The 72,089-nt window shown below is 40.0% G+C and overlaps 1 pseudogene; it reads left to right on the top strand.

The window, feature by feature from the left end:
• The first annotated feature begins 11,176 nt into the window (after positions 1–11,176).
• LOC147452675 (uncharacterized) lies at positions 11,177–14,116 on the top strand (annotated as a pseudogene).
• Positions 14,117–72,089: the final 57,973 nt, after the last annotated feature.

Here is a 72,089-nt window from a genome sequence, read left to right on the forward strand (position 1 = left end):
GGGTGGAAGGAGTTCCACCTTTGCCAGACCCAAATGTGTGTGTGGTAGAGGTGAAAAATTTTAATGAGGTGGACATGGAAGCAAATGGCATTAAGCGTGGCCGTGGGAAAGGTAAGGAGAAAGAAGGAGTCTTGTCACAAAGTGATCATGGACGAGAAAAGAAGGCAAAGGAGACCAAGGAAACCAAGAGGACTCGACGTCGTATCAATCTCCAAGACTTCCCTCTTGGACATGGTATGGCTCCGTACAACTTGCTGGAAGACATGATAGGTAAGGGTCGTGATATATCATGGCCTCAATCTCTTGCATTATGTCCACAAGTTAGGAGGGATTTAAGAAAGGCAGTTAACACTAGGAGAAAGGTAAAAGAGAGTGTGCCCGTTGTAAAAATTACACAAGCTGAAATGAATGAGGATATTACACCTGTGCTAGATTGTTACATAAAAGGAAGATTGGTTAGGAAAGGTCTAGTGGATGGGGGTGCACAAATTTGCATCATGACAGAGAGACTGATGCAAAGACTAGGCATGCACATCCACGAGACACCTGAAATCAAAGTGAAAATGACAAACAAAGCAAGGCTAAGTGCGTAGGCATTTGTAAAAATGTCTTTGTGGAGGCCTTTGGCATTAAGAAGACGGTGGATTTTTATGAAAGTCGACCAAGGGAAGTGGCTATCCATTTATCCTAGGAAGACCATGGCTAATGAAAATGCGAGCTTTGCAGGATTGGGAAAGTGGAAAATTAGTTTGTAGGAATGAAAATCATAAAAAGGTTGTCTTTGACATGAAGGAGCAACGCCAAGAGGAGCTCCACGAAGAATCATCTCAAAGTGAGACGGAAGAAGATTGGACCGATAACACTTCAGAAGAAGAAAGTAGCGGTAGCATTACTGAAGAGGAGTTTTCCATCGAAGTAATGGGGGTAAGGTTTAAGCCAGCCAACCAAGAGACCTCTTGTCAAGGTTTGGAGGAGGTAGGTCCCCAAGAGAACCAAAATGTGGAAGATGAAGGAATGTTAGTAGGTATGTTGTCTAGAACAATTACAAAGGATGAAAGAGAGGAGCACAAAGGCGTGCTAAGGAAATTTCCTAAGCTTTTTGCTAAAGACTACACCGACGTGCATGGTGTAGATGATGCTCAACACAAGATCGAGCTAAAGCCAGAGGCCAAACCTAAAGCTCAAAAGCTACGAAGGCTAGGAGTCATCAAGGAGCAGGCTTTACTTAAGGAGGTAAGAAAGCTTCTAATAGCAGGTTTCATTTATACAGTGGAAAATTCGGAGTGGGTCTCTCCCGTTGTTTTCACTCCCAAGAAAAATGGCAAGTGGAGGGTATGTGTGGATCACTTTCCCCTCCCATTTCAGGATGAGATACTAAATGAGATAGCTGGTCATGAGAAGTACACCGTGTGTGATGGCTACTCAGGTTACTTTCAAATAAATATCACATGGAGGATCAATTGAAAACAACCTTCATCACTCCTTGGGGTTGTTATGCTTTCAGAGTCATGCCATTTGGCCTGACAAATGCCCCTGCAACCTTCCAACGCTTCATGAACATGGCGTTTCAAGCATTCTTTGGAAAGTCCGTTAGGGTTTTTATTGATGATTTTTGCATTTATAGCTCAAAATCATTGCATCTGCAAAATGTAGAAGAGGGTTGAAGAAACTTTACTACATGGGAGGTAAACTCAACCCCAACAAGTGCCACATAGGTGAGGATGAAGTGATCTTGCTTGGTCATAAAGTTTCTTACAAAGGCATCGAGGTGGATCCTTCAAAGTCAAAGGCTCTTATTGAGTTACCGCCGTCAGAATCTTAAGGAGGTCATCTCATTCATTCAAAAGGTGAAGTATGTCACGCTTCATTCACTTAGCCTCAGAGTTACTTCACCCTTTACAAAAGTTGACACAACAAGTCGAGTTTGTTTGGTATGATGAGCTTGAAGAATATTTTTGTACCATCAAAGTCATTCTGTCAGAGCTACCAACACTCATGCCTCCTTGTTGGGAGTACACATTCTTTGTTAGATCTAGAGTTGGGAAAGAAACAATTGGTGCTATTTTGCTACAACAAGATCCTCACAGTACCAGGATGTGACCCATCTATTTTGCTAGTAGGGTCATGAATGCCTTGGAGAGAGGTTACACGGAGGTAGAACTCATGATGATTTCTCTCATATTTGCGGTGAGAAAGTTTAGATCCTACTTGCTACCAAAACCTTTTGGTATTCTCACTGCAGAAAATTTGCTCCCTTGGGTGTCATCTCAAATGAATCTTAGTACTAGAATCTCAAAGTGCATTATGGAGTTGTAAGAGTTTCAATACTCTTACAAGGTAGAAGATAGTGTGCGTGCACAATTGGCAGGGATTCTCACTTATAGGGTACATGAGAAGGAGATTAAGGTGCCTGAAGTAAAAACCCTACCATTGCCACCACCTAAAATTATTCCTAATGCTTGTACCTTGTTCTTTGATGGAGCTTTTCGACGAGTCACAGGAAAAGCAGGGGGAGGGCTAGTGTTGTTCAACCCAAGTGGAGAGGTGGTCATGAAAGAGAAAGTCAATCTACAAGGTTCAACTAGCAACAATGAAGCAGAATATGACACACTACTTCATGGTTTGAAGATGTGCATTAGTCAAGCTATACAACATCTCATGGTAAAGGGGGATGCACTTCTCATTGTTGTGAAGCAGACTTTAGGCATTTGGGCATGCAAGAATGAAAGCTTAAGGACAAAAGTTCATGCCATTCGTAGGTTGTTTAATCAATTTGAAGAAGTGCAACTATATCATATTCCTAGGAAACAAAATGAAGATGCTGATTTACTTGCACAACAAGCAATTACATGTGTTGAGAAAGAAGCACAGGTCATCATGGTGGCAGTAGCTGTCAAGCAACCGAGATACCAAGGATTGAAGTCATTACCTCCCATTATTGGCTACATTTTGGGGGGCGAGTTTTCGCAAGACTTTACAAAAGCTCAAAAGAGGAGACTCATGAAGAAGGCAAGTTTCTATCTCTTCCTAGAAGGCTCCCTCTATCAAAGAGGGAAGGATCAAGTCTGCAGAAGAGTACCAACTATCGATGAAATTCTAGCCATTCTAAAAGGTTTGCATGAAGAGGCATGTGGCGGTCATTTTGCCTAAGATTTAACCGTGAAGAAGATTTTGTTTGCGGGGTATGTTTGGCCAAGCTTGCATGTGGATGTCCAACATTGGTGTAAAAGCTATCACAACTATCACGTAAATGGAAATAAAAGGTTGGTGCATGGTCTAAGGCAAATAGTGCTTGCAAATGGACCCTTTGAAAAATTGGGCATTGATGCTATGGGCCTCTTTCTAGAACAAAAAATGGTAAACTCTACATTCTAGTGGTTGTAGATTACATGACTAGGTGGGCAGAGATTGTTTCGGATAATGGTCTAGGGTTCAAGAAGGGTTTACTCACAGAAGTTTGTGAAGAGCTTCACATTCTACATCGTCATAGCACACACCATACTACCCACAATCAAATGGTTTGGTGGAGAAGGCTAATGGTGTCATTGCAGGCATCATTAGAAACAAAAAAAAGTTATGGGATGACTTCTTGGATGGTGCCTTGTGGGCATATCAAACCACATATAGGGAGGCAACAGAGTTCCCGCCATTTCACTTGGTGTATGGTCAAGATGCTTTGCAGCCTATCGAGCTCAACATCCCAACAATATGGCTTCATGACAGAGGTGCACAAGATGATCAAGAGGTATGGATGGATCAACTTCTTACACTAGTGGAGCTTGAGTGGAAAAGAGAAGCAGCTTACGAGTGCTACAAAAGAAAAGCTACACAAGCAAAGGAGAAGCTTGACAAGAAACTGAAGGACAAAGGCATCAAGGAAGGAGAGCTTGTGCTAAGGTATGACAATCTCCTTGACAATAGTTTTGATGCCAAGTTTGAAACTAGATGGCAAGGGCCATACATAGTCAAGAAGGATTTCAATTCAAGTTACTATCAGCTTATGGACTTGAATGGTAAAGAGAAGTCCAGGAAGGTAAACGTGTATCGCCTAAATCCCTATTTGAGTTGCCTTCTACCAAAGGATCTACTGAAGAATAGTCAAAGATTGACTATCTCATGTAAGTTTTGTTGCATGAGGCATGAGTGTGACAAGAACCACACAATCAAAATCCTGTCAAGGGACCAGATATCATAGAGAACTCAAAAGCACTCTCTTTGCAAAAGATGCTTTATGATGGTACATGAATATACCATCATCCCGGGGGAGGGCTAATGATAGCCATTTTTTGGCTCTCCATAATTGCCATAGTAAGTTACCTCACCCTATCAAAATCACTCAAAAACTATGGTTATCCTCACCCTTTCACTATACATAGGCGTATGTGAGTCAGGAAAATTTTCCCATATCTCCTTAAAACCCTCAGCTACCTATTAATTTGGGCTAGTTGAGCCAAAAAAATAAAAAATAAAAAATAATAATAATATCATGGCCCATTTGTGTGTATATGTTTCACTGTACATAGGGCCTAAATATAGGGAATTTTCATAATTGTTTAAATATTTCTACCTAGGTGTGTGTTATTTTCCTATGTATGCTATGTACATTGACTCACCATTACCATAATCTTTCTTACCTATGTATTCCATATAGAAATATTTTCATACAAGCTTCTCTTATTTTTGGGTTAGAATCCACTCCAAGGAAAAACCTCAAAAATACCTTTCACCATCAGTCATTGCCTTTCACTAAATTCCTATTTCCTATAGTATTTTTTCTTATCTCTTGTAAATAAATATACTTCAATAAAAACAAATGAAGATCCCCTCATTTGATTCCTTATATTTTCATATATCTCTTTTTTCCATTTTAGATTTATATATAGCTGACACTATTCTAGATTCCATGAATAGTTTATATATACTAGCCTGTTTTTTTTCCATCATATCCATGTATTATATTTATGAATAATCCACAACCATGCATATTTTCAAACCTCTAAGAATCAATTAGGTCATGCTCTCATGCAAGGAGGGGCTCATCTTTGGAGCCATATGCAAATTCAACAAAAGGGGGGCCACTGAAGACTTTTTTGTGAAGAAAAACATGTATTTTGGTGGGATTTTTTATATCCATCTCCACTCCGAATTTGAAGTGGTAGTCAAAAGAGAAAATATGGAACAAGAGCTGAATAATCACCTCAAACATTTTGGTGATTTTTGGAGCAACCACCAGTGAGCTAGAATTTTTTGAGTGGACCCCAGTCTGTCCACTTTTCTCACAAGTAGCCCATAGTCTTCTCTCACCTCTTTCCACACTTCTACACACACACACACACACACACACACACACACTCATTCCTCTTAATCTCTTACTAAAACCTGCACCTTACATGGTTTCTCTCACCTTCTTCACCGTTAACCTCCCCTCTTACTTCCATAGCTCTCCTATGAGCTCTACATGTACATACACCATCTCTATGCCTCTCTCTATTACTTCCAAAGTACAATTCCATCTTACTCCTTCTCTATATACATAAAATTCAGCATGTAAACCATGCTTAACCTCTGCAAATTGAGAAATCTCATCAACCGAATTGCCATTTTCATTGCGGTAATCGCCCTTGACGGCGGTGGCATAAAGAAGAGAGGAAGAAGAAGATGATCGATAGTCATTTTGAGAACCTACACAAGTAAGTACTTCTTCAAGCTTCACCATCACAAGGATTTCCTCACTTAATTCAACCATATTACTTCAACCATCCACCTCATTCTACCCATTGTAAATATATCATTAACTTTCTAGTGATTACTAACACTAACCACTAACATACTAACACAAAATAGCCATTGCCCTAACCATAAAAGACACCTCACCTCAAGACATGTGCATAGTAACTCTCTCTCTCTCTCTCTCTCTCTCTCTCTCTCTCTCTCTCTCTCCTTTCTTAAAACTCTACTTTGACCTTATCTACCATCAATAATGCTCTCTTTTTGAGCCCGCATCCATGACTCAAGCAGACAAAGAAGGCCCGCAATGTTTTGATATTAAAAAAAAATCATAATCTTGATTTGTTAGCTTGTAAATTAGAATTTCTAATAATCTTAATGAGGGGTCTCCAAACTCTTAATGGGGCTCTCCTTCTTGTAAAACAACCTGCAATATCTCACACAACACCCCAACACTCTATGCGTGAGGAGAGACTTAGGTGTAGCAACCACTTTGTGAGCTTCACTCTTGGTGTGAGAGAAGCTTTCAAGATACACATCACTAACAAGTGAGAGAGCGTGAGTTCAAAATCTCAAAACCACTATTGTATATGTTCCTCCATCATCAATAAATTGAGGTTTGGTGCATCAAAGGCGTGATTCGACGTTCAAATATTCATCCTTTCACTTGCGTGGTACGCTTTAGTGAATTCAAGGTGACTTGTGTATTTTGAGTTTCTATCGTTTGATCTTGTTTTAGAAAGCATTTTAGTGTCTTTTTCATTGCCAATTTTGTGTCCATTGTAAGAGGGTATAGTGGTGAGAGGTCTTGCACACCCTAAGACAGTGTGAGTGTGTTGGCAATGTTTAGCATTCACTAAGCATTGAGTTAGTTTTGTACAAGATCTATGATAGCATCATAATGAACCATCTCCATTTGCAAATCACAAATAAGGTATTACACAAGATTCATTCCTCGCTCTCTTCCATTTTCTCTAGCTCTCTCTGGTCCATTTTGTGTGTGTCTTGGTGTGAGGTTGCTCGTGTGTGTTTTGTGGTGCATCTTCTTGGTTGTGACAAAATCTCTCTTGCATCCTAGTTCGCATACCATAACTAGGTGGTGCCCCTATCTTGTTTGGGTTTGGTTGTGGGTTTGTTGTTGTGTTGTGCTTGTGGTTTCCCTAGCCCCAATTGAGCAGCACGGGAGCCTTGAGGGGTGTTTAGAGGTCACCTCTATTGTTGCCCACCTCGGACCTCTTCACTACCATCAATTAAATTCACCCTCTATGTTCTCATGTTAATCTTACTAAAATGCTTACTCTAATTCTCTTAATTTCAATATTCTTAAAGTTCATAGTCCATTCCCATTACATTAGTATCAGAGCATTTGGTTTCTCTTTTCTTGCTTAAGAAGAGAGGTCCTTAAGTAGCCTATTAATGGTTGATTTTTTTAATTATATTAGGATAAGTGGGACTGGGATTTATCATCAGTTTTTTTGTACCCACTATGTGAAGTATGGTGCACACCTTGGTAGCTTTGGTTTTAATAATGGGGTCTTTTTAGACTTTCCAACGGCTTTACCATTATTGAGCCATAAGAAGTCCAAAAGGAGCTATCCCTCGGCAATTCTGCTATGTTTGACTCACTCCACTACTCTCTATAATTAACCAATTTGAGCCATGGGTGTAGATACTTAAGTGCTTATTTTCAAAGGCTAAGAGGAGTAGCAACTAAGGTTTTGAATTTCCAAAGGATACACTAAGTAAACACATAAGTATAATTAGCATGGATGACAATAACAAAGAGAGTAGATGAACATTGATAACTTTGATTTTGCACATGAAGGTGCTAATGATGATGCCCCCATGTTTATCAATTATCGTGTTACTAGGTTGCATCAAGCTATGGGCAACCCTATTTTGCAAGCCAAAGTTACCCAACAACTTCGTGCTTATGGGATTTCCCTTCCTCTCCAAGAGGAGAGAGAGTTTAAGAGGCCTCTTGATGAGACTCCCAAAAGAAAACTCTCTCCCATAAGAGAGGAGGAATCCAAAGAACAAGAAAGAAGTGAATCTCTAAGTTCCTCTAAAGATGTGGCTCCATGAAGACGGCGGTCTAGACTATCGTCAACTCCTAAGAGGAAACGGTCAACCCATAGTCCTTCTCCTCTATCACTCCGAAAGGGAAGAGAGAAACAAAGGAAGAAAAAGGCAAGAAAGAGGTTACCCTCTTCTCCTTCTTCTTCACCTTCCTCCTCTTTCGAAAAAAGCTATGGCTATTCTCCTAGAGAATACAAGAGAAGAGGAAATCGCAAAACTTACCCTGCATGGCGAAGGTCCCAAAAGCTCAAGAAATTCAAAGAGGGAGGAAATTCTCACTTATGATGACATCTTTGGTGCCACCAACAAAGTATTGGCCTTCATCCAACAATTTGATGTGGTATTTGAAGACGAGGGCTTCACAAAATCCTCCAAGCTACATCATGTAGCTATGCACTTCCAGAAATCTGCTTGTCAATGGTGGGCTAGCCTTCATGGCAATGTCAAGGCCCCAAAGACATGGAAAACTCTATGAGTTTTCATCATGAAGCAATTTCTTGCAAGCGATGCAAAGGACAAAGTGCTTACCAAATGGTGGAGCTTGAAGATGCTCTTCAACGAGTCTATCCACAAATATGTAGACAAGTTTTTGGATTTACATCTCAAAGCTACACTCTTTCAAAAGATAGACTTCACCGAACAAAAGCAATAATTTTGTGTGGTATTATCTGAACAAAATGCCGAGTATGTCAACTCACAACGGCCTAGCACTACCATCAAAGTCATCCACGAGACTATGGTTGCTTCAAGGATCGATTTCCAACAAGGGGCAAGAATAAATTTCAAACCCATGGAAAACAAGGATTGAAATGAAGAAAAAGGGAAGAGCAATGCTCAAGGAACCTAGCTTAAGGATAATATGAACCTTGTCAATGCTTACAATGCTAAACTAGAGTAAGCAAATGAAAATGCATTTTAAATGAACAACTTTTTGTCTTATAAGACTCATTCTCTTTCTTTTATTGTGCACAAAATTTAAGAAGTATGCATGCTTAGGATCATGTTTGTGGTGACGACGTCTCCCAAACACCAAGTAGAACTTTTCACTCTTCTTTGGAAGTATGATATGGACTAAAGAGTAGACATGCTTGCGGCAGCTAAGTCTCTCGAGTACCAAATGGATTAGTCATCCATTCTGGAATGATGTCGTAGGGTAAAAAGGGATCCTCTACCCGCTAAGAAACATGGACTAATGACTAGGCTTTATCTTCTCTATCTCATAATCGAGGACGACTATGATTTCAAGAGAGAGGTAATGTCGTAAAATATAATATCTAACTTTACCAAATGATTTTCTCATATTAAACTAATCACTTAATATGGGAAGATAAAAGGGGAACAAGAGTTAGGATATATATATGCACTTCTAGACCTATCTCAATAGGGGACCAAAAGGAGAAATGGTTGCATCTCAATAGGGGTCCAAAAGGAGACGGTCTACCAAAGAGCAATGTGCAATAAGTGCTTCTAGATTTACCTCAACAAGGGACCAAGAGGAGAGATGGTTACATATCAAAAGGGGTCCAAACGAAGTTATTCTATCAAAGAGAAACGTGCATCTAATGGAGCTTAAAAGACCTTAGGGTTAGCTTCATTAAATACCTCCAAAAGTTAGTGTTAAAAGGTCCTTTGACCTTACGCAAGCTAGAGCTAACCTCGAGGTGGGAATCCTACCCAAGCATGAGGTGCTAAGATGCTTAAAGTGGTTGGGGGAACCTTGACCAAAGCTTTAGGTGATTTTTATGCATAAAATGACTAAGGTTCTTGAAATGTTGAATTCAAAGATCAAGTCTCAAGAGGCATAAACGGCGTTCCATGCTTGATTGACTAAGGCTAGAAGTGTTCAATTCAAAACAAATGATTTAAGAAGCATAAAATACACATGCTTGCTTGATTGACTAAGTCCTTGAAGTATTCAATTTAACCAAATGACTTAATAAGCATAAAAGACACATGTTCAAATGATCCTCCACATGGGTCCTCATGATGTGCTTGAATGCTATTGGTCAGGTTTTAAAGGGACCGATGAGAATTTAGATACATAAAAATAAATAATTAAGTTCTTTCTCTCAAAGAGGAAAAAGAGGACACATGTCATGCAAATTCAACCAAGAGCCATGCTTCAATGCTTAAGATTTCCATCTTCTTCATCTTCATTACCATGCTATTATGCTATGCTAATCAAGAAGAGTGATGATAAGTGAGGAACTATTTATTTCTCCTATGGAACGTTTCTTCTTCTTCTTCCCTACCCTCTTTCCCTGCTAGCTCTCTCCACCTTCGAAGGTGTTTGAGGCCTTGGGATAGTTAATTCTTTTTGCAAAGTTTATGCTAAGCTCGTGATGCATGAAGCTTTCCATCTTCATAGCATCACCAAGGTCACAAGGAACATAAAGATTGTATTGTAACAAAGTCTCTCTTGATGGTAGAATCTATAATACAAACGCCTTTTGGAGGGGGGACCGGCCAAGTAAATCCGGCCCTCAACTATTGTCATGTTTTCTAATACTCTCTCTCTTGCAAAAGTGTTGTTCATGCCATGTTAATTAAGTACTATGTTCATGTTGTTACCATCAATTAAGTTCACCCTCTATGTTCTCAAAGTAATCTCACAAAAATGCTTACTCTAATTCTCTTAATTTCGCTATTCTCAAAGTTCATAGGCCATTCTTATTACAAGTGGGGATTGAAGAGAACAAAGAAAAAAATCTTTATTTGTGAAAGGGGGGGGGGGGTATTCTCAATAAAGCAAGGTTGTTGTCCTGTTATGAGTGTCCACCAATTCCTCTTTGTAGATTGAAGTGCCACCCAGAAGATAGAGGGTTAAGAAATGAAATTAGTGGCTTGAAAACTGCATTTGGAAAAGAGGGTTATGTCGAGAAAAAAGGGGCATTTATTGTCTCTATATGCTCTTGCTCCCATGAAGAGTGCTTATTGACCCCCAAAATTATTGGAGAGTGGGATCCAATCTGGATAGATATCAATCATGAGTTTGAGCAAGAGATTAGAAGTAATCCTCATCTCACTCATCTTTCTAATAGAATTTTCTATGTTTGGGATTGCAATCATAGATTGATGGCATGGATGAGTGCAATTAAAGAACGTTTTTCTCACACTAGAGAAAAGAATCAAAGGGTTTAATGTATTGTCATTGATCCTTGCAAATTTTTAGAGATTGCCTTGCTCTCAACTCTCCAATGGATGAATTAGTAAGTATGAAATTTTGTTTTTGTCATTAGATAATTTTTTTATTATTAACTTTATCTTTGCTTCCATGTAGTTTGAATACACATGCTACATCAAAGGGTTTTCTGTACCGTCATTGATCCTTGCAAAGTTTTAGAGATTCTTGCTCTCAACTATCCAATAAATGAATTAGTGAGTATCAAATTTTGTTTTTGTTATTAGATAATTATTTGATGATTAACTTTATCTTCGCTTCCATGTAGTTTGAATACACATGCTCTTGTTCCCACATCATTACGGGATAATATTGTGAATTGCATGAGCATATGTGAGGCATATCATCACTCTTACATGATGGATCTTCGTGACAAAGACCAAAGGATTATTGTTCAAATAAGAAAGAAGATGTCAAAAGGTGCAGAGCCGTGGTTTCCACTAAAATGAAGATATTTAGGAAAGTTAGTGTACAATGTAAACTTTTTTTGTGTATTTTAGGGTGGTTTCTATCTCATAAACTTGTTAGCTATGTTGTCAAAGGTGCAAATGACAATGGCACTTAACAAAAAACTGGATCAACAAAGGATGACCATGATTGGGAAAGAGCTCATCAAACTTGAGCAAAAAGAAAGTGAAGATCTTGCACATCAATATGGGGATAGAATTGGAAAGGCGAGAGATCTTTCTTTTAGGAAAATTTATTTCAATATTATTTTGTATGTAAATTGTGATAAATTGTATAATTCTATATAGATTCTTAATATTGTTGATCCATGACATGGAGATGAATGGAAAGAAAAAGTTTTGGCACTCAAATGGGATAGTGAAAGTGTTGATTGCATTGTCTGATGCTTCTATTGATGTGAAGATATTGTGGCTATCTCTATTGGAAGCAAATAAGGCAACTAAAAATTTATATGAGTTATCGAGGGGAGATCATGTGTATAGAAGGTAAGGAGATATCTTACTAGTTTGTTCTCTCGTGAGACATGCTCTTTTACTCTCTCCTCTGTTTATTTTTTTTGTAGCTGGATTTGTAGAGAATTATTATTAGAGAAGGTTGGTAAGCTTGCAGACACAATTTTGAAAGACTTTATGGATATACCTAGAAGATTGTTGTTGCTTGAGGATTTTACTCTTGCTAACTATTTTATGGAGGTCAAATTAGAAAAGAGGAAATCCTTGTTTCCTCTTGAGTCTCCCGGGGAGGTTAGAGACAAAGGAAGCATAAAGAGTTCCAGAAATAATGCAAAAAGCGGGACAACGTTTGGTTTACACGTTTGATATCTTTTGGTGCAAACAAGAGAATATTGTTTTTTAAACATAGCCAATCAATGAATAAATGCATTCTTCATACATGTATTTTACTGCTATGAAAGAGCAAGGTCATATTCATGCTATACGAATATGTGCTCGTAAGTGGACGGATTTGAAAAAAAAGACATCATGCATGTATCTAGTGGAGATGAAGGATCTAACTCCTTGAGAGGTAGAAAATTGTCCATGGTGGATTGACTTAGACAAAGGTCATATCCTTGAAAGAGAGAAGGAGCTCCATGTCACACACGGTGGAGGGTTAGAAGAAGAAGTTAAACATGAAATAGTGCAAAGTGGACTTGGAGATTTGCAGGAAAAGGGAAAGAAGAAGCTTCAAGGTAAACATTTGTACATAAACATTCTTGCATCTTTTGAGTATGGTTGCTTAAGTACTAAGTGATTAGTAGTTTTTATGCCATTTGCAATATTGATTTCTCTCATATCATGAAAAGATCATATTATGTGGCTTGACATAGATGGAAGAGCCAATGTCAACGAAAAGCAAAAAGTGGGTTGTGAAGTGTTGATAAGAGAGTGATCATGATGAAGAAATAGATATGGCCGGTAAAATAAAGATATTTTTCATTTCTACTTAATAGCTTATCCTAGTCATATGTTCTTTTATACTTTCTTTTGTTGTCAATGATTCACACTATGCACTTTTCTATTTGCAAGGAGTTTCTCTCATTTTCAGAACAAGAAATTTGCAAACGTTTGCTCATGTGCCTTCGGTGGCAGAGAACACTTTGAGAGATTAAACATCTATGTGCTTTGTGGGAGATTATGTGTTAATTGGCAAGGATTTTGATGAGGGAAAAAAGAATGACATTTACTCACAGATACATGAGCATATGTTGCAACATAGAGCTAGAAGTAGTACATATACAAAGAAAGGTAAAGAAGTGAAGTGGGCTACACATTTTTTGTTTCTACATTTACCTTTTGGCCACAACTTGCATGGACTACCCAACCATCCTACATGGGATGAGCTCGCCGACGATCATGTGCGATATGGGATATCTTTGGCTACTACTATGATTTCTGACTTAGGGTGGATATTGATTATGGGATCTATAGGAGGTAATAATTTTTAATGGGATAATAAAGTAAATAACTTCAATTCATCACTTCAGCTTGTATCCTTTTTGTAGGTGACACTGTGGGTTTGGTGGAGCACTACTGCCAAGTGTTGGAGCTAGCAAACTTTAGGCGCATTATTGTGATGCATCATGGTCTGTATGGGACTATCTTACACCGCACTACATCTACTACAAATGTTGAGAGAATCCTTACTTGCCACTCTACATGTGTGTTTTATTATGTTAATTACTAATTGTTCATTTTATATGTAGTACGTGACCACCATTATTTGGTTAGCTCATAGATGTGGGCCAATAATTCCTTTGTTTTTGTGTGAATCTACTACACGCTTGGAGGCTCTTGGGATGAAGCCTCAAGGTTTGGTTATTTATCCACACATGCCTATAGAGGCTATGGATAGGAAATTCAATGGAGTCGAATGGCGAGGTGTTAGGTAGAGGAGTATATCTTTTATTACATGTTTTATGGACATGATTTCAACACCAAATACCATATGTTTGGAGCTTGGTTGTGGCACAGCTCCATTGTTACATGTATCTCTCGGATTGACACGTCTATGTGTCTCCCTTGATTGAGATGATGCAATCATATCATCTATGTTGTGCCATTATTGTCTCGATACATAGCTCAAGCATCCGCTTCTACACACACATCGAGACATGTTGATGATGAGATTGATCCCCTTGGAGGAATTACTCCATATGATTAGTGAGGGTTTTTTGCTTTGTGCTTGTTGTGGAGCTTTGACAATTGCTTTATATTTTGTTTTTATAAATTGGTTTTATAGTATTTCCTCTTAAAGCTTTTGATTATATAAGTGGACATGTAGTTACTTTGTTATGTTTTACTTGAAGTGTATTGCCAGATTATGCAGATGTTATGGTTAGGAGCATGGAGAGATATCCAAGATTTGATGTGCGCTTGGAAGATCGTTTCAATTCTTGTCTACTCTTTATTGATGATGAGTGTGACTCCACATGACATTTGATAGACAATATTTGGTGTTTATGGAACGTTACAATTTCTCTTGTCTTGTTCTGTGATGGCATATTAATGATCAATGAAAAGCTTGTGAAATTCTTCACATTTCATTGTCGTAATCACTTTGACAATTTTGCAAAAGAGACAATTGTTTTTTTGTTTGAGCATTTTTTTAACTTTGCACTTGTTGAACATTGTGAGGCTTGTAAAATTGTACAAATGAATTGGTTTTGTTATTTTGTGAGTATGCTTATTGCAAGACTACTACAATGCTAGATAGCCGATTCATTTTCTTTAATCATTGTCTTTTGTGTCACTATTTTGTTTTATTGTATAGAGTAAAATGTTATGGTCCCAACTTAGTTTGTTGTTGTAACATCATGTGCTTATCTTACTCTACAACAGTTCAAACATTGTATGAGTTATAATGTCATGTAATAGCATGCACAAAACTAAATATTTGATTTGTCATTACTTTTAAGGTTGTGCCAAACTTGGCTTGTGTATGTTTCTTCTTGTTGTAATATTCTATCAATATAACCCATAGCATTTTGTGAAACACTGCATTGTCACATAGGTTAAGTTTTGAATTACATGCCGCTATTACTCTAAAGTTTAGAACATTTTATAGATAATTGTTCAAAATTTGATTAATTGGTTTGTTGTTGATAACCATGCTTTTTCAATTCTCATGTGTGTAGTTGAGCAATATAAAACACTGATCATTTTTCTTGGGTCGCTAGGATTTTGAGCTTGCTCAAAAAACTTTGCTCAATTAATGGAGGCACTCGTCTCAACGAGTGGAGCCGATGTCATACATGCCTTGCACGATTTGTAGTGGCATGGATGCATCACAGTTGGTCTTGAAAACCATAATTGTGAGCTTATATCCTATTATTGCCCATTTACACAATCTGTGTGCCCTCATCCTTGATGCCAAGTGGATGGATAATAATGTGGTACGCAACACAAGTGTTGCTTTGTGTGAAGTCTTTCAAAGCACTTTGCTTTGCACAACAGAGAAATCTTTCTCAAATGAAATGTTAAAGAAAAATCAACAAATTTTCTAACCTTGTCGTCCCTTTGGGAGTAGTTAACATGAATCTGACTCATAGACAAGTATACTGATGAATTTAGAGTTGTCGAATGTCCCTTGCATGCCCTCTTGGCTTGGTTCTGGCCGACCTCCAATTTAAAAAAAATCAAATAGACCTGTTGGCAAGTTTCTCCAAGTTTGTATGGTAATAGCATATTCCAAAATTTGGAAGCTTATACGAAATATGTCTTAAAGTGAACCCTTGCTTCACATAAGTTCATTGGAAAGATGAGACATAACAATGCATAAGTGCTCATTGCCATGGAGGCACATGTTAAAACAAAAGAGAATCGACCTTGTCAAGACTTCTTGAAGAACCGGCCTTTCCGACTCATACATCTTGGTGAGGATTGTAACTATCAAACCTCATCTAATAACTACCAAACTGTACTTGACCGAAGCAACATTATGTAATATCCCCAAATTGGTGCATATCGAGTTCATGCAAGGAGTGGGAGTAAGCAACCCTTCCCGCACTCGAAGTTGTGGTGCTATTGTCTTCTTCACGCCCTTCACCACGGCTCTTCTCCATGCCTTTTGCATGGTGGTGCATGCTTCATGCATAGATGTAAGCAGAGCTCCTCTACCAAGGAATCTTGAGAGAGAGAGAGAGAGAGAGAGAGAGAGAGAGAGAGAGAGGCCATGCCTCCATGATTCCATGATTCATGGAGAGGGAGAGGCAGAGAGAGAGATCAAGAGTCCCTTCCTATCCTCTATAGTTGCCTATTCCCTCAGCTCTGATACAATGTGAGACCTAGGGAAACTGCCTTGAGGATTCTCCACCCTACCACCTTTTATATACTCCCTTGGCCATCTAGTTTTAGATCCCCTATCCACACCTAGCAGTCGACCCTTGGCCTGGGTTGTAACCCCCTGGGTTTTCCCTTGGTATTACAAAAGGTTCTTCAAGAGGCGGCAAAGAAGAAACCATATTAGATTTTTGCAACCGGAGCAAACTGGTAAATTTCACGTACCCAAAACGTGCATGCCAAAGTTTTGCATCCAAAACAACCTTTGAATCCATAACTACATTTTTAAAAATTTTCCCACACTTGTTATATAAAGTGAGAATACAACCCATGACACAAAATGCCATATGCAACAATTTCATCGCCAAAAGTGAGATCATGAACTGTACATCTGTCATCCACAAATTTTACAACAAGACCAAGACTAGCAAGTGCAAATACAAACAAAAGGTTCTTTTTTTATCTTGGGTACATAGAGTGAATCAAGAAGTGTGAAAGAACTGCCATTTGCATCAGTCAACACGATCTTCCCAACTCCCTTGACAAGATAAGAGGCATTTTTGGCACAAGTGACCTATTTCCATGAGGGACAAACTCAAGAGAGGTAAACAAGTCATGATGTGAACTAATATGATTTGTAGCACCACTATCAAAGTACCACACATGTGAGTCTGTAGCAGCTAAGATACATGCATTATAGACAGGAGGACTATAAGTGCACTTTGCACTAAGGGTGAAAGCATGGTTTGGTGGTACAAAAAAAGGACCTATTTTGCTTCTACCTGGTTGGTACTTCTACATATGTCCACACTTTGGAGGGAACCTTTTTTTTCATCTATGTTAAAGAATGGTAGGAGGGAAATTTGTATGATTTAAACTTTCCGTGAAAGAAAACGTGGGTGGGGCAATAAGTAATGCGAGTGGTGTTTTGAAACCGTGCCAAAAGTCCCATCACAGACTGCGTTTGTGAGTGGCGCAGTTGCTCAACACATTTTCCAGCTTCCGCTTTGCTCTCTTACTACATCGCCTTCTACAAACCACTACAGTTGCAGGTAACAAGCTCCCAAGCTACTCACAATCAGGAAGATGAGGACGCCAGCGAGGAAATCAGTAGCCAAAGCGTCACCGGACAATGGGAAAAAGAAGAAGAGGACAATGGATGCAAAATCCCCTCGGAACATCGACACCCCAAATACGAGGGCTAGCAAGGGGGCCTCCTTTGTGGAGAGGGAGAAACCTGCTGTGTCCATGGAGACTTCATTTAAGCCTGGGCCTCTTTTTGCCGATGATGAGACTCCACGGTCATCTACAACATCTAAAGGTAGGTGCTATGAGAGCTGTGCACTTTCTGGTGATTTACCATTTTATTTTCCATGCATGCAAGCTTCTGCATGTCTTTTATCTGATGAGGTCTGCATTTGCTTTTTTTGCATGCAGAAAGTACATGTGCATGTTTGGGATCTTCTTAGGAATTTAGGGTTTAGGAAAGTTACAAAGTTACATGTATAAGCTGCTCTTTAGATTGCTAACTTGCATGCATGCAAGTGCAAAAATCAGTATATGTTGTGCATGAGCATAGCACAAAGTTGAAGCTCAGTAGGGATGTCAACATAACCAAATTTGGTTAGTATCAAATTTGGTACTAACCAGTACCAAATTTGGTTTTGTATACAACTGAATTTTGCAATTGTCACCTGAATGAGATACATTCATTTCATTCCATGTGTTTTGTTTTGCACAACTGAAATGAGGCATATAATTAGGGCATGTCTTTACTTGCGTGTTGTTTCCACATCGCACGAAAAAACAAGATGGAGGAGTACCCTATCTTGACAAAGTTCTGCTATACAACACAAGAGCTTCATGATGAGTATGGATTGAGCATGGAGGGGGTGCTGCATTCAGGCATTCCAGCCAGAAGAAGACAAAGATTTACTTAAATCACGTGCAACCAAGGCTTCAGGATGAATTCAGGTTCCTGTTCCATAAGGTGTACCAAGCCCCACCATCATGTGGGGAGATCACTACAAAATTTGCCCACTATTTTGCATATGAGAAGTGTCATCATGCAGCCACAAAGGACCCTGCGGGCCATAGGGTTGCATGGGCCAGGTTTGGTGAGAGTGTACTCAACATGTGTTCCTCCCGACCAGGAGGCTTGGAAAAGAAGGTTGAGAATTGGCGAAAGGCAAACGGTGCGTCCCAAGGAGGCCACCCGTCAAATACCAAGAAGCCCCGACTTAGCCAGTCGGTAGTATGCCCCCTACACAGAAAGTCCCCCCACAGCGTCATGAGGAGAAGACACCTGATTATATTGCGGACCTTGAAGCTATGGTTGGGAGAGTCCCTCGGACATGTGTCGGGGTAGCCGATAGGCTGAAAGAGCTGACAATGTCTCTGAAGCACAAGAAGGAAACACTCTTGAGGGCAAAGGGTTCCAATAAACTTGTCAAGCAGATTATGGACGACATCAAGGAATATGAGACCCAACTGGAAACACTGAGAGAGGCCAACACTGGCGATGACGCAAAAATCAATGTGATAGAAGATGATTTGGTTGCCAATCGAAGGATGCTATGTCGATACGGGATTAGTGAAGATACGTCATTGCTCGACAAGGAGATTCTAGAGCAACAGGTGCTGGTAGTTTTGGGAGTTTTTGGTAGAACTGTTTATGCTTGGTTTGGTGGGATTGGTAGTGTTAGGTACCTTTGGTAGAACTGTTTATGCTTGGTTTGGTGGGATTGGTAGTGTTAGGTACCTTTGATAGAACTGTTTATGCTTGGTTTGGTGGGATTGGTAGTATTAGGTACTCATGGTAGAACTGTTTTTATTCTAGGTAGTTTATGGTTTCCTTCTGTCTTATGGTTTGGTATTTCTGGTACTATGAAGAAGTTTTGGTACTTTAAGGTACTTTTTGAAAGTGCGGCAAAAGGTGTTATGGTAGTTTTATTCTGATAGCTTTGGTAGTTTTGCTAGTTTTGGTACTTTAAGGTACTATTTGAAAGTGCTGCAAAAGTGTAATTGGTAGTTTGATTTTGGCAATTTTGGTAGTTTTTGAAAGTGCTGCAAAAAGTGTTTCTTTGGTAGTCTTGGTACTATTTGAAAGTTTGATTTTGGTACTTTTGGTACTTTTAGGTACTATTAGAAAGTGCTGCAAAAAGTGGCTTCTGTAGTTTGATTTGGTAGTTTTGGTACTTTTAGGTACTATTTGAAAGTGCTGCAAAAAGTGGGTTTGGTAGTTTGATTTTGGTAGTTTTGGTACTTTTAGGTACTATTTGAAAGTGCTGCAAAAAGCTTGTTTGGTAGTTTGATTTTGGTAGTTTTGGGTACTTTTAGGTACTATTTGAAAGTGATGCAAAAAGCTTGTTTGGTAGTTTGATTTTGGCAGTTTTGGTACTTTTAGGTACTATTTGAAAGTGCTACAAAAAGTGGCTTTTGGTAGTTTTGATAAGGTTTGGGTAGTTTAGTTCTGCATTGAGGGTATTTATATGTTTTTGGTACTATATGATTCCCGAGTTTGGTAGTTTTTGGTAGTTTGGGTTCTGTTTCGTAGTACAGTACTTAGAAGTACCAGTCTCGGTATGACTTCTTGGTAGTTTTTGAAACTAATTGGGACCGTTGGTTGTCAACAGGCTGAGTATGACACTCTGGAGAAAAAATGGAAGGAAGGTCAAGAGCATACCCTATTTGTGAAGGAGATGTTATCTGATATCAAGCTTGGGAAGAGGTTCCTACTATATCCTAGGCCCCAGGTTAATGATTCGATAAATGTGATCCCGGTGTTTGGTATGTGTGTTGCATGCGGTGAGCCCTTGGAGTGCGCACATGTAGTCGGAACCTTCATGCTAGAGTGCCGACACCAGTATCATCCCTTGTGCTTCAGTGCTCTGTTACAAAGCAGGGATCAGTGTGTCAAGCTGGGTTGTAATATGGTAATCTCTGATTTGGCAAAGTCCTGGGCCAGTGGGCTTCAAGTTGTCAAGAGTAAGTATGTGTGCATTTTTGAATACATATGCGCACTTGAAACTCAGTGAGGTTTTCATACAAGTTAGTATGTGCTGTCTTTCTTTGTGTTTGCAGAGGAGCAGGATGCTGCAGTTGCTAACCAGCACGCCACAAAGTCGGCTGCAAGTTGAATATGGGACGTGGATGAGGTGACAAGGGAGATATCAGATGTTCTCCACGATCTGAAGCAAGGTAATTCTGTAGGGAAAGACAATGTGATGGGGCAAAGATGTGAGGCAACAGGTGACAGCGAAAGTAAAAGTGAGGAGGAGGCCAGAGATGATAAAAGGACAGGTGACAACGAAAGTAGAAGTGAGGAGGAGGCTAGAGATGGTAAAAAGACTAAGGACAAGGAGGAAGGTAAAGTCCCTGTTGTTGTGGAGCTAGATGCGGAGGAAAGCCAGGATGCTGCCAACACAAATCTCGATGAAGCAACGGCCAAGAAGGGAGAGGAAGAACCCACAAAGGGGGGTGTTGGGGAGGGGGTGGAAACCACAAAGGGGAGTGAAGGGGAGGTCAAAGAGGGGTCGGAAGGCAACAAAGATCGGAGGGAGGCCAAGGATGAGCAGGAAGAAGTACTTGCGAATGATACTGTTGTGGATAGCACCGACGGGGGCGTTGACTCTACTGCTGCTAATGCTGTTTCGAAGCAGAGAGGTGATTCCCTTGATTCCGTGACCCTGCAGGAAATTTTTTGTTTGCAGAGAAAGAAGCGCAATGGCGCCCGTGATCAATTATCCCGTGCATGCAAACTGTAGCCAGTGAGAATCTATTGTATTCCGCACTTTGTGCTTTTTAGTGACTGAGTCAACTTGATTTTTTGGCCCTGAGCTTTATCTGTTCTCTCTATCTAGTTCTGTGTTGGTATGTTACCTTTCGTTACATTACTATTTCACTTGTCCTCACTATATGTGCATTACAGTACCAAATTTGGTACTTTTTGGTACTGTAGAACTTGGGTGCACGTCTGTCCACTATTACAGTACCAATTTGGTACTTCTTGAACTTGCGATTTCGGATAGTCCTTATCACTTGTGCAATACAGTACCAAATTTGGTAGTTTTTGGACCAGTTTTCTGTTTTAGATATGATGTTTGCACTGTGTATTTGTCCCCACTCATTATGTTTGTTGGTGCTGTAGTAAGTTGGTGGCTAGACGAGACACCGGCAAGCACATTGTTGCAGCCTGATGTGGCTGCTAGACGCGGGCGGATGATTGTGCTTGATCTTAATGGCGTGCTACTAACCAGCTGTAGCGAAATCCCTGAGGAACTTGAGTGCCTGCCAAAGAAGCACACGCCACGGGTAGTCTATCTCCAAAAGAATGTAATTTGTCTTGTAAGGCCGGATGCGGAGCAGTTCATCCTACGGCTTAAACAGAAAGGCAGCCTAGTGTTGTGGTCCTGTTGTAGAAGGGAAAAACTGTTACACATGGTGAACGCGTGCTTCCCCAACCATAGAAGGCAAAAATATTTTGCAGGTAAAGCATGCCCGCTTTGAATGTTGCAGGACATAAGTTACTCATACCTCTAACCTCGTTTTTTGGCATTAGCAGATATTCTCTCCCAAGAGGACTGTGAAATATGGCGGCCCCGTATGTCGGAGGTGCCGGTTGTGCCCAAACACATGGGTGATAAGCCCGTTTTACTGAAGAAGCTACGGACGCTGTGGGCAAGGCACCCGAAGTACGATGCCAGCAACACTATTCTTGTAGATGATTGTAGATACAAGTCTCTTAAAAATGACTATGAAAACTGTATGGCAATCCGATCATACGATCCCATGGTAGTAGGAACCGATTACCCGTTTTACTTGCTGGATTTTGTTTTGCCTTGGTTGCTCGGGTGGATAAGGGATCGGTACCCAACACCGTACACTCGTAAAAACCCAGTCTTTGACACTGAAGACGATATTTCTGGGTACATTATCGATTACTTCATACAAATGGAGGGGTACTCCTATAAATTTGATCCCCGAGGTAGCAGATTGCCATAATCATGTAAATAGTGGAATTTTGTAACCCGATACTATACATAATGGAAAACCACTTCTCTTGTTCAGAGTGTCTTGGTATCTTGATCTCTACTATTGAAACCTCTGACTAATTCTGTTGAAAACTCTTGGAGCTAACCGGGTTGCCCAACATTTTAATTTTTGAGGCAGATAGCATCTATGTTTGGCATACCTTTCTTGTTATCAACGTAGTTCTAGACATTGCTCAAGGTGGTCGTATCAAATACGAATAGACAAACTGAAAAATACCAAGAAATAAAGTAAACCATAAGTGATACAGCAAGTTCAAGGAGTACCAAATTGTACCAAATTTGGTACTGTAATAGTGGACAGGAGTGCACCCAAGTTCAACACAGTACCAAAAAGTACCAAATTTGGTACTATAGTAGTGGACCGACGTGCACCCAAGTTCAACACTACCAGAAAGTAGAGATATAGTGAGGACAACTGAAACAGTAATGTAATGAAAGGTAACATACCAACACAGAACCAGATAGAGCAATAAAGTAAACCATAAGTGATACAGCAAGTTCAAGAAGTTCCAATTTGGTACTGTAATAGTGTACAGACTTGTACCCAAGTTCAACAGTACCAAAAGGTACCAAATTTGGTACTGTAATAGTGGACAGAGAAGCACCCAAGTTCAACAGTACCAAAATGTACCAAATGCACATATAGTGAGGACAACTGAAACATTAATGTAATGAAAGGTAACATACCAACACAGAACTAGATATAGAGAACAGATAAAGCTCAGGGCCAAAAAATCAAGTTGACTCAGTCACTAAAAAGCACATAGTGCGGAATACACTTGGTACTGTTGACTACCAGATTTGGTACTATTGACTACCGGATTCAGTTGTTCAATCAGGGCTTCTCATTGCCCTCAAGTAACATGGACGCACCTTTGTCGCTCTCATCATCATGATATGGCATGCTATTGTATATCCTCTCATATACTTCAGTAGACAACTTGTATTGTAAAATTTGACCTAGGGATCCTGCAATAGGATCCATTGAGAAACGTATGGCCCTAACAAGATGTGAGTAGATCATTACCGGAGATGTGTGATCCAATAGCCGGTATGTATCAGCTTTTCCTTCAACTTGGCCATAAAAAAAGCCTTCAATAACCTTCCCACCTCTAACAATTTTGTTATGCCACTTATCCTTTTGTGCTTTCACCGTTTGGTACAACACTTCTGTGCATTTGATAATGTAGAAGTCTCCGTTTGCCTCAGCTGCTTTTACTGCAAAATTATCCCCTATGGACAGCATGCCACTTAACATTTTAGGGCATCCTTCATATAGTGGCAAGTTGGACAATTGGCTCATCGGAATCGATGTTGAATCTCCACCCTCCTCCTCGTCATGTGATTCGTCATCCCTAATTGTAACCCCGGACTCTGGCAATGGTTTGATGCAAAAATATTTCCATTCTTCAATGTGCATTCTGTTCGTGCATCTTCTCCACAACCCACGCATACACGGATCACAAAATCATGAAAGTGATCGAAATTGTATGGCGGTGCGGTTGTCATGTGAATATGCATCAGCACAATGAAATGAGCGGGAGCCAACGATGCGCTCACAGTCCCATTTTAGATTGCGTTGCACTTCATTCGCGCCAATAAGCCAAAAGACTCTTTGCGTATTACACCTCTGAGACTGTTCTCTTGGCTGAAAAGTTGCTTTCAAAAAGTTGACAACATCGGCTGCACACTTCATACGCCAGCCATCTAGTTTCAATTCCTCATGCGTCAAAGTTCTCTTGATGACTACCCCTGCCCCATCATGTTCACCTTTTCCATGGCCGGATGCAGAGAAGTTATGCATCATGTGCAAGCCTGTCATTTGATAGTACCTGGGCACAAAATAGTAAGGTCTACGGGCCTTGAATTGTGAAGCAGCACCATCTGACCAAACCCAATGTTGTTGCAGAGAATGTCCTCGTTCTTTCAGCCACTTGTCATGCAGCAAGAAACAATGTTGTACAAACAATGTGTCATGCTGCTTGTCATTCGATATGTAGAAGTGTAGCGTCTTCTGCGTACCACCTGCTGCATTTCTAAATAAGTGATGTGCACAAGTATTGTGACTTGGGTAGACCACCAATTCATTGACTGAATTTCATTCTGAACTTTAAAGGAATAATTCTCCGCAAAGTCAATAACAGATACTACAACGTTGCTAGGAAAAGTTTGCAAACAGTCCTTGAATTGTTGGGCTTGCTAGCGGAAGACAAAGTTGTGCCTGATGAAGCCTATCAGATGGGCTGAAAATAGGCTAAGAAACGTCCCACTTTTCATCCGTTGCACAATCAAGTCCTTTCTCTTCTTCTCACTCCCACCTTCGTGAACCTATCCTGTTCCAACCTCCATGAAAACCTTCACAGACACCTCCTTGCTATCCTCTGCTATCTCATCGGGACAAAATGTCAACCTCCGTACTCCACATTGTGAGCAATCCCCCATCAAGCATTTCTTTGCATGGTATTCACAATTTGGAGGCTTTGGGCACATGATGGATTCCCACATAACGGTGATGTGCTGACACACTGCTTGGTTTGCAAAACACGTTCCTCTCTCATCACCTCTGCAACAAACGGAGCAAGTGCAAATGTGACCTTTCCCGTGGTGCCCGAACTTGTTCTGCCGCATTTGATTAAGGGCCTCTTTGAAATAGAACATCTGCACATGAACCACACAGTAGCAAGTATTTCTGTCCTTCAACTTCCGTACAAAGTATGGCTTCAATGCCTCGAAGCATCTAAGAGACACTACCACTGTTGGGTGAGCCTTCTTGAATCTTTGGTACAGCTCAACCTATGGCACAAAAACAAAACGATTCAGAAAAAAACCAACATCATGGTACTGGTAAAATTTCACTACTGCAGTATTGCCAAAACTGGCTTTCGACAGTTCCAAATATGGTACTATAATAGTGGACAGACGTGCACCCAAGTTCAACAGTACCCAAAAGTACCAAATTTGGTACTGTAATAGTGGACATACGTGCACCCAAGTTCAACAGTACCAAAAAGTTCCAAATATGGTACCGTAGATTTGGTACTGTTGGTAGGCTTTGGTACCTCTATAGATATTATTTAGTACTCTACATATAGGCTTTGGTACTATCAGAAGTGTGGGGTACCCTGTAAATATACTTTGGTCCTATAGTGGTAGGCTTTGGTACTCTACAGATAGGATCTGGTACTCTTCAGAGAGGATTTGGTACTCTACAGATAGTCTTTGGTGGTATCCGATGAGTTTGGTACTCTACATATAGGCTTTGGTACTATCAGAAGTGTGGGGTACCCTATAAATAGACTTTGGTCCTATAGTGGTAGGCTTTGGTACTCTACAGATAGGCTCTGGTACTCTTCAGAGCGGATTTGGTACTCTACAGATAGTCTTTGGTGGTATCCGATGAGTTTGGTACTTTGTAAATAGACTTTGGTTCTCTATACATAGGCATTGGTACTGGATAAATAGGTTTTGGTACTCTGTCAAGAGGATTTGAAACTCTATGGATAGGCTTTGGCACTCGATCGCTAGGATTTTGTACTCGATATACCGGATTTGGTACTCTACAGATCTGCTTTGGTACTCCATACATATGCTTTGGTACTAGATACACTGAATTGGTACTCTATAGATGTGCTTTGGTACTCCATAGATAGCCTTTGGTACTCGATAGACATGATTTGGTCTTCTACATATAGGCTTTCGTACTATCAGAAGTGTGGGTTACCCTGTAAATAGATCCTGGTCCTATAGTGATAGGATTTGGTACTCTACAGAGAGGCTTTGGTGGTATCCGTTGAGTTTGGTACTCTGTAAATAGACTTTTGGGTCTCTATACATAGGCATTGGTACTGGATAATTAGGTTTTGGTACTCTATAGAGAGGGTTTTAAACTCTATGGATAGGCTTTGGCAGTCGATAGCTAGGATTTGGTACTTTATAGATATTCTTTGGTACTGTAAACACCCTCTGCCGTACAACAGAGTGCCAAATTTGGTACTGTCTGGACCAAATAAGCCTTAAGTAGCACCAAACAAGATGAACAATTACTAGAAGTTGTTGGTACTTGAGATTCGTCGAGTAGATGTATAGGATGTTTGACGACACTTTTCCTTCCAATTCTCATGTTGCATATGTCTTTCTTGTTGGGTGAAACTCTGCTCTCTGATGTCCAAAAGGCATATACCAAATCTCTTGTTTCATTGGTAATAATGGTTCCTCGTGGCAATTGTCTCTCACAAGCACTCAATGGCAACACTTCATCTTCATCTTTATTCTCTAGCCGTGAGCTTGCTACAGCTATATTCCTTCGATGGATCCCCAAGATACTAGCCATTCTGGATTGGTTTACTGATTGTGAGTTTGCACTATTGTTCAGAATCATTGCCAAAGAGCTTCTCTTTACAAAAAGTTCACTTGCTGAATGAGGGACCTTGATTTGAGTCAAAGTGTTGCGCACACCCGAAACAATAGTGTCTTCGACTTTGCTGAAATTTGATGGTTGCAGCAAGGAAAATGTTTGGTGGTCCAGGAGTTGCCAAAATATTTCCTTCTTCTCATTCTTTGCAATCCCTACTGTTTGCTTGCGCCAACATCGAGCCACCGCTGCACAAATGTTCTTTCTTGACCTGGCTTCCCGTAATCCAAGAGCAGACGTAGGATGTCTTTCCTTGCTTCTCTGTGCGCGTTTCTTTGCAGCCCAATAATCACAAAGAAAAGCCTGATTACCGGCTGGAATACTAGTGCTAATGGAATTGATGTGCATCTGCTGAACATTGCTTGGGCCACCTTGTACCTCGTCAAAAGAGAGGAACTGTGCGTCACCTTCCATCTCGTCCATAGAGAGGAGCTGTGCATCACCTTCTACCTCGTTGAAAGAGAGGTCCTGAGCATCACCTTCTATGTCATCGAAAGAAAGGTCCTGAGCATCACCAAGATAGTAATCTCCTGCGCTACTATCCATTTGCAGAGAGAGAGAGAGAGAGAGAGAGAGAGATAGATAGATAGATAGTTCTATTATCGTCCTGGGAGGTCAAATATGACCTATGGGACCAAATGAACATGTCACGTGGTGTGAGTGGAGTTCATAAGTGACTCTCGATGCTCAAAAATGGCTGAAATGAGCGTCGCAATAGAGAGTCCACATCGTGGTTGGGAGAGGAAGGTATGTAGGGAGAGCTCATGGCTGAATATATGGGGAAAAGAGGACCTAATGTGGTCAAAAGCTGAGCACTCAAGTAGTGTGTGGTACTCACTCTCTCGCACTTGACGAGGGCATAAGGTGCAAAGTCGATGACACTCCTCGCCAGTGCCCCAACGTCCTGTCTCGCAGCGTAGAGAATGGGAGCTAAGACGAATGGAGGCAATGGTGCGGATCGCACTCAACGGGATGGGCTCAAGGATGTAGGAATGGGTTCGGTTACCTCGTTCCGAGAAGAAGAGAGATTTGTAGTTTGGGGCAACGTGTGTGGTGTAATGGCTGAAGCGAGAACCTCCAGATTTCTCCCAAGCCATGATACATTGGCGTTGTAAGAAGGCCTCATTAACTTGGGAGTCGATCGACGCATCCTTGACCAAGTGACATGCATCCCATCTTCCAAACCATTTCTTGATATCAAGCATCCACCCCGAACTTAGTATTTTGCTCTTGCATGTCTTTTGAACCTTTTGACTTGCTTCATATGCGATTCTAGGAAGTCGATGCAAAGGGCTACGTTGTGTCTTACGCATGTACTCCACAACCCTTTCCATGCCCAAGACCTCAATGGGAAGCGATCCGGACTCAAGAAGTAAGAGCATGTAGGGTGTTTGTGTCTTGACTTGGAGAAAGTTGGTGAGAAAACGCTTTTGGACATTCTCAAACTCTTTCCAAGTAGACTTCCCGATGCTTCCACCCCACACCTCCACTCCATAAAGAAGCACCGGTGTCACCAATGTGTCAAAGAGGTACTTTTTGAGAGCCCAACACTTGATCTCTCCTGCATTGCACATGTTCTCAAATGCATAATAAGCCCTCTTTCCGGCTTCCAAGCGACGCATTGCACAATCCTTCCATTTATGATTGGATGGAACCTCAAGGCCAAGGTACTTGAAGTGATCTACCACTTCAAGTTTCTCATTGTTGTATACAATGCATGGATTTTCGTCATTGAGGGTCTTTACAAGCATAACCTTGGTTTTGGATCCATTCACGATCAGCCCGCTATGTAGGCAAAAGCGTTCCAAGACACTCATAAGCTTTTGTGCATCTTCTAAGGTATGTGCCAAGAGCACTACATCATCGGCATAAAGCAAAAGCATGATCACCGCATTTCCAATCTTAACCTCTTCTATGCCTTCTTGCTGCATAAAATCAAGAACCATGTATTCCAATTCATCAATGAGTAGCCCAAAGAGGGTTGGGGAAAGTGGGCATCCTTGTTTGACACCAATAGTGCTTGCAAAAAATTCTGAAATTCCATCTCCCATACGTAATCGACATATCACTTTTTGGTAGATGCGAAAGACTGCATGCATAAATTCTCTCGGCACTTGAAGGCTTTGCATACGTCTCCAAAGATTTCCTCGCGGTACCATGTCAAAAGCTTTCTTGAAATCCACAAAGCAACAATACAACTTTTTTCCTTTCAATCGAGACGCTTCCATAAGAACTCGAAGAGTGACAAGGTGATCAATAGTGCTATGATGCTTTCGAAAACCTGCTTGGCCAAGCGCACGTTTGCCATTCTTTTCAGCCCATTCACTTATCTTCATCTCCATGATACATCCAAATAACTTTGCCATCAAAGAACCAACCATTATAGTGCGATAGTTGTTCACATTGTTTACATCTCCTCCTTTGTGCAAAGGTTTGATCCAATTTGCACTCCAATCATGAGGCATGCCATACTGAAGTGCAAGGTTAAACATATCGCATATCCAATATCGTGTTTTCTTGCTTGTCCATTTAATCATTTCAGCCTTGACACCTTGAAGGTCACCTGCCTTGCGAGTAGCAAGTTTCTCAAGCGCGCGGCATACATCTTCAATGGTAAAGAAGGGAGACATAAATGGAAGGGAGCTACAACCCTCCATCTTATCAACATTGGGTTGCTCATAGAGGTTCTTACAATGCATATACATATCCTCAAGAGTCAAGTCACCAAAGCTCTCAACGCGCTTGCCTTTTAGATTTTGCCAAAACTTGCCACATGCATGTGCTTTCTCTTGTGCTAAAAGAAGTTGTTTTTCGACTTCCCACCTTCTCCTCTTCTTTTGAACAAGTGCTTTGTATGTGTGTGAACATTCCAAGTAAACTTCCTTGTCTTTGATTGCATCCAATCTTAGCAAGTGTTTTCGGGCTTGACTACATTCCATGTCAAACCATTTCTTCTTGGTGCTACCCTTCTTAGACCTTTTGCAAGACATGTGTTTCACCGAAAAGCATTCCTTCGCACAAGAGAAAATTACTTCTTTGAAAACTTTCCACTTGCATTCTAATGTTGGGCTCCCTTGATGCTCTATCATGCTTAACATTTGGTCCACCATATCAGCATATATAAGTGCTCGTTTGAAGTCTAGACGTAGGTACAAATGATTCACATCATGATTGGAGGCTACATGCTCGGGCCGTTTACCACACTTGAGGTCAATACATAACATCCTATGATCCGATTCCGGATTCCATTCACCAAGTGTAAAGCTTTGTATGCATTCTAGAGTGGCTTCTGAGAACAACATATAGTCAATCACGCTAGCACCATTGTGCTTTCTACATGTAAAGTCATTGGTGCCTTGCCATAGAGATACACCATTTGCAATGAGCATTCCGGTACTATTGCACATATGTAGAAGTGACTTTCCATAGTGATCCACTTCTTTTGCATCATTAGAACTTCGATTATACATGTATGAGTCATCCACTCTTCTTGATACATGCGGCATGTCAACTTGTTGTGTGTCGTGTTGTAACATATTTGTGCGAGCATTCATGTCTCCAAAAACAATGACTTCACCTTGATTCTTGTAATAAGCAATGTCTTCCTCTAGTTCAACAAAGGGCTGATCTCTATCCATATTCAAGCGAGCATAAAAGTTGGAGTCATAGTGAGGAATGTAGCAGCCGGCCACAAACATGACTTGACCATTTGGTGGGCTGATTTTCAGCCATAAGTAGCGTTTATACTTATCTTCTTTGACAATGGAAACATCTTTCAAACCCTTTTTGGTCATACATGCTATGCCTCCTTGGCCTCTTCGTTGCTTTGCATTTTTGGCCCACATCAAAGAATGTACATCGTATTTGTCAAATCCAAGAATTCGTTGCGCATCATGCTCCCATGTTTCGACAAGAAGTATCACATCGGAGTCATTGGTAAGCTCATCAATGCCAATTCCCGCATTCCATGGATACCCGTTACAATTCCAAAAGCTTATTCGCAAGCGTGAGTTGGTCTCATAGATCATGTGTCCCTATTTGTTGGGTGGACTTGCATCCTCCTCAAGTGCCTTTTCTTCTTGAGATGATACCTTAACCTTCTTGCTTCTTTCCTCGTATGCTTTGCGACGTACATTTTGTTGCATAAGAGTGCGATCCTCATATACATTACAACCCGTTCCTTTGAGGTAGATCCAACCATTGTCAAGGATGATCTTTCTCTTTACCTCATCAGCCATGGTACATACAATAGGTCTTTCTCCCGAGCGAGGGACTCCTTGTTTTCCAACTCGATGTGCACCATAAGCCATGATTCCTGACATGCCAAAGTGTGTAGCAAAAAACTCTTCAATAGCAACCGCAAGAGATTGGGGTGTTTCCATGCTTTCCTCCTTGATTCCACGAATGACGATGTTCTTTGAGCGTTTTTGTCGTTCTTGCAATTCTTGAGTGTCCACATTCTCTACATTCTTTGCTTGGACAACGGCTTGCGTGATAGGAGATGTAGAAACCACATTATCCTTACATATATCAGCCCATGATTTGGATGCATTTCTCATCTCACATACATCATGTCGTATTGTATCTATCGTTTCCTCTTTCAATACATGATCACTCTCAACTTTGCTCAAGCGCTCTTTCACTACATTCATGTCCACAAGAGAGCGTTTACATTCTTGAACTTCATTCTCAAGATGCATCAAGCGCGTTGTTTGCATTTCAAGAACCTTCTTGAGGTGCTCATTCTCCACAACGAGAACTCTTAAAGTACCATTTTCCATTGCAAGTGCGCGCAACTCTTCACCTTGCTTGTTGACGGTTTCTTGTAACGAGATCAAGTAAGCCATGATCATTGCTTCCGTTGTTGTAGACGATGTGGTTGGATTAGCATCCAAATTCCTTGGAGATTTTGCATCATTCTCCATGGCGAGTGTGGCTTTTCCACCCTTGCGAGTTTTGTCTGACATTGCCTTCAAGTCGGCAACAAAAACGCAAAGTTTTGACAGTTTTTTCAGTTCTGAGATGCTGTTACAGCAAAGCCTTCCATTACACAGAAAAATTCTGTCTTTACATCAATGCGTAGAGGGCTTCGTGCTCTTCGATTGAGGCTATAGATCACCTAAATCGGAGTTCGGATGAGCAAGTTATGGTCAAAAGAGTGAACTGCTGTCTACTAGGTCAAAAAACGGCTGTGTGTGTGTGTGTGAGAGAGAGAGAGAGAGAGAGAGAGAGAGAGAGAGAGAGAGAGAGAGAGAGAGAGAGAGAGAGAGAGAGAGAGAGAGCCACAGGCAAACATGCAAACACAAATGCATAATATGGCACCTTTGAGAGAGAGAGAGAGAGAGAGAGAGAGAGAGAGAGAGAGAGAGAGAGAGAGAGAGAGAGAGAGAACACAGCAGCTCGGTGGCTATGGAGGCGGCAAGGAAGGCGAGAAGGTTCAAAACTGAGAGAGACACACAGGGAGAGGGACGTGCGAGGGAGGGAAGGAGAGAGAGAGAGAGGTGATGGAGTGAAAGCTCCCAACCGTAACCCCACCCCCCCGCCCCGCCGTCACCCCCACCTCTTCTTAGGATTGCATGGTTCTAAAGTTAAAAAAACGTCCACTTAAAAAAGAAGTTTATTTGTCCTCTCCAATTCCAAAAAAATGCCCATGGTTTTTAGAATCACCAAGAATATGTTGTGTTAAGGACACTACTTTTTGTACCACCAAACCATGCTTTGACCCCTAAATGCCCACTCTGCATCTACATGAGCATCACAATCTCCTTCTACAAAATATTCTACAATAGCTACACTTGTAGTGGAACCATACTCTTTCTTCTTGGCCTCTTTTGCCTTCAATTTAGGACAATGCTTTATCAAGTGATCATTATCCTTGCAAATAATGGCAGCACATCTTCTTTTTTCCTTTTTCACTAGAATTCCCAAATGAGGTGCTGCTAGTAGAAGCATTAGGAAGAAGTGATTCTCTACTCACCTAGAACCATGAGAAGTGGCTACATTGATGTTACCACCTTTTATTTGAGCAACAACAAAAGCATGTTCAATTGCAGATTATTTAGACTTGTTCTTTCTTGATAATGGCTCTTGCAATAGTAATGTGCATAATGCATCGAAATTGACATCTTGAGTGTTTTCTTGGGTCATATCCAAGCACTAGCAAAAATCTAGTAAGAATCTGACAATGCATCAAGAAACGACTTCGCCTGCAAAAATGAGTTTCTCGTGATATCCTTGATATCAGCAAGGAAAATGTTAATGTCATATTCCTTATGCATAATTTTTGACTTCATCTCTGTGTGCATCAATGCACTTTTAGCCTCATTGCGACTTGCATAAAGACTAGCCAGAATATCCCAAGCGTGTTTTGCAAATTTAGCAGAGCGAATGTGAGGAGTAATAGTGTGCTTCACCAATAATGCAATCAATACACGAGCCTATGCATCTCTAATGTCCCAACAAGAGTGCTCAACCGTACAAACCTACCACCAGAACCTGCACCGTCCTGAACAAACCTTGTATCCACAGAAGGCGAACGTACATCAATGCCCTGCATAACATTTCAAGTTCGCTTTGACACAAGAAAATGATGTATCATTTAATTCCACATTGTGTAATTATCCCCATCCAGTTTATCCTCAGTAGTGAACATCTTGAAAACATCTGTGTTGTTGTTAGCCATGGCGAGTGACTACACCTAATGTGAAGACTTCCCGAAAAGAGGACAAAGTAGGACTAATGCATGCTACATAGCAAAACCAAAAGAGCACTATAAAGGACTTTTTTAGTAGAAAATCTCACTGACAAAAATTTAGCACAAAAGGACAACATTGCATGTGCAGTACTGCCTGTAGTGGAAATGGAGACCGAAATGAGTGCAAATGAAAATTTTGAGCAGATTGAGCTATATGAGCTTGTCCTAATTATTTGTCAACTTACTGATGCTCACCAAAGGTCGGGCCCCAATTGGAGAAAGTGATCAGGCGGATACTAGCAACACTTACAACTATGCCTCGGAGGACGTAACCTACTTTTATATCAATTCGTGGATTAGGGTTGCAAGGAATTACACACAGCTTGGAGAAGATGAAGAAGCTCAAGATACACAGTAGAGAGTGTATTGCTTACTGCACAATGAAAAGATAAGTTAGCCCTAGAATGATGGACGCATATACAATGTACGGGGGGCAAAACCTCCTATGAGTAAAAAAAGCCCCGGCGGTCCTAAGTGTGTTCACACACATCACTACCATATATATAGTGACAAATCTTGTATTAATATAGCACCAATACCACATCCACTAGAATTAGCAATAACCAAAAAGTAGGATCTTTTGAAATCAAGAATTTGTAAAACAAGGGCATGCGTGAGTGCATATTTGAGTGTCTCAAAAGGTTTTTAATGTTGTTCATATCAAGTGAAAGACGTGTACTTTTTCAAAAGGTTTCTGAGTGGTAAAATCGAGTATGAAAAATTTTGAACTAATTTTCTATAATAACTACACAAATTAAGAAAAGAACGAATATCATGAATATATTGAGGTTTGAGCCATCCCGTGATGCATTAAGGCTATCCCATGATGCATTGGTTTTTTTTAGAATCCACACAAATTCCTTTGCTAGACCTAAATATTTTAATATCAGTTTTGAAGAATGATCTTTTCTCATTATTCAAAAAATAAAGTTGATTTTCGTGCAACAATTTATAAACAAAATCAAAATGTTCATAATGGTCTTTTCTATTGTTACTAAAAACCAAAATGTCGTCAAAGAAAACCACAACACAATCTTGATGCTTCAAAAAGATGCAATTTATCATGCATAAAAATATAGCAAGTGTATTTGCTAAACCAAAAGGCATTACAAGAAATTTGTAATGACCAAATTGCATTTAAACTATAACTTATGAACATCACTTTCCATCAACGTACTTGATGGCATTCAGGTTTAAGATGTATCTTACTAAAAAAGGATGCACCACTTAACTTATCGAGTAACTCATCATAACATGAGTAATAGGAAAACGACTCTTTATTGTGATTTTATTAAGTACTTTATAGTCAATGCACAAACGATAAGTACCATTTTTCTTTTTGACTAAGAGAAATGGTGCAACAAAAAGTGAACTACTCATCTTAATTAACCACAATTTGATAATTCCTCAATTTAATGCTAAATTTCTCTTTGTTCAATTTGATTTTGACAATATGTTTCTCGATAAGTTGGTGCACTATCTAGAATCGACTCTATTGTGTGATCTTCCACTCTAGAAGGAAGCAATCTTGAAGGTAGATCTTTAACAAAAAAAATTGAACATTTTATCAAAATTCCTCTTGAGAAGGAGAAGAGGAGACAATTGTTTTTTCTATGTTTTAATTTTTAATTATTTCATCAAAATTTCTTTTGAGAAGGAGAAGATGAGACAATTGTCCTTTGTGTGTTTCAATTTCATTGATTTGAACCAAAAATTGTTAGTTAATTTTTTGAGCTAATTTTTTAGGCTGAGTGTGACTAAGAAGAGGTTCCAGTTCTACCTTTGGTTATCTTGTAATGTTGAAGATTTTTCATTATGTTGTGTGACAATGATTGTATGCTTATCATAATCAATCTTTGGATTAGAATGATGTTTTCAAGGTATACCCAAAAATAAATATATGTTTTACAATGGTGCTACTCGAAAATGTCATGATTCAATGACGTCTCCTAATTGGTATTGCAAATATATTACTATACACACACAATTTATTTTAATTCCTTGGAAAGCTACCTTTACTTCATAATTTTTAGGAGTCATATGCAATTTTAAATTTTGTACAACATGTGTAGAAATGAAATCATGTGTGCTTCTATCATCATGTAATAACTTAAAAGCATCATCACCAATTTTAACTTGCATACGTAAGAGTCTATGCAATTGAGAAGTACCTATATGTGTGACCTTGGTATTTTGAGTTACCTTGAGGTTCTTGATTGCTATCATCAAAAGTGTTGGCAATGTTTGACATCCATCTCCATGCTATGCACTTGATGATCATTATCATCTTCAATAACCTCAATGAAATGTGAGCAAGATGTTTCACTTTCTTTCACTACAATTGTTATGTGTATGTCCCATCTTGTGACAAGTTTAGCAATCAACAATCTCCACATCAAGTTTTTTTATTATTCTTCTTGTTGTTATTCTTTTAATTGTGACTACGTGGAGCCTTGTTATGTGACTTCATGAAAGGAACAAATGAAGGTATAAAAGTATTACTTGAACCATTGGTATTTACTTTCCTTGATCCAAAATCATTTTGGATGGAATTGCTTGATTGTGATTGATATTGATTGTATTGTTGTATCCATTGGTGTCATTGGTCATTGGTTAAAGAGTAGTAGTATTTGTACATTGTGGTGAAAACAAAAGGACTCTTTTTAATTGGTGGTCCTTTTGGAGTTGGATCTTTATCTTTTGTAGCTTAAGCATCATGAGCTAAAGAAATGGCTCTTTCTAGTGTATGTAACAAAACTTGTTGACCTCAATACACAAAGTATACTCCAAGATGACAATATATTTTTGTTTCTTCTACATTTTGAAGAGCAAGTAGAATTTGCCAAAATATATCAGTGTACTGTGTTATAGTTTTCTTAAATCGAAGAGTATCCCATGCATGTCTAGCTTTCTCTTTGTATTGAGAAGAGATAAACTACTCCATTACTATTCTTTGAAATTTCTTCCAAGTTTGTGGTCGTTTATGAGTCAGATTCTATCAAAGAAAAGTACATTTTGTCATTTGGTTTACTGCACACTTGATTTGGATCGCTCGTTGAACTTGTCTCCTTGAAAGTAGTCATCCAAGGATGATAACCAAGAAATAATTATATGTGCATCTTTTCTTCCATCATACTTTATAAAAGTAAGTGCCTTTTTAAAGATCTTGTTTTGTTTTATCTTGTCGTGAGCATCCGAAGTATGCTTAATCACTTTGATGAGCCATTTGTCTTTGTTTTCATCTTCATGATTACACTTGTGGAGACTCTACTTTTGTAACTTCTCAAGATTTTACTAAAGGAGATTACGTGTAGTGCGTTCTTTTTCAAGCTCTTTAAAAAGAACAACAATCTTTTGATTTGTAATAAGAGAATCTTGGGTGGTCATAATTGATCAACTCAAGCAAAACACAAGTTAAAATAAAGAGGTATATGCAAGAGTTGAATCGCAAAAAAAAAGAACATAAGAAAAAAAATAACATGATATATGTGTATATTAAATGAGTTAAGAAAATCCAAGATCTCCAATCAATATGCAAAGTCTCTGAACAATACAAACGATAGATAGAGTAGTTGAGAGAACGTCTTCTTGCTTTGTTGATGTTTTTAGGCACTTTGATTTATTTTAAGGTTGATTTTCAACACTTTGTGATTCTCCCTTGAGAGTGTAAGCGATGCATGAATTGCATTTGTTGCTTTTCTTCTATTGTTTGCATCGTTTTCTTTAAAGTAGATTGCTCATAGTTGTGATTGAAACTATTGGGATGAGGAAGTTTGTTATTCTTGCATCTGTAGCAAAGAGATAACCTTCCAAAAGCAATTTTCTTAAATGCCTTCATGCTAAAATTTACTTGGTTTCTCCACAAAAAGCAGTCTTCTTAGTTTCTATACACTTTTTGTAGTGTTTTCAAAGCTTTGATACCACAATTGAATTCTTGAAATCTTCCCAATACTTTCAACACAATTTTGACTCATTAAACCATAATAAATTCAAAAAAACAATTCATTGAATAATCACAACATATAAAGAGAACAACATGAACAATAATTAAAACACAAAAAATCATAGTGGTTACCAACTATCCCCCTCAATCAATATGTTTGAGTATTTATCTTCCACCTCTTTATTCATCTCATGGAGCATGACCAATAAGATAGCTATATGAAAGATAAGAGAGCATGAACTACACAATCAAAAGAGTGTATGCCATGATTAAGAGAGAAAATTAGCATAAAGGGGAACAAAAGTGTATCTTCTACGGATCTTTGCTTTGATGGAGATTCCAATGGCTCCGTTGGATTCAAAAGCGGGGCAAAACACCACGTCACGTGGACAAGATTCTTTCAGAGCACTCGCCTTCCTCGTGAAGATTCAAGAAGATGATTCGTATTAAAAAAGTAAGTGTGCACGAAAACACAATTTCGGGTTTCTCTTTCTCTCTTCATGCATGCACCCAAACTAAAGATGGTTGCTTTTGACATAAAATCTCAGAATAGTAGGTAAAGGAGATTTCTATTTTTATTTCTTCTTTTGAATGCTTTTTAAAATTAAAACATAAGCAAATTGATAAAATTGCAAAAACTAGTAATAGTGATAACATGTTTACAAAGTAGAAGTTTACATCGGGAGATCTCAAGCTTATGTATAAGGCAAGATTAGTTCCTAAGGGCTTCAAGCAGTATAAAGGTGTTGATTTTGATGAGATGTCTCACTTATGGATCTACCTACTTTGTGCAAGGTGAAGTGCACAAGCGCACGTACACGCACTTGCGCATGTGTGTGTGTGTGTGTGTGTGTGTGTGCAACAATGAGAAAGAGAGAAGAAGAAGAGGACTATTCTTGTAGTGGAAAAAAATTACCTTGTATTTGTGAGCCCCTTATTCTATTATGTACATAAAAGAATAAGTGAAGTGGGTGGGCGCTTGGCCTAACTGGCCATAGGGGATTTACCCCAACGAAAGGGAATGCAAATCTTGTCTTGTTTTGGTTATGTTCATGTCATCAATTTCTCAAAATTTTGAGTTTGTGAGCATCGTCTTTATGGTAAACAAACACAATCACCACACAAAAGGGGTAGCACTTGAAAAAGTCAGCCATTAGAGTTAGTGCATAGTGATGTGTGTGGGTATATCCATGGGGGGTTCACTGTAACTTGTAACATTTGTAGATGGCTTCTCAAGGAAGTGTGGGTATATCCTCTCAAGAAGAAGCATGAAGTTTTATCAAGTTTTCAAAATTTTTGTGGCATTAGGGAAAAATCAGTTTGGCAAGAAAGTCAAGTGCTTAAGGTCAGACAATGGTGGCGAGTATGTTAGTAAAGCCTTTAAAAACTTTTGTGATTCCAAAGGCATCAAAAGAGAGTTGGCTACTGCATATAACCCTCCACAAAATGATGTTGCCGAGAAGATAAACTGTACCATACAGGAGAAGTTACATAGCATGTTGTCTAATGCACATTTGCCTAATGAATTTTGGGTAGAAGTGTTAGCAATAGATATCCATCTTATTGAAAAATATCCCAACAAGGCTTTACATGAGAAGGGACCTCAAGAGATTTGGTCTAACAAACCACCTTCTTACAAGCATCTAATAGTCTTTGGTTGCAAAGCAATATTTCCATGTTCCAAAGGAGTTCATAAGTAAGTTGGTTCCTAAGTTAAAGAAATGCATATTTCTTTGCTATGGCAATCCTGGTGAGATGGAATTTTGATTATGGGATCCTAAGCTAAACAGATTATTCGTAGCAATGACATAAACTTCAATGAAGAGAAGATGTATAAGAAGCTTGTGCATAGAGTGGAGGTCAGGATATTCATCTTCCAAGAAGATGGAGTTGTTTACAATAGGACTGAAGTGCCTAATGTTAGACAACAAGGCTAAAATCCTCCTATAGTACAAGATTTTTTTGAGGGACAACATACTCAACTAGTTATTAGAAGGTCTACAAGAGTTTTAAGGCCTCCTAATAGATATACTCCCTCATTGGACTACATTATGTTGACAAATTACGAAGATCCCTCTTGCTATAAGGAATCCATGTTAATGGAGTACAAGGTGAAGTATGAGAAAGCTATGCAATCAAATGGACTAGCTTTTGGTTTGGTTTCCTAAAGGTAAAAAGGCATTACCATGTAAATGGGTGTACAAGCAAAAGTTTACACATCATGATAATAAACCCAAGTACAACGCATGACTTGTTGCTAAAAGATTTAAGAAGTAGTAGAGTATTGACTTTGATGAGATCGTTTCTCCCATTGTCAAGATGACTACTCTACGGTATGTATTTGTATTGGTTGCTAAAGAGGACATGGAACTTGACCGTATGGATGTCAAGACAAGATTCTTGCATGGTGATCTTGAAGACAAATTTTAGATGCAACAACCAGAAGGTTTTTTTGAGAAGGGCAATGAAGATTTGGTGTGTCAGTTAGCAAAGACCCTTTACAATTTAAAACAATCATCAAGGAAGTGGTATCATAAATTCTATCTTTTCATGATCTCTCAAGGCTACTGATACGGACTAGTTCCTCTACACTAAGCGTGCTTGAGCTGGTAGTTTTTTTATTTTGGTCCTTTATGTGGATGATATGTTAATTTTTTGGAAATGTAGGGATGCGATTTTAACCTTGAAGTCAGAGTTACATGCAAACTTTGAAATGAAAGACATGGGTGAAGAAAGCCATATCCTTGGCATGCGCATTAGGTGAGACAATTGCAATAATTGGTATTTTTTTCTCAATTTGAGTACATTCATAAAGTGCTCAAGCATTTCAATATGGAGAGGGGGAAGGCTTAAGAACTCCATTGCCTCCATATGTGAAACTTTCTTTAAATGACTGCCCTAAGTGTGAAGAGGAAAATGTTGAAATGGCCACAATGCCTTATTCATCTACAGTTGGGAGTTTGACGTATGCTATGATTGCTACACATCCTAATACTGCTTGTGCAATGGGAGTTGTTATCATATATATGTCAAATTCATGCAAGAAACATTGAGAGCGAGAGTGCATGCGTGCTTGCGTAAAAATGGAAAAGTGTTTAGGGTTATGAGTCCTTATCATTTTATGTAGAATGAATGGTCAATGTTAATTCTCAGTTAATGTCTAGCTGCCTAGCACTTAGGCCCGACACTTTGGGATTTACCACCCCAACAACCTCCCACTTAAAGGACATCGTGCCTTTAAGCGGGGGCAACAATGTATACATACATACAATACATGTAGACAATGACCATGATCATCTATCCAATGTCCAATAATGCCCAACAATGTGAAAACCACTCTGAAGGTAAGCCCTTTGTTAGCAAATCAATAAGATTCTTAGTGTTGTGAACCCGGAAAGCTACAATTGGTTTTCCTCAAGCACATCACAAATGAAGTAATATTTTACATCCAAAAGTGTTTAGGGTTATGAGTCCTTATCATTTTATGTAGAATGAATGGTCAATGTTAATTCTCAGTTAATGTCTAGCTGCCTAGCACTTAGGCCCGACACTTTGGGATTTACCACCCCAACAACCTCCCACTTAAAGGACATCGTGCCTTTAAGCGGGGGCAACAATGTATACATACATACAATACATGTAGACAATGACCATGATCATCTATCCAATGTCCAATAATGCCCAACAATGTGAAAACCACTCTGAAGGTAAGCCCTTTGTTAGCAGATCAATAAGATTCTTAGTGTTGTGAACCCGGAAAGCTACAATTGGTTTTCCTCAAGCACATCACAAATGAAGTAATATTTTACATCCACATGCTTTGTCTTTGCATGAAACACTGGGTTCTTTGCCGATTGTATAGCACTTTGGCTATCACAATGTAACACATGCATCTCAACACTGATTCCCAAGTCTCCTACTAGATGACCAATCCATATAGCTTCCTTGCAAGCTTCCAAAGATGCAATATATTCAGTCTCTGTAGTAGATGAGGTAAAGTAATCTTTGAGACGAGATTGCCATGAAACTGCACCTCTAGTGAATTTAGAGACATAGCATGAAGTGGAACTTCTCTTGTCCCCTGATAATCTGCATCCATGTAGTCCATTATACATGCCTCCTTTTGTCCAAAAGCACATGCACATGTACTTTGTACTATTCAAATATAGCATAACCCCTTTCATTCTCTCCTAATGTTTCTTGCTTGGATTTGACATAAATCTACTAACAACTCCCAGTACAAAAAGAAATATCAGGACGTGTAGCAATCATAGCATACATTAAACTCCCAACTACAAATGAATAAGGCATTGTGGCCATTTCAACCTTTTCTTCTTCATACTTAGGGCAATCATTTTTAGAAAGTTTTACATACACCTTGTCTGTGTGATCCCCTTATTCTATTATGTACATAAAAGAACAAGTGAAGTGGGTGAGTGCCTGGCCTAAATGGCCACATGGGGTTACCCCAACAACCTCCTATGTAAAGGCCAATGTGGCCGTGAGGGAGAAAACAAAATAAAACCATACAAAACTTGTATAAGGTCATCATCAAGTATGACCTCAGCCAACACCCAATGGCTCACTTAATCAATGTGCATCTAGCTCAAACTATAGAGGAAGTATAGAGTGATCAACCACATACTCCTCACCAAAGCTACACACATCTTGCGGTATCTCAGAATATGCTACAAAGTGCCCCTAAGCTCAAGGCCAATATCAACCATTGTACAACTGATTTGTCTCACTACAAATGCAGCCTCGGGGAGTTCACTATGTGTAAAACTACCATATCACGTGCGTTGAAGACATGTTTGTAAAAACCCTTATGTGTGAATTTTGTTAGGAATATAATGTACCCTTTTCTTTTAAAATCTATAAGTTTTCTTCAAATTTGAAAAAATAATGCCCTTCCGTATATATATTTCTGTAAGTTTCAAGAACTTTAAATACCCTTCTGTTGAACTCACGTGATAGGTTACATTTTTATTAGGTGACCTCCCCGGGAATGCAGCTACCCCAAATGAAATCTCAAGTCTTGAGATCAGTATCTCATACACGAGACTCCCAAACGTTGATGCAATCCTGGAAATCTCTACCAATCTGACCACCTCAGTCAAATTTGGCTCAAAACGCCACTCATGGCAATCATCTTAACACCCAAAGTCCGGTCCCTGAAGTCCATTCTCGTATCCATCGCATATCACATGTGTACCAAATGCATTTCTTTGTCTTGAACCATGTGAATCAATAGAAATGTCCATCTCCAACTCACATGCATCAGTGTATGGCCTAAGAATTTTCATGAATGGTTAAATCACGAGACTGAATCCCCAGTGTTGAAGTTATCCATATCAATCATTGCATCCATGAATGACAAGCCTTGCTGCACAACTGGCTCAACATGCTCACCAACTAGAGCATGCTGTAGTCCATCCATAAAGGAGACACGCCTTGTCTCTCTGCATTTCTGCGTACTCACTAGGATTGTGCTGAGCATGAAGTAGTTGCATCACATGAGTTTTGCGAGCACTAGCACCTTGCGATATGACTAGCTATGTATGATGCAATCTGAAACAATGCTTGTCTAGCACTACCTGTCATCCATTGTCTCATAACTAGATCAATTGACTAGATCAAGCTCTAGTTGGCACATGGCATACATCTCACAGCACGCATGTTGCCCCACTCAATAATGATAACTTGACATTTCTAGCACCGACTATGTACTAAACCATGAACTAGATGCACACATCCAAGCATACCACTAGCATATGTGCTAAACCACTCACAACTTGACGTGACGTGAAACCTAGCATTCACATCTAGTATCTGATGCAAAGGTATGTGTCATCAAAAATTAAGAAAGTTAGGAGTAAGCATAGAAGCAAACTCGACATCCCTCTCATGTGTAGCCTCATACACTACATCTACTCCCACATCAATCAAAGTGATAGAATCTATCCTGTGTTGTCTCCCCTGTTGTCTCATCCGTCAAAATCAATACCTACATACATGCCTTGTATGACCTCAATGCCAACACAGAACATCTTTGTGTCTGCAAGATCACTTTGTAACTATAGGAATCTCTCTATTTGTGCCAAAATCATTGCACAATCTCTGCCATAAACCACTAGTTGTACATGCATCCAAATTGATGCGATAGACACACTCACCAAGGTGTAACATGATTGTTGAATGTGCAAGCTCATCCAAGTACTCCCACTCATCGTTAGTCATAGACTCTGGCCTAGCATCCATGCCCTGCAGTGGCAACACCTAGCCAAATTGAGTCAATGAATCATGCATACCTATTTCCCAATGCTCAAAGTCTAAATCATGAAACCTTGTATGGAAAAGCATAAACTCTGACAATGAAGTACTTGCCAAATTGATGGTGATAAGTTTGACAAGATCAAGTGAGCAAACCCGCTCAAATTATGTCAAAACCTCTCTAATCCAAGAGCAATATGTGGTAATTGATGAATCTATCATCAACAATCTCCTTCGTGAAGAGAGTACGGCATACATGTCAAATGACATAATTTGGTGAGCAAACACTCTCTCACTGTGATGCTAAACAGTGTGGCAAGGAAACCACTGAGTGCCAAAATTCAATCAAGTGTGACTATAAACCATGCACATGAACACACAAATTATGAAAAAATTCAACAACCTTTTGGCATTATTTTGGCTATTTGATCATAATAACAATTCATGCCATAAACATGCTCAAAATCATGAGCAAATCATGCAAAAAATTGGCACTCAAGCATACATGAGCTGCCCCGAAGTCTCAACTCTCTAAACATAGTAAACAGTCATATAATACAAAATAGAAAGTGAATCAACCACACTCTACAAGCGAGGCAATCACTAGCAAGAATCTGGATGGAAACCATTCAAAATTTGGCACAAATTGATGGTCAAAATAGCCAAAAATGTGCTCACATATTGCATTTTGAAATGAAGAATATATTCATTGAAAAGCACACATCATGTGTATCCACACATCAATACAAACAAGCATCAAAGAATTCATCGAACGTGCATCAATTGAATCAGTTGAAGAATCAACTCATAATCATACCAAAATGCCTGCAAAAATCTCTACAAATACGTGCACCACACTCTCTGAAATCGGCTCAATCGTACAAGTGAATGCGTGTAACGTGTGATGAATCCGCTCTCAAATCGTGGGAATCCACAATAGTGCATACGTCCACCAAATTCTCTCAACTTATGCACATAAATTTGCTGACAATTTCAGCCCACACTCCCTTCACTAAGAGAAAACATAAATGCATATAACAAGAGAACATCCAAGCTCAATCTAAGCTCTCTAGATATTGCAAATAAGCTCTAAAAGCACTCTAAATCTCCACAATTTACATACATGATTTGCATATCAATATGCAAGTGTATGTCTTCATATGTGTACATATACACACGCCAGAGACTCCTACAATGCAAAAACCTTGTATGCATAAGAACTTACAGAAGTAGACCACCTTGTTGTTTGTAGATAACTCTCAAATCGTGTGAAATTTGTAGAAGTTTTCTTATTCAAAGTTGTAGAGCATGCAAAAACGGTAATTAATTTGAGGGAATGGACCTAAAACACTGATTCTAACTAGGAAAAAATTGATCTGCTAAATTTGCAGCCTATCCTACACGACTTGTAGATAGTTTGAGCGATGTAACTCAAAATCAATGAGGATTGTGAGAAAACTTTCTTTAGCAAAGTCAAAGAGCACAAACAATTGGTCAAGACTGGTGAGAATCGGCCTGATTGGACAACTTTTGATAGATGAAAACAAATCAACAAAAATGTGATGAAATTTTGTTGTATTTTGTCTGCTTTCCAACCTACTTCCCTATCAAGCTCCAATGGTGCTCTCCAATCCTCAAGCTCTACCAGTGGAAGTACACAAGCAAGAGTGTGTCCATGTGTGTGTGTGTGTGTGTGTGTGTGTGTGTGCGTGCGCGTGCAGTAATGGAGAAGAGAGAAATAGAGAAGACACAGGTTGTGAACTCGTAACACAATGTGTTTAGGGTTATGAGTCCTTATTGTTTTATGTAGAATGAATGGTCAGTGTTTGTTCCCCGTTATGCCGCCCAACACTTAGGGGCACATTTGGCTTTACCACCCCAACACGCGATGCTTGGCTTAGTAGCCATTGAGGAATTGGAATGGGTCCAAGTGGATATGTAGATGGATTTCCTTCACAAAGATATCCAAGAGGATGTTTACATGAAACAACCCAAAGAGTTTGAAGTGCCAAGCATAGAAGGATTGGTGTGTAAACTCATAAGAGCTCTTTATGGCTTGAAGGAATGTTACCAAAAATTTGGTACATTCATGCAATCTCATGGTTATGAGAGGATTCAAGAGGATGATTGTGGGGACGGGTACAGAGAGAGATTTTTCTCTTCCTCTACTTAGGCAATATTTTCTAGCAAAAAACTCTCCACGCTGTGGCTGGAGAGATCTTGTTGGAGGGAGATTTTTTTGTTATTTATCAATCCCTTAGTATATTCAAACTACCATTGTCTTTGATAAAAATTATGCTTGAAACATATTTGAAGGACAATAAGTTACAATTCACACTTTTAGGACATGTGATCCCAATCAAAAACCACAATTTTAACTCAGCACATAGCATCCACTAACAAAGAAATATGTTATGTACAAAGTAGACGAACTGCAAAACAACTTCAACCCAATACATAGCATCTACAAAAAAAGAAATATGATATGCTCAATGTAGACAAACTGCAAAACAATTTTTACTCAGCATATAACATCCATTAACAATGAAATATGTTGTGTACAAAGTCGACGATTTTCAAAACAAAAGACATTACATCATCCCGAAGTAGTATTTCTCATCAAAAGAATTTCAATACCAAATCAGCTGCAATTACATACAAAGTTGCAAGCGCTCAAGCACAATTATGTTGCACGTCAACAATTGAACACACAGAGCAGATCTTCATTCGTTAGCTTGCTTTGATGGACGAACATATTTTGGTTCAAATCCAAGCCAAAATAGCAATCCATATCTGGTTTATTTTGTGCCACTCGTCTGCAAAGTCTCCACATGTACACATTGGACTACTAGCAACATGAACTTCATACCTCTCTCCTCTAACTTGAGAAGAAGATGTCCACCATGAATGTTTCATGCATGCCTGCCTTCACAACAGTGAGTTGAACAACATGTGCCTCCATGGTCATGATTGGTTCAATTCTCTTAGATGCCTAAATCGATACTCCTACACGATAACGCACATTTCTGGTTTCCCTTACTACAATTTTATTTACGGTGAAGCCCCTTGTCTCCAAATCCAATAGCTCCAAGGCATTTATGTTTGTTCCCTTCTCCACAGGCCAAGTTTTGGGTACTCTTGCAGGACATTGAGTGATTGTGGTACAGATTTTCCATGTGTGATCCACACTATTATTGTAGAACCACATGAAATGTGCCTTTGAAGCACTACCTTGCCCAATGTTATCCCCTCTTTCCCATGTACGAATTCCCAAGAAGGATGGTGCAACTGCACTTGCACTTGTGTTCCTTATGTTTTTCTTGCATTTACAAAATCTAGATCCCAACCACCCTTGTCATTGAGCCCTAATACCCTTTGGTATACGATGCATTGAGCACATTGTATTATGAATATCCATCTCTTCTACCATCAGACCACCCTCGTGTTCTTTGACCTCATGACCAGCCCTTGTAAATGTTTGTTTGTGGTCCTTGATGATTGTGAGGAATGTTTTGTGTAATATATTCCGATCATTGCGACGCGTTCTCTTCCTCACAATCCACCGTCTCAACATTTTTGTGCCTTTTGGCTACTATAATATTATCTCCCTCCATTGCCGGTATTTGATAGAGGGGTGTACCTCCCAACCCATCTTCAATCTCTTTAGCAGTAGTTGTTGGACCCAGTGCTCTTCCTTGTTGTGCGCGACGACCAACCCTCGACAAAAGCAAGCATCTTTACACTTTGCAACAATGTGTTTGATAGATCGAAAACCCATGCATCGTACAAGCTCAACATTTCTTTGTTTCCTTCACCAGCAAGCCAAATTGCATGCTTTGTTTATGCAAATTTTGTAGTTGGAATGTATGACAAATCATCTACTTCCTCCAACATAAAGAAATCTTGTAAATGCATTAAAGTAAATAATGATACATGCCACTAAGATAGTATCCCACATAGTTTTACCCCGACAAAGTGATTTCTCCAGCGAGGGTAACGCACGTGCCACCAACTGAGCCAACAATCCATCTGTGACAAGTTACTGCTGGATACTTTTCTAGTTGCCCACCAAGCTCAAATAGTCATGTACAAGCGTGTTGCCTCCTCTTCACTCCTTGCACATCACCAAAGTTCACACAGACGCTTTTGCTCATCCTGTAAATTTTTATACATGTATTGCATGGTGTGAATTTGCAAACTTTGCTCCCAATGAAACAAGCAATAACTTTCTCATCCCTCCATAATATTATCAGGCCCTCCATTGAATACAATTTGAATAGCTCTCCAATTTTCCCTAGCCTCATCTGCCATGAATCCTCTAAAATCTATTGGAAGGTGCCCACTCTCCAAAAGTACAGAATTCATCATTTCCCAAAACATGGTTTGTGCCTATGTGTCTTCTTCTTTCATCTCATAGATGGCTATTGTTTGCATTTCTTGGTCCCGCAAAGTGCATTAATTAAGCATTGTTTACGAAGGCTGAGAAAAAGAAAAATTTAGCAGGTCTTACGTAGGGTCGTAGACATGGGCTGCCAGTGTTCTCCACTGTGCTACTCTGCGTACGTGATCAAAGCAAATCCAGATTTTGCGAAGGTCTCCACTACCGTCTTGTTGCATTCTATTTACAAGCTCAACACCAGATCCTGAGCCATTGACTTACATTTTGAACACATGACATCTTTTGTTGTAATCTGTGGATTGTCTTGGAAAAAGAAAACCGTGGAAATACTTGTGCGACAAGTATTTTTCAGCCGAATCAATTGGGACTTTGCACCAACACCAATCAGTGCAGTTGTAGCTTCTTGCATCCAATGTGTGAATCTGAGTTACAAACAACAAAGATGCAAGCAAGAACTCGTAGAGGGAGGAAAAGTGATACATACACTAGACAACAATTCAATACCTCTCTGTATGAATCAATGGTTGCATCTCCTCTAGTACAGAGATGAGCTCGTTGTTATTCAACTGCTTCCAATTTTCATGCACCACCACCCCTATAACCATCTACTTTGCAAGATTTAATTGCAAATGCCTAGGGCCATTGGGCTTTCAGAGAACACAATCGACACAAGCTCTCTTGTCTATCTGATCGCACTGATCGCAAAACTCACTTTGCCACGGGATGATTATGCCTTAAATAACCGGGTCCATTTGTAATCAGCTAGCAAGTAATAGACAGTGCATGGACACTCCCGAAGAAGAATTGGACAATAATCACAATGAAAGAAACTTAGGGTTCCATTTTTTGAGCTAAACATACCAACCAAATCAATTGATGTTAGCATTTTCCCCATCCAAGAAGTCTTGTTTGGCAAGCATGATCTATTCTTACACATGAGGTGACCACCACATTTACTTCTCTTGATCAGAGTTGGATACCGCATTCTAGAATGGAGAAGTTTCACCCAAAAATGGCCATCATACTTCTGTTCCATGCCCAACATCTTGGGAACGCCATCCGGCACAACGTCGAGCTCAAAAATACAGTCCGCATTGTATATTTGAAGAGCTTCATTGAGACACTTCTTAATTGAACATCTAGAGATCATTCGACTTAGCTTGGGGTACTTGTGGCTATTTAATGCAATATACTCTAATGTATTCTGTGTTTTTTCCACATGTTCGTAATCTACCTTCTTCTCTTTGTTTTTGGTATCTTCCTCTCTTAATTTGCTTGTTGTTCCTTCATTACATGCATAAAAGGAATCTTTAGTCTTATCGGATGAAATTTTGGCAGATCTGTCTTCTTGTTCTTCAATGGAGCTGTCAGAAAACTCTACTATTGTCACCTTCGGTGTTGAGGACATTTTCATACTGTCGTGCGTGACCAACAAAAACTTTGAAGACAAGGTTGAATCTAACACAAATTGAAAATGTTGACCTACTTGTAGACCATCTTTCACCTCTGTCTGAATGTCACCATCCGGAGTTGAAATGATAGCAAACATCTTATTGTCACCACAACCCCCATAGTCCCCATGATTCACCATCGAATATCTTGTTGGGCAATCAAGCAACAATGGACATCACCAACATTATTCAAAAACAAACTCACCTTGCTCGACAAAGATGAAGCCATTGCTCAACAAATCTAGTATTTGCATATGTATTTCTTTGACTGTCCAAGCTTTCCCCTTACCGTATATTTATAGGCAATATTGTTACTCAAACAAAGATTAGGAAACTTAGTCTATCATATCATAAATTAGATGTGAAATCAGAGACAATATCGGTATCAATTCCTCCTTTATAAATATAACTGATTCTATCCCCACCTATACTTTCGTTTTTTTCTCCCTCCTTCCTAGTCTTTTAATCTTAATCTCCTAAATTTTATCTCAATTAAACACTCATTAACTATCCTCCTTCTACTTCAATCATCCTCTACTTCGTCTCTATCTATCTCCCTCACTCTCTCTGTCATTTTCTTCTAAGTCTCATTATTTTCCACCCTAGCTCTACATATCTAACACTATTACTTGTCAATTTTTATCTATTTCTCTTCGCAATATACTCTATCATTTGGCACTTTCTTTAAATTTTTCCCTATCTCTTCACAATACACTCTTTCGGCCTTATCTTTACTAGTACAATAAGATCAAATTTTTAATTGATTATGTCCGAATTTCTATTCAGAAAATATCTTTATTCGGTGGCGAAGTGTATAGCCGGATGTGTGTGTGTGTGTGTGTGTGTGTGTGTGTCCATTCCAAAAAATTGAATACCCCTCTAATTTGTGGAAATTCTCAAAATACCCCCACTATTTTGTCTGAAATTCCTAAAATGCTCTTTAAATTTTCCGAATTTCCCAAAATACCACTAGTTGTGAGATAATATATTTCTAAAAATCAAAAAAGTTTTAGCTTTTCATAAGAGGACTGCTTGTCTATCAATACAAGATGCTAAAAGTAGGATTTGATTTTGTTTTATAAGTTTTGGAGATGAATTGCTTCAATACTTCTAGGCATAATTGCCTTTTTTGCTAGGTAATATGTGACAAATTACTTGCCGAAAACTAAAAAATGAATCTCAATTGTCAAAAAGGAATGAAGATTAGAAAACCTTGAACAATCCAAGGAAAATAGCTTCAAGGATATTATAAATATTCGATTTTGGAAGTTGAATTGACAACTGCCACACGTGAGTCTCTCTCTTGATTTCATGCACACACACAAACGTAAGGGATGCGGTCTCGTGCACACAAAATAAAGGAAGGGACAAGTTTCTTGCAATTGATGGGCGCTAGCGCTTGGATTTCTTGGAGCCTGGAGAGAAGAGACCGGAAGCAAGAGATAGAGAGAGAGGGACTTCAATGTTAGGAGGGCCAATGTTGAACGCCAACACCTGGCAATTATTGGAGAGAGAGAGAGAGAGAGAGAGAGAGAGAGAGAGAGAGAGAGAGAGAGAGAGAGAGAGAGAGAGAGAGAGAGAGAGAGAGAGAATAACAAGAAAGAGAGGGATAGTCCAGCATTTGCCTATATAAATAGAATGGCTTGCATGTATTGTATGCAATTTTGGAGGTTGAATTAACAATCTAAAATTTGGGTGCTACACTAGGACAGAGTACTTATTTAAAAGCCTCCTTCAAATCTCTATCATTTTCAACTCAAGCAAATATCTCCCTCCCTCTCTCTCCCTTAAACTCATCATGAAGTTTGAGCGCTAGCACTCAGACTCATGATGAGTTTGAGGGAGAGAGAGGGAGGGAGGGAGATATTTGTAACTCCTTAATTATGCATGTTACATAAGTTAAAGTAACAACTGACTATACCATCTCATGAACGCTTGCACCAATCACAATAGCCATCGAGCGCTCGCAAGTCTGTAGAGGGAGGACGGTTGCAAGCAAGGGGAGTAAACGATTGTTTTTCCAAGTAAGCCTTCAACTAAACTTTGCAAGATATTTTCTATCACTCTGTTACCCTCTTATACTGCATTTTTCTCCCTCTCTCTCTCTCTCACCCTCTTGCTCATCGTGATGCCTGAGCGCGAGAGGGAGATGAGCAAGAGGATGAGAGAGAGAGAGAGAGAGAGAGAGAGAGAGAGAGAGAGAGAGAGAGAGAGAGGGGGGGAGAAAAATGCACTATAAGAGGGTAATAGAGCAAGGGAATTGCCTATATATAGGGGGTCATCATGGATGTATTGAGAGTAACAAGATAAGGTGACAATTGAACAATTGATTTTAAGGTAATGATCACGTTGAAACCCTCCCTCCCTCCCTATTTCATCCTCCTCTTTTCCAACTCTCTCTCTCTCTCTCTCTCTCTCTCTCTCTCTCTCTCTCAAGATCATCATGTAGGGTGAGCGCTCACTCTACATGATGATCTTGAGAGAGAGAGAGCGCTCACCCTACATGATGATCTTGAGAGAGAGAGAGAGAGAGAGAGAGAGAGAGAGAGAGAGAGAGAGAGAGAGAGAGAGAGAGAGAGTAGGAACACAGGAGGGTGAAAGAGGGAGGGACAGAGAGTGAATTCATAAAGGCACAGTGGATTTGATTGAGAGCATATGGAGCATGAAGGGAACTTTCGTATATATGTGGGGCCTTAAGAGCTACTGATAAGTAACACCATCTGTTGTTTGCATGTTTATAATCACATTGAGAGTTTTTGGGTGATAAACAGAGAGACGCTTGGATATATAGAGAGAGCTAGACACTAGTGTGGCAACAAAGAATAAGAGACCTTAGGTAGGGAGAGATATGCAAGAGATGATTGAGATAGAGTGAGGAAAAATGCCTATAAAAAGGGATGTAACAGGGAAGTTTCTTAAGTTACAAATGTAGGTTACAAACAACACTTTGTAAGGTAATTCTTCGAGTAAGTATCAAGCGGCTATGAAAAAGGTAGCTTCAATGTATACACTATTTATCAATGAATTTCCCACCATCCCCCTCTCTCTCGTGACATACCTCCCTCCCTTTGTCTTGATTGTTTTGTATTGAGATAATGATAAAAAAGCAAAGTGATATATTGTTTACAAGTAGAATTATGGTTTTTTCTTTTGGTTGATTCTACAAAGTATTCTATCTTTGCATTAACATCTAAAGTGAAAGATGGCCAAGAAAAGTGATGCTTGTGCATACGTTGAATTTATTTACTATGGAGAAGCTATTGGCGTTGGAAAAATAGACAAGACTTTAAATTTGCCCAAGCTTCATGGAAGCAGATTGCGGATTGGATGCTCCACTATGGCTGTGGTAGAGGTATATGAAAGGAAGGACGCTCCTCTGCCTCATGTTCGTTGTAGAAATGAGGAGATGACTAATTTGAAGAAGGCGGAGAATAGTTTTGTTGCATGGCCTAGAAGTGACTTGGTAATTTCTAGTTTCATTTCACTAATGGCTTATCATTAATATCCTTTAAGTGAAAAGTGTTGTGTGTACATCATCTGCAATGGATTAACTTATTGAATGATCTTTGCTCCGCTTTTTGTTAAATAGAGGGCCACCAAGACTGCAAGGACATAACAAACACAAATGTCACCATCTGCTGCTGTCAGACACTACACTAGTAGCCAGCCAGTTAGTGTTGTCCCAACTCCACCTGTTTCATTGAGGGAGAAAAGCATGGTATAATGTGCCTGTGGCTCTAATATCTCAACTCCTACATCCTATGAGGGCCATTGTAGTTTTTTTACTACAAAAGTTTGCGTCAGATTTTGCAACTCGCAACATGTATTATCAATAAATCCATACATGCAAGGAAATTACACTCTTGCATTGGAAAAGATGATCGCCGAGAAAAATAGAATGCTTCCTTTGGAGTTTCAAAGCAATTATAAAAAGGCATTCTTTGAAACAAATACACTTTCGAAAAAAATCACAACACATACGTTGGCCATTGTCGATCTAGCTTTAGGAGATGATTGGTGGAGGTATATTGTTTTGACCTCTCATGTGCTAGAAAAAAATGGAATTGATCCTTGTTGGCTTCAATGCAAGACATTGCGAACAATCGAGTGGACTAGCCGACCAAAGTGGCTAACGGAGGAAAGATTGTATGGGTTGGCATGTGTGGATCTTCTACCTGTGAAGAAAACATTCATTCTTCGTGCAATGGCTTCTACTGACCAGGCAAACATTAAGAGTTTGGACATACCACAGACATGTGAGCACATGTGAGGTCCCCACCCCGCCGTATCAAACGGCGGATCTGATGGTGAACCTGGTGGCCACTAGATCTATAGCGGAAGCAAACAAAGTGGTTTAGGGTTCAACTAGCGGACGATCTCTCATCACAAAGTGAGTCGAGTTCTAGTAATGAGATCTAGCTCCACCTCGTAGGAGAAGCGTACTTAACCTATCTAGCGATCCTAAGACCCACCTTCCAAGAGGAGAGAAACCTCGAGTGCCTTTTTTTCCATGTTTCAGAGGCAGGCACACTTGAGACTTCACCGCTCTAGGGGCAATGAGTATTACTAGTATCGATTTTAACACTATGGGGACAGAGAGTTCCCGACCAATCGGGACCACCCTTCTCATAGGCATTGGCAACCTGAGCCAAGCCCCCACTTTCCACCCCCACAGTCACACTTCCTTGTGTGTCCTAATTACTACCACAATGGTTGTTCAACATAAAAATTCCTTGATTAGATTTCGAGTCACAATGTTCGTTAAGACAGCCCTTCAACCAGTATTGCAACCAGTTCTAGTAAAAATTCTACTCAAACTTATTCATTAAAATTCCAATGTTCTGGAGGTACAACATCTCCCCTCCAGCGAGAGTTTACACCTCCCGTTGTCGCCTAGCTTCCCATACAACTAGGTATGTTCACCGCATAGAAGACACGACATGGACATTCCCACCGCTTAACCAGCAGGCGTGTGTTCCCACCGCTTAACCAGCAGACGTGGGTATCCACCGCTTAACCAGAAGACGTGGATTCAAGATCCCTTAACCACGAACTTTGTCCCCTGTGATCGGGAGGGGGTTCGGACTAGTATCAACATTGGAAATAGAAATGAACATGCCGAGCTAAATTTTCCCTAGCAGACATTCTTTCCTATTTCAAACAGTATATCCATCAATCGATTCTTTCCTACTTAGACTTTAATATACAATTGAAATTCAAATGCCGAGGTTTCCGTCGGATTTCTCCAACATGTTTAGGGGTATATTCATTCCTAGCTAATCATATGCGATGTTAATTAAACAACTTGAATAAAATTGTGACCTACCTCTTCTATTTCTTCGTCAATGGCCCGTGAGATGGCCCGTGCTTGTTTGTCAATGGGAGCTTTTCCTTTTCCATTCACATTGCTCGTTTCCGCCTCGCGCTCGTGGGCACCACCGAAGCGAGTTCTCTTAACCGGTGCCATTTTATAGTCACTACTTTACATGATAAACTTGAAGAAAAAGAGCTAAGGCCCGAGAGCATCATAACAAACCAAATGGCAGATTAGAATCATTAAAGAATCCTCCTTATGCAAGAGGATTAGATTTTTCCTTCGAGACCTAGTAATTTTATGAGTAATACTTCAGTTGTCCTATGGGAACCGGCTCTAAAGTTAATCACTTGGCTTAGATGATTAATAATTTCAGAATTTTACTAATTAAATTACAAGAGAGATGAATTAAGCAAGCTCAATCACTTTCCTAGTGCAGTTAGAAAGATGCAGAGTTACTGCATGCATAGGTGAGAGAAAATTCTCTTCTTAGTGGCCTAATGATGGATTAATTTTCCCTTAATCACATCTTAATGTGTGAGAAAATTGAATCTAACTTAATTACAACACTATTGAGTGGTAAAAGAATGAATTTAATCAAATCTACATTATTACCGCGGCTGACAATTTATTACTATGCTGCCTAGAGAGAATCTGTCCTAATCATGTATTAATCATTGATTAAGAGTGATGAATGGCTGCATAAATTAACTAATTGGATGATGATTATGTAATGGAGTATAGCTATGTAAAATTAGAGAGCAACTATTGGGAATTATAGTTAGGATTAAGCATAGTAGACGAGGAATTTGGAGAATAATGAAGAGAATTAAGAAGAGCAGGAATATTAAGAAGAGCAGGAATTAAACCATGATTACCGTGATTAGGGGTTGAAAATACTCTTGATTTTTTGATCCAAATGATTTCTCAAGACGAGAATCCGGCAGCACTTCCCTCCTTTGCTTCTCCTTCAAAAACTGTGTGTGCCGGCAGCACCTCCCTAAGGTGTGTGTGTGTAGGTGTGTGTGTAAGCATATGTGTGTGTGTGTGTGTGTGAGCACACCTTTAAATAGGCTCCTACAAGCTGAAAATCGATCTACCTTGCTATTTGCATCTGGGAGCTACTCCAGTTAAGCATGGCAAGTCCAGTCTCCTACCCACCAAGTGTCCAGTTGGCTTGGTTAACTGGCTCTCACACTTAGTTGCAAGCTTTGAAACTCTCCCAAGACTCCCACAAGGACAAAAGGCGCCCCCTAGCTGCTAAAGCTGACCCGGAGTGGCCGGGAGCCTGTTCCCACACAGCCTCGAGCCCCAGTGCCTCCCAACACAACTTTAGGAAAAATTGGTTTTAGGCTAAAACGGCCCATACGAGTCGGAATTTAATGCCGTAAATTGCTATACTAAGCTCTAACTAAGGCGTACTAGTCCGAGTACCTGCCATATTTAGCACCCCCCGAGGTCCGAAAATGCATTTTTTTCAAATGCGGGGTACGGGTGCAGTTTTTCGAGACGGTCAAAACTGGACGGGTCGGGTGACCAAAAACTTACTATTTTTGGAAAGTTTCCACAAATTATTTTTATTCACATTTTGAAGATTTATAACATTCTAAACATCATGGCACTGACAGAATTCGAAAAACTGCTAAAAATAGTAACTTTTTCCATTATGTTCATTTCATGGTACAATGGTGCTCTTTTAGCTCGCGGTCGGAGACCTTACAACACATTTGGCCATCACCTTAACAGTCTACCTCTCTGGCTTGGCATGGGATCGAGTTGTAATGACAGAAGTTTTCACAACCCAGGAGAGTCAGGTGTGTTTAGGCAGTGGCTACGGATTGAGGTTTCCTGGGCGTCGATTGCAAGAGAAGCAAGGAACGTACACATCAGGATCCGGAGTATACATTTGACATACATGCCTGGTCTAGACCTTGATTTTTTCATCAATGATGCCAAGTTTACTCATAGAGGAAAGAGCTTTGCTTATGAGATGGCTCTAATGAAAAAGAAAACTCAATTAGAGGTGGCCAAAGCATTGGCGGACTCAGGAAAAACATGCCTTTGCAAGTTAGATCGATATATATTGCTGCTTTAAAAAAAAAAACATATTTTTGAGTACTTGTGATTCTGTAAAATGTATTAGATGGTTTTGAAAGCATAAGTTCAACATCAGAGGTGTTGCAAGCTTGAAAAAAATGCTTGAGATTAGTAAACCAGAGCAAGTTTTCAAACCTTTGTAAGTGGCTTGCAACTTCTTCAAGGGAAGAGTTACCACGACCTACCTTGGTTCTTGGACTATGATGAAGGATGTTTCCCTATAAGAAGCGAGGAAAAAGCACACAACCACGCAATGAGAGAAAGAGAAGAAAGAGCAGGTGTAGATATAGAAATGTCCACAATAGCAGAGTCTAGTGTTCAATTGCCTCATGGGGAGGGATTTGACACGAGCTTACAGGTACCATCATTCCGTGATTTGAAAACTCTTCACTTATGATCACCATCGTCATGGTGGCATTTCATTTTCACTAAACAATTTAGCTTTGTTATGCAAATGGAACAGTCCGGTCACTCTTTCCGCTCACAATGAGAGGCTAGAATGAAAGAAAAACGTGAGTTGTATTGATATTCGTAACAATCATAATCTTGAATGTTTAGCTTGTTAATATGGTCTTGGTTGTTTAGGAAAAAGAAGCGAGATGTCTGCAGAGGAAGTGGTAGACTTTCCCATGAGTCTAGAAATAGAAATATTGCATGTCCCAAACTTGCCACTAGTTACAATACCGTCTACTGGTAATTTCTAATCTCCGTTGAATGGTTGTTCAAGTATGATTCAAGAGCTTGCTTGCTTAGTTCATGTTTTTGTTTTGCAGCTGGCGTTAGCGAGTGTGTCCCAAATTTTGCATCTTGGCTGGGACAAGATAGAGGATGACTTGAAAAATGCATTGTTGAGCAATGTCAAGCCTCATGTGGTGGAGAAGTGTCTGATGCCAGTGCGAGATGGGTCAGTCACTGATTCATCGGCGAGCGTATCTATTCTTTTCCTACCATCAAACACACCTGTATATGGGCTGTGTGAAACAGAAGTCCCTGATTGGAGCAAGATGGAAGCATGCCACTTTGGACAAGACAACTCGCATGACTTGCATTGGCAACAGCCGATGACAAAGGTGTGTTTGTGGTTTTTTGTCCGTCAGATAATTATGGAATGGTGCATGATATGGAGTCAACTGTTGGAATTAGGGTTGCAGAGAAAAGCACAGAGCTTGGAGAAGACGACGAAAGTTCAAGGCATACAATAGAGAGTGTGTTACTTAGTGTGCAATGGAAAGATAGAGTGATGGGCGTATATACAATGCACAGGGAAAAAAAACCTCCTAAACAACACACATCACTACCACATGTATATGGCAACAAATCCCCCTGGAGTGATGCGGTGAGCGAGAGCTGGCACATGAGTAAAGGGATGTGCCATGCCCTGAGGACATGATCAGTCCACAAAGGGGAGTAAGCCCAAAGCTTTGCAGAAAGCTTCGAGCTTCTCATGAGACAATGCCTTTGTGAAATAATATGCAAGGTTGTCCTATGTTGGCACATAAGCCAAGCTGATATCTCCTGCTGAGAGCTTCTCCCTGACAGAGTGGTAATGCACCTCAATGTGCTTTGTGCGAGCATGAAAAACTGGGTTCTTCGCAATGGCCAATGCGCTCTGACTATCAATGTAGATAGTGTTGGGAGTGTCCTATCCAACACCCAAATCAGCCATAAGGCGTCCGAGCCATACACACTCAACCGTAGCTATGAAGACTGCCCTCTACTCAGCCTCACAACTCGAAGTGGCCACAATAGGTTGCTTCTTGCTCAACCATGATATACATGAACTGCCAAGCATGAAACAAAAACCACTTGTGGACACTTGCATGTCAAAACAACCAGCATGTAAGTCTTGCGGCGATGATCCCCCCTTGGGATAAAACAAGTAAGATGTAAACTGCCGCTAAGGTAGCAAAAAATCCTCTTGACAGCCTGCCAATGTTTGGACCCTGGGCGATGCATAAATTTGCTGACCGGTGAGACTGCAAACTGAATATCCGACCTATTGTTGCATACATAAATGAGGCACCCAACAACAGTTTGGTAAAGAGTGACATCAGTAGGATCGCCAGCATCATGTAGACTTAACTTCAAACCTGTTTCCATGGGAGTGGCAATAGGTTTGCAATCCTCAAGTCCAAACTTACATAGCAATGTCTCTATGTAACGTTTCTGACACAATGCAATACCACCATCACACTGCTTAAACTGTATACCCAAGTAATGATGCAACAGTCCCAAATCTTACATCTTGAAAGTAGGATTCAAATTAGCCTTGAATTCAGCAATATGTCTCTCACTTGGTCCAGTGATCAGCAAATCATCTACATAAAGAACCACAATGAGAAGTACATCACCCTCACGCTTTACATACAATGTGATTTCTGTTGGACTATTACGAAACCGTTGTTTGACCAAATGAGTGTCAGCTTTCTCTTACCAAGCACGAGGAGATTTCTTCAACCCATACAAAGCCTTCTTACATCTGCACACTTTGTCCTCTTGTCCTTTCTTGACAAAACAGCGAGGCTGTGTTACATAAACTTCCTCAAATATGTCACCATTCAAGAAAGCAGTAACAATGTTTGATTGATGTACATCCCAATCAAAATGAGCTGCCAATGCACATAGAAAATGCACAGTAGTCATACGACAAGTGGGAGAAAAACACTCTTATAATCTATGCCTTTTTACAACAAATCAAGCCTTATGGCGATCAATCTCACCATCCGGCTTGCGTTTCAACTTGTAAACCCACTTCGTACCAATGGCCTTTTTGCCAGGATGGAAATCACATAAAGTCCATGTTTCATTTTCTATAAGTGCATCATATTCTGATTGTATGTCAGCCATCCAATTTTCTAAATTTTTTGCTTCATCAAAAGACAAAGATTCCTCAAATTCATGTAAGTTAGACACAGCCAAAGCATAACAATCTGATGCATAAGATGCATGGCGAGAGCCTGAACGAGTACGACTAGACAAAGGTGCATCCAATTTACTGTCACGCAATGTATACACCATCCATTTTGGCAAACCTCTAGCCTGCTCATTTTCAGCCCTTTTCTCATCAAGTACATCATGTACATCTACATCAATAATAGGCCGATATGTAACGTTTTCAAAAAACCCCATAGGTTGTACATTTTCGTCATTGGAATTTACGTTCGTATTTCCACCACTGAAAGAAGGCAACAAAGTGTCATAAATGTCCTATGAGCTTACATTACTGTCTCTAGTACATGACAGCAAGGGCTGAACAGAATCTTCCACAAACACTACATCCCGTGAAACCAGAATACGCTTTGTTTGTGGTTGATACAACCTGTAACCTTTGCTTTCAGCACTATAACCAACAAAAATACATTTGATAGCCTTATCATCCAATTTCTTGCGCTGTGTTTGTGGCACCAAAGCATATGCCAAACAACCAAAAACACGCATGCCCTCAATAGAAGGCTTTCTATCATGCCATGCTTCATTTGGAGTAATAGACTGCAAAGCTTTCGTAGGACACTTAGCTTGACTTTTGACCATACATCGTGCCATTTTCGTAAGTGACCTATTTTTCCTCTCAGCAACACCATTTTGTTGAGATGTATAAGGCACTGTACACTAGTGTTTTATCCCATGACTAGCCAGAAATGCATTAAATTCATGAGACATATATTCCCCCCCTCGATCAGAACGGAGGGTGCCCATAGTATATTTCAAGAAATTTTCAGCCATAGCTAAAAATTATTTGAAGCACATAAAAACTTTGGACTTCTCTTTAAGCGTAAATACCCATGCATGCTTGGAGTAATCATCAACCAAAGTCACGAAGTAAAGGTAATTGCCCAAGGACGGAGTTTGCATGGGCCCACAAACATCACTATACACAAGCTTCAACCTACATGTGGCTCGAACTGAACCATCCTTGGAAACTTAAAATGTTGCATCTTACCCAAAATACAGCCTTCACAAACATGTTTGACAGGTGCTTCAAGAGGCGGCAAAGAAGCAACCATATCAAATTTCTGCAAACACAGCAAACTCACAAAACTCAGATGAGCAAAACGTGCATGCCAAAGTTTTGCATCTGAAATAGCCCTTGAAAATGCAACTGCATTTGCAAAATTTTGTCCACACTTCTTATACAAAGTGAGCTTATACAGTCCACATCACAAAAGCCCAGATGCAACAATTTCATCACCAAAACTGAGATCATGAACTGTACATCTGTCATACACAAATTTGACTACAAGTCCAAGTCTAGCAAGTGCAGATACCGACAAAAGATTCTTCTTGATCCCAGGTACATAAAGTGCATCAACAAGTGTGAAAGAACTACCATTTGCAGCAATAAGCACAATCTTTCCAAGTCCCTAAACCGGATAAGAGGCATTGTTGGCACAAGTGACTGAATTCCCATGAGGGACAGACTTGAGAGAGGTGAACAATTCACGATGTGAGGTAATGTGCTTTGTAGCACCACTATCAAAATACCACACATGTGAATCTGTAGCATCTAACATGCATGCATCATGGACAACATGATTGTAAGTGCAATCTGCACTAAAAGCCCATTCTACATCAACATCAGCATCACAATCTCCTTTCATAGAAGACTCAACAATGGCTACATTTGTAGTGGAACCAACATTTGCAGTTGAACCATTCTCTTTCTTCTTAGCCTCTTTGCCCTTCAACTTAGGACACTACTTGATCAAGTGCTCATTAGCTTTACAATAATGGCAACACATCTTCTTTTTGCCCTTATCACCAGAATTGCCAAACGAAGTGCTGCCAGCAGAAGCATCGGGAAAGAAGTTTTGCTACTCGCAACAGAACAATAAGAAGTGGCTGCATTGTTGTTACCACCCTTTCTTTGAGAAGCAATAAAATCCTGTTCAACTACACGCTATCTAGTCCTGTTTTTTTTTAAAAGTGACTCTTGCAACAGAAATGTGCATAATGCATCAATCTTAACAACTTCAGGATTTCCTTGGGTCATAAGTCTCCAAGTACTAGCAAAAGTCTGGTAAGAATCTGGTAAGGCATCAAGAATAGTCTGCACAAGGGAACTGTCTGAATGAATTTACCTGCAGAAATAAGTTGCTCATTGATATTCGTGACACCAGCAAGGGAAGTGTCCATATCATCTTCCTCATGCATAATCTTCGACTCCAGCTCTTTACGTAGCAAAGCAATTTTAGCCTCATTACGACTTGCATAAAGACCAGCCAAAATATCTCAAGCATGTTTTGCAAATTTTGTTGAGCGAATGTGAGGAACAATGGTGCGCTTTACAGAGAACGCAATCAATGCATGAGCTTGCGCATCCTTTACATCCCAACCAAATTGTTTTGCTGTAGGCAAAACAACTCTAATAGCAGCAATCCTTGCAGTAAGACTGCCACATCCTCAACATCGCCTACATCCTCAGACCTAGGACGTACATCAATGCCCTGCACAATATTCCAGACGCCCTTTGACAAAGGAACATGTTGTATCATGTAAGCCCACATAGGGTAATTGTCCCCATCCAATCTATCCTCCTCAGCAAACATCTTGAACACATCTGTGTTGTTGTCAGCCATGGTAAATGCTGCACCTGATGTGAAAACTACCCGAAAAGAGGAGAAACGAAGCGGGAACAACACGTGCTTTATAGTAGAAACCGTAGAAGACGGTAAGGCACCTGATATGCAAAAAATAGCACTAACAAAAATTTTGCACCAAATGACGAAATAGCCTATGAAACAGAGGCCGAAAAGAGCCCAAATCAGAAATCTGAGCAGATTGAGCTCTACGAGCAGTGCTAAAATTTTTGTCGACCTGCAAACACTCGCCAAAGCTCACTGAAATCAGAGAAAATGAGCATGCATGTGTTGGAGCTGCTGGTGACTAAGCCCGGGAGGATGCAACCTGCTCTATTACCAATTAGTGGAATTAGGGTTGCAGAGAAACGCACACAGCTTGGAGAAGACGAAGGAAGCTCAAGGCACACCATAGAGTGTGTGTTACTTAGTGTGCAATAGAAAGATAGGTAGCCCTAGAGTGATGGGCGTATATACAATGCACGAGGAAAAAAACCTCCTAAAGAGGGAAAAACTGCCCCAACGGTCCTAGTGTGTTCACACACATCACTACCACATGTATATGGTAACATCAACTGTTGGTTGGCGAGAAGATCACTTGAATGTGGTTGTGTGTAAGACACTTGTGTGCAAGACAAAAAGTACAACCGTGTGCACATTGTTGGTGTCAGCTATGAGTAAAGAGTAGACTTGGACTTTAGAGGTCATTGATGTTCCATCATATGATGCTTGGTACGATTTGCTGCCAGAGGATGATTGGACACGAGAGGAGGATGGGACACCAATGCGAGATATAGTTCACCTTTCATTGGCTCTAAAAGTTTTCCTTTGTCCTGTTACTAAATCCTTTGAAAAATATTTGTTGTGTAGGGGGTATGGAACATGGGCATTAGTTCCTTTGGCAGTTGCTTGCACAATACACCAATGAGAATGACGTTGTCGTTCAGTATGGGGCTGATTACGGTGCATTGACCTTAATGAGTAGCCAGATGGGCAGTATGATGACAGTGTTTGAGAGCAATGAGGATGTCTCCACCAGTAGACTAAACAATGTTTTATAGATGCAAGCCCATCGAAACTGCCAGAGATTCAGGAGCGAGACAAGAGACTAGCAGATGAGGTCGAGCATTCCCTGAAGGCAGCATCTCTTGTGTGGCCGCATCCAAACATTGTGGAACTGGATCCACCATCCCATCCCATAGAGTAGACTAGCAACAAGATACCTCACATCTTTTAGAAGAATGCTATTTGTGAACTTCCATTGTATACACATGCTTTGAACATTCTGTGAATAAATAGATGTGTTTTGTTTGCTCGCAAATATTTGTAAAGATGGCTTTTGCTTGTTGTCCTAAACCAAATCGTTTATAGTGAAAGAGGATGTACAAACTTGTCTGTTTTTTGTTTCTTGAGTACTTCGCGTATTTTTGCTATTTTGTAAACACAATTAATCACTATTGTTGTCCTAAGTAGGTGCTATGTAACATTTAATGGTCTAAAAACTTATGTGTAGCGGAAATTAGCATGAACATAGTGGGCATTTCATTAGAATAGATTCCTAATGAGAATTACAAGAGTGCTTGGGTGGAGAGAGCAACAAAAAGCAGAACACCTAGTTAGATAGCATCAACAATACTTTCAAAAAAGAGAGAAATTAAGCTATTGACAACAGTTGAGGACCGGATTTGCATGGAGCCGGTCCCCCCTCCAAAAGGCTTTGTATTATGGTTTCTCCCATCAAGAGAGACATTGTACAATACAATTCTTTGTGTTCCTTCAAGACTAGCTAGTGCAATGAAGATGAAAACTTCATGCACTAAGCAAAACACTTAGTAAACACAAATTTAATTATCCCCGTTCTCAGACCCAAGACCTCACACACCTTCAAAGATGGTGAGAGCTAGCAGGGTATGAGAGTAGATTGAGAGGAAGAAGGAGTATCTTACGAGAAAGATGTACATCTCCTCACATAATTACTCATATTAGCATAGCTTTAGCTTAGTAATTAGATTGGTAGAGGAGATGAGCATGCATTGAAGCTTGGATCTTGGTTGGATTTGCATCCACAAGCCAAGAGTGTGTCGATGTAGGCTTCTATCTCACAAGCTTGGCGTAGGTGATGAGCTCTCCATTAAAGCTTGGGAAGAGATAGTCTTCTCTTTCTTCACACATGAGATTGTGTGAGTGTGTGTGTGTGATAATGCCTTGCAAAAATCAGCCCCCTCTCTCTCTCTTGGGCAAGCCCCCTTGCTATTTGCTCTTGCAGGCTCCCTATTGGACAATGCCAAGCTCAGCCAATGGCTATTAAGCAGCATAAGTGATAGCCTTCTGACATGTGTCCCCCTTTCCCCTTTTGTGAGAGCTTAATCAATTAAACTTAATTGATTTAAGTGAATTAAATCCCCATTGGAGCTTTCCCCATTCTGACCAATAGGAATTAAGTAGCCCATTGGGCTGCTCAATTCCTATTGGACCCCTTCTCAGGCTGTCCAATAATCATCCAGGAGACTTAATTTTCATTGGTTTGTTTTATGAAGTGTTTTAAAATTAGTTAGGCTAAATTTACTCTAGCCTAATTCTCATTGGTCCACTTCAAGGGTCATCCAATAGGAATTGAGCACATTTTGGGAGCAACTAGCTTAGGCATCTGACATGTGTCCTTCATTCCCTTTGTGTAAAGGGGGCTTGTGTGTGTGTGTGTGGCTTTCTCTCTCATCCCCTACCTTTAGGGCTCGCCCCCTCATGTGTAGGGATGTGTGTTGACTTTGGAGAGCACACAAACCACCTAATTCATCCTAAGCTTTAACCCTTTGGACACAACCTTTGAATTTTGGAACCTTAGCATTTTGGAAGTCTTAATGGGCTTAACCTTAGGGTCTTTTTAGCCCATTGTTGCACATGGCTCTTTTGGAGATGGCCCCCCCTTGGATCCCTATTTTTCCTCCTTTGGATCCCTAATGTGGCCGGTCTGCTAGCTTAACCAATATTCTAGCTTTTTCTCCCCTTGCACTTTCCCATATTAAATGATCAGTTTAACATGAGAAAATCATTTAGGAGAATTAGATATTGATTATTATGACATTACCTCTCTCTTGAAATCATAGTCTTCCTCGACTATGGTGTAGAGAAGATAAAGCATATTCATGAGTCCTTTTCTTAACGGGTAGAGGATCCCTATGTTACCCTACGACATCATTCCACAATGGATGACTAGTCCATTTGGCGCTTGAGAGCCTGAGGCTTCCGCAAGCATGTCTACACATTAGTCCTATCAGTCTTCCATAGTAGAGTGACAAGCTCTACTTGGTGTTTGGGAGACGTCGTTGTCAAGGCTAGGGACTTGCTACGCGTCGTGTGCGAGCCACAAAGGCTCCTAGCACACAGTCATACAACAGACAAGCTCACAAGGAAGAACGGTGTGTCACTCACCTTCCTGCGTAGTTGCGAATGAAGGATTCTCGCGCCGCGAAGAAGAGGGAGACGCCGCTACGCCACGCTCAACCGCCTCGCCGCCGTCGTGCCGCCGCAACGCACGATCGCACACACACTCTCACACTCTCTCTCTCTCTCACACGCACACACACAAGGAGATGGTGAAGGAGAAGGTGGAGATGGAGCAAGAGCAGCTTCTATTGCACAATGAGAGAATGACTCAATTTTAGGTTTAATTGGCTTTTATGTGAGCTCACCCCATTCACACTTGGGCGCCCATGCTTAGCCAACTAACCCTAGCATGTTCGTGTTAGAGTGCGCCTCTCATCGGCGATCACTCTACCTTTCCCTATTGGACCGACAAGCTCGGTGCCTGACTCTACTTAAATAAATAATACGGTTACGGTGTCCGTCGTAGGCGATAGGGTGTCCGTGAGCCACGAGGGTTAACATTGCCCTCCTTCCTGATGTAGATTCCGTCCTCGGAAGCTATTGAGTTGAAGCTTGGTATGTCCATGTTGTAGAGCATCTAGATTTGAATCTGCAAGGCAAAGTCACTGTTTTAGCAAGCAGAATTATATTGCCATAAATCATGAGGGGAATGTAAAGTACATGTGGAAATGAGTAAATGCAAGATTTATGAAATGTTAGACTGCCATTAAGGACAAATAAATTGCACTTTGAGTAAATTAATTAATCAAGAGTTTTGAGCTTATGGGTGAGTCTATCAATTAGTTAGCTATGACTAAAGTTAAAACAACTACTCTAGTACTAGCTAAGCTAAGAAGATTATCTAAATGCAAGATTCCCTAATTATGCTTTTCAGCTTTGATTAGCCAACTCGCTCTCACAACTGCAAACAAAAGCTTGAAATGTTAACTGTAAGCTCAATGGAAGTCTTTTAATTTTTTTCTTTTTTTTTCTTTTTTTTTAATACTTTTTTACTTTGGGTCACAATCATGTGACGTGTGTGCTTATTTTGTATGTCCGGGGTTTTTTGCTTCTCAAGGAAAAGCGCCCACATTGGGAACCTCTAGGGCTCTAGTACCATAGACAATACATGTGAGTGAAGTACCAATTCAAGCCAGGATTTCTCTTCTAGCGTAAGATTTTTCATTTGTGGCACTTATGTTTTTTTTTTTTTTGCTTCCATTTCCTTGGTATTCGCACTAGTGTTTTTTGTTGTTAAGTGAGCAAGCTTTCTCTGCCTAAAACATTCCTAAGGTCTCAAATACTCGGATAATTTTATTAGCTAGGCCTAGTGGTCAAGTAAATGAGTTAACCTAAAGTCACGGTCTCCTAATCTCCAGGCTCATCCATAAGATTAAACTGGAGTTCAATCAACTTAAGCAAAGACAAATTTATACATCTATAATGGCAGATAACAATCATAACTATTGCACTCAAACAAAGCATGAAAAATCATTATTAGCAATTACACATATCCACCAACATGAATCATGGAAAGTAGTACACCTGGAGGTATGGAGTGGCTCATTTCGTTGAAGCAGATGTCCTCAGCCATGTGGATGGAGATCCATATAAGTCCTACCTAACACATCCAAAAACAGGCACTATACCTCTAGGAGGCATGTCAGTGTGAAAAATTAAAACTCCTAAAAAACAAACTCAAAACACAATCTAGACCCCTAACCTACCTATCTGTCACCCCTTTTAGAATCAAGGAAAGAGGATATTATATAAACCGGGTGGCCACCCTAAGGCTAGGCCTCTATCCTCATCATCTAGATAAATAAAATTGTTGTCCGTGAGGCCATAGTCTTCCTCGGTCTCTATTAGTTCCTCTTCATCATCCTCTTGTGCAAGCATGCTAATCAAGAACCTCGCGATGCGTGGATACTCATCTTGTGCAAAAGAATAAGCATGTGCTACTGGAGACACATTCGCTACTGGGTAGGGATCACTAGTTAGCCATAGACGTATCAGCCATTCTGACTCCTCAAAATTTCTCTCACATGCAAGGCTCTCTATCAAATCCCATTCGCAAGAAAGTATAGGGTAGCATACGTAGAACACTTGAGGAAAAGACAAAGGGTACCTTTCATAAAAAATAGAAGTGCATGCCTCTCATGAAGTAGCCATTTCTGACAATACAGATAGATTTGGTTAGGCCTTTAAAACATAAGAGTTGTTTTTGTGTGTTGCTTGAATTGACACGGTGAATTTGGACTTATATGTAATATCTGATAGAGTGCTCTCTCGTTGCTAGTCGCTCTTGCTCTTTACTATTTTTGTTTTTTGTGAGTATAAGGCTATATATATACATTCCTAAGATTGGAAGTGAGAGGTCAGGGAGGAAGGTTGAGAGGGGAGCGAGTGAATGATTGATGTTAGCAAACACTCCCCCCTTCCTTGGGTAGATCATACCTTTTGGAATGAGGTCGTCACGTTTTGAAACCAATTGTTCCAAGTTGTTATGGGTGAAGGTTTTAACCAATAGTTTTCGACCGCCCTATGCGTTTCATCTAGTTGCAAGGGTGGTAAGGTACTCTCCCATGATTTTATTTGCAACATTGTTGTAGGTGGTGAACTTACCCCGGGAGGTTCAAACTCTTTCGTGCTTGTATGGATATGTACAGTGGTAGGTGGAGGTTGTGTCGAAGCTTCTATTTGCGTATAGGAACTACATGAAGAGCAAGAAGCTTCATTCGATTTCCCTGTTCCTGAGCTAGGTGGAACAAATCGTTCTTTCTTTGGTACCCAAACTAGCTCTAGAGCGGGTGTGTAACATTCCATGATTTTTTCCTTTCCGCGATTTTCAATTTGTTTTGGAGCCACAGGAGTGGGTTTACATGGGCCAGGTGACAGGTAAGAGTACACTTTACGTTTGGGCACCCAGATTTGATCATTTCCGTCATAGTATCCTTGGGCTTCCAATAGTCGTTTAGGAATCCAACGCAACGTTTCTTTACATTTCTTGGAGTGAGTGGGACGGTTCTTACGAGGTTTTTGTTTTTTTGCATCAACCATGCTCACTATAGAAGCTTTAGGGACCCACTTGTATGTTTTCTCTATTATATTAGGATGGTTCTTGTGTGTCTCAAGCTTTCTTTCAACTACATCAGTTAAAGCTCTAGAGAGTTGGGCTATGGGGACGTATGGTTCAACCTCCTGGACATGCAATGTCTTGGGTTTTATTTCCTTAGGCAATATCTCAGGGACTATGGCTTGAGTGGTAGGGCTAAGAGTTGGTTTTTGCGTTGTAACACCCCCAGTCCCCCAATCAATAGTGCATTTGGTGGCTATCATCCACGTGCGACCTAGGTTTATATTACCCTCCATAGTTCCAGTAGGCATGACCAAAAAGTCTTGAGCTACAATTCCATTGTCATAACTGACAGAAGTGTGCTTGATTCCAAAAACCGTAGTTTTTTTCTTGTTGACACCCTTGACTTGGATAATACTCTCAGATAGAGGTGGCTTCCCTAACTGACACCACACCCCATAGGATAGTAGATTATATTTAGCACCCATGTCCAATAAGGCGTTATATAGCACTTTTCCATAGGCACTATTTAACTCAATAGGGTATCGTAGAGGTGTGTCAGAGTCCAACCCATCCTCTTCGATTTCCACGTGGAATGCATTTGTGACTCCAAGGTTAGCCTCTCGTTTTTGTCTTATACGTTGTTGTCGCTCCTTAGCCTTAGCTTGAGCTTGTATTTTGTTGAACTCAGTTTGTGCTTTGGCGGCCTTCTTTTGATGAATGGCCCGTAGTTATTCCTGGCTTAAAGGATCATAATATATTTTGAATTTACTCCCATTGAGGAATCCAATGGTTTCAACTCCATCAAGAGTTTCCACACGAAGGGTACCTTGTGGGGTAATTTCACATACTCTATATGGTCCTTTACCAGCATATTTCAACTTTTTCTTCTCTTTACGTACTCCATACATAAGGACTTTATCACCAACTTTGATGTCCTTGTCCTTCACATGGCGATCAAACCACTTCTTTCTCCTATCCTTTTCCACAAGAGCATTTTGCACAGCCAACTGTCTCTCTTCATCTAGTTTTTCTAAGATATACAAACGCTCGGTTAAGGGGTTACCATTCCATCCTTCTTGCGAAGCTACCCTAAGACTAGGAATGACAAACTCCCAAGGCATAACCGCTTCTTGGCCGTATACCATTTTGAATGGTGTACAATTAATAGCCACTTTATAAGCAGTACGATAAGCCCATAGAGCAGATGTCAACTTCAAATCCCAATCAATGCGATGAGCTTCTACCATCTTGGTTAAAATAGAGATTAGAGTCTTGTTGGTGCTCTCGGCTTGTCCATTAGCTTGCGGGTAATAAGGTGTAGACTTATGGTGGGATATCATAAAGGTCGTGGTAAGCTCTCTTATTACCTCATTTATAAAATGGGTACCATTATCACTAACAATTTCAAAAGGGCAACCAAATCTTGTGATAATGTTCTCAAAAAGAAACTTAGCTGTTGTCCTCGCGTGAGCTTTTTGTGAAGCCTTAGCTTCAACCCACTTTGTTACATAGTCCGTAGCAACTAGAATATATCGAGATTGAGTGTTGCGAGCTGCGGGACTAATTGGACCTACAAAGTCTAAGCCCCATTTTTCTACACACCCAATAGCAAAGTTTGATGCATCAATATGCACATGGAAAATGACATCCCAGTTAGGTGTCCTTAAAATCGGAGCACTTGCTAGTGTTTTCTTCAATTGTTCATAGGCCTGATCACACTCTTCAGTCCATTTAAATTCAATGAGAAACTTGTACAAAGGACGTGCTATCTCAGCGAAAAATAAAATAAACCGTCGATAATAACCCACGTGTCCCATGAACCTTTGAACTCCCTTGTAATTGGTTGGTGGTGGTAACTCTAGAATCACTTTAATTTTGCTCTCATCGGTTGAGATACCATTCTTAGATACTATATGCCCTAAAATAACTCCATGCTTGACCCAAAATTGGCATTTGAACGGGTTCAATGAGATACGATATAACCTACACTTTTCAAACACCTTCCGCAAACATGATAGATGTTCTTTCCAATAAGAGTAAACACAAAGGTCGTCTAAGAAAGCTTCACAAAACTCTCTCAAATATTATTTAAAAGCAGTGTTTATTGATCGTTGGAATGTAGCAGGGGCATTTGTTAAGCCAAAAGCCATCACACGAAATGCAAACACACCAAATTCTGTGATGAAGGCAGTTTTAGCTTGGTCCTCTAGCGCTATCGTGATTTGGTTGTAGCCTGAGTACCCATCTAGAAAGCTATAAGCTTCCTTGCCTGCAACTCTTTCGAGTACATGTTCGGAATATGGTAGGGGGTAATGGTCTCTTCTAGTAGCTGCATTAACTTTTTTGAGGTCCACGCACACCCTAAGTTTCCCATTCTTTTTTGGCATGATAACTATTGGAGACACCCATTCAGAGTGTTCAATAGGATATATGAACCCACATTTGATAAGATTTTCTAGTTCTTCTTGAATGATCTTTGCGTACTTAGGATTCATCGGGTAGGGTCTTTGTTGTACGGGCTTCGCAGTGCTAATCATAGGGATTGTATGTTGGACCACAGAAGGTGGAACACCTTTCATATCATGGTATGTCCAAGAGAATATGTCCTTGAATTCCTTGAGAAGCTCTTTGAGGACCGCCTCTTCAACTTCTGTGAGGTCTTGGGCAATAAAAACAGGTTTTGATTCTTCACCGGGGTCGGCTAATTCTATTTCTTTAACTATTGCCGGACCATCATAGATTCCATTATTCCCATCGATAGGTATTCTTTGGGCTTTTGCGTACACAACCTTTGCTTCCCCCGTGGTGTAAGATTTGAAATGTTCTGGTGCAGGATGCAAGTCTGTGGACTCTGGTTGTGCTTTGGTCTGTGCTTCCATTTCTGCTTTCTTGTGTTGTCGAGCTAACTCTTGGTTTTGACGCCTCCTTGCAGTGCGGCTCAACTTTGGCTTGTCTATGATCTTTAATTGGGCTATGTCATGGGGTCGTGGTCTACACCAAATAACATTTTGGAGATATTCACCCCAATCGTCTACCAATTTACGATGAGCATCACATGCTCCTATATAACTGAGCCATTCTGCTGAGGATCTCTTCTTTTTTATCCTAGCACGTACATTGGCTCGATATCGACGCCTCTTAAA

The sequence above is a fragment of the Adiantum capillus-veneris genome, chromosome 8 (genome assembly GCF_014529385.1).
Source record: "Adiantum capillus-veneris isolate H3 chromosome 8, ASM1452938v2, whole genome shotgun sequence".
NCBI classification, from domain to species: Eukaryota; Viridiplantae; Streptophyta; class Polypodiopsida; order Polypodiales; family Pteridaceae; genus Adiantum; species Adiantum capillus-veneris.